This window comes from Poecilia latipinna, unplaced genomic scaffold (genome assembly GCF_001443285.1).
Source record: "Poecilia latipinna isolate Pla-1442-1.1 unplaced genomic scaffold, P_latipinna-1.0 Scaffold655, whole genome shotgun sequence".
In the NCBI taxonomy this organism is placed as follows: Eukaryota; Metazoa; Chordata; class Actinopteri; order Cyprinodontiformes; family Poeciliidae; genus Poecilia; species Poecilia latipinna.
Window position 1 is genome coordinate 124,203 of NW_015113271.1, and position 56,214 is coordinate 180,416.

A 56,214-nucleotide genomic window follows, 5' to 3' on the forward strand; every position below is an offset into this window, starting at 1 on the left:
GAAGGGGGAGACCTAGCGTGATGAACGTCTTACAACAAGTTGTGAACAGCAATTAGGCAGTGCCTTTCCCTCTTGCAATATGGATCAAAAATATTCACCAAACGTTCAGTGCTTTGCATTCACATCGATTGAACTTATAACTTACAACTTGATTGTATTATTTTAGGATTTGATATGATTAAATCCTATAAATCAGTGATATGAGATGGAACTGATAAGAATTCAACACAAAGTAATGCATATTTGTGAAGTGAAATGAAAATTATACATTTCGTACAAATAAAATTTTGAAGAATGGTGTCTATTGGCCCCTCTAAATGAATTATAGAACCACCTTTTATTGCAATTATAGCTTCAAATCTGTACCAACTATGCACAAGTATTATAGACACTTATTGCCCATTCTTCTCTGCAAGTTAGCTCAAGCTTTCTCAGATTGGATGGAGAGCAACTGCAGACCCCAATTTTCAAGTCTTGCCATAGATTTAAAATTGCAGTTAGATCTGGACTTTGACTAGGCCATTTAAACATTTGAATATGCTTAGCTCTAAACCATTCCATTTTTGTTCTGGCTGTATGGTTTGAGTTGGCGTGCTACTAAAAGATGAATCTGCAAGAATTTTCAAACTCTAATAGGTTTTCGTCCAAAACTGACCTCCATTTATCTCGGAACCATGAAGTGCCCAGCTTCTCTGTTTCCCACTTACATTGGAAAATTAGCATATTTTACAAACAAAAGTGTATAATATGGAATAGTGAAGTTGATCTTTTGCTACCAACTGGTTTTGAAATTGTCCTTTCTTTTTCTCATCGTTATTTGATGTAAGATATGGTTGTCACAATGAATGCGACAGAATGAAAAGCAAATTTTGTTTTCTATTCTGTTTTGCTCAGTGAACAGTTGGACTAAGTGCAAAAGACGTATGTAAAAGATTCATGGAGACGTGTCAAATCCATTCCTGCTTGAACTACATTATGGAGTCATATAACAATGCACCATTGTTGCATAGGGGGAAAAAATCAAATTTTTCTAACAAAGAAAAACATTCTTTTTTGTGTCCAAAGCAATGTAACACATCTGAGAAAAGTTAACTCTTCAAAGTTCACTGTAGCCAAAATCTGAAAGTAGACTTCCATGCAACTAAAGTTAGGGTCAGTTCATTCCACAGACCTGGAGCATGTCATCCACCTGTCAGGTAACAGGAATCACTTATAGAACACATTTACCATCATTTCAGAGATGCATATTAAATGAAAGCCTTGCAGGAAACTGAGAGGAGGAGTGGGCTTTAATAAAACCCAAGTACCACTGACAATGAATTCCTGATCTGCAATGTAATGGAAAATATTGCTGAATTCTCTCAAAGTGCTTGAGTGTAACCTGAAATACTGCTGTTGTTGAACTGCATCTGCTAGTCAGCAGCTAAATTCAGGAGTAAAGGGGCTGAGGTCCCTAAATCTACATATTAAAACAGAATATCATCACCAAACCAATGGAAGGTTTTTAAACCGTCATTTAACCCAGATAAGATTTTATTTAATCTTTCAGAAAACCTCAACCCCGTAGGACCTATAACGGTCCAGTTTTCTGTTAGATTGCATAACTCACAAGTCAGCAGTGATATATCTCCAACATGATATGAGATGGCACTGATAAGAATTCATACCTCATACTTTTGTGTACACTCTTTGAGAATCTAATCTGAGAGGCGCCACGAAACAAAACGTCTTTCGCGTATTTGCATTTGTGACCATCGTCATCTGAACGCTAAAGCATCGATTAATTTTCTCCCGTTTGCATTGCATTATTACACATTTGCTGGCGCTGTCGGTTTAATATGTTGTGCATCTTTTTTTTTTTTGTTTTGTTGTTTTTTTTTGTCTCATCCCTTATTGTAGATTCAATGTCATCTCTTTGTTGTCTCAAAATGCAATCAATGAAGGTCTTCCCACCCCATCCACTGAAAGTCAAAGCCGACCTATCTGGGGCCACTCAGAGCTGTTCTGTCAAATCTGTGAATCAAGCCCATATTTCTTGGAGTCATGTTGTGCAAGTCCTCACTCCAGGTTGTGTGTGCTCTCGCACCTAATATACAAAGTATCTATTGAAATATGCATGAGAGCCATGATGCCTGCACTAAAAATACACTCAAGCAGGGAATACATTGACAGCTCTGTTATTGAGCTCTCCTTGAGCTTCTTCTGACACGGCAGCCACAGATCGCTCTCAAGGCTCATGTATTATCAAAAATTTGCAACAACTCTCACGCATCGCTCTTCTGACACAGTTCCCCACTTATGCCGACAGTCACCCTTTTTTATCTCGATCGCTCTGAAGCCATAACACTCTCCAACTCAGCCTACTATAGTTATTAAATCAACAAAAACAGCTTAATTTAAATCAATAACTTGTTGATCCACCTTGAGAAATATGTACTGCAAAGAACTGATGGGTTAAAACAGCCCAATTTAGTTGGTTTTGTTAACTCAATCCTGGGTCTAATATGGACCGGACAAGCCTGAGTTAATTACACGAGGGTTTGTTTTCAGGTTTGGCTCAGCACACTGGATAAGGTTTTCAACACAAAACATTAGTCAAAGTCACATCATTTGCAATGCAGTTAAATGTTTCAGATCGTCACTGACTGAGGGAGGAAAAGCTTACCTTATTGGAAAATAAAAGTTCTCCTGTGATTCACCAGGTCTTTTGTTCCTGTCTCACTGTGCAAACCCTGGCCTGATTTCAACCTTACATCAAGAAATCGCTTGAATAGAACATCTCTAGCAACATAAAGTAGACTGAAATGCCTTATAAAGCATCACACCATGCCCCCCCAAAAAACAAAAGCACATTAGAAGATAAAGTAACTGCCACCAATCATTCTACAATGGGTTTAACAATGTCATTTCCTGAGGCTTTGGGTCTCTAGCAAAAATGAAAACATGGAACAATGGGTAAACCTCTCAGGATTTACCAATCTACCAAAAGTACTTCAGGAGTATATCAACAACACGTCCAGTAGATCACAAAACAACCCAGAACAACGTCTTGTATCAGTGTTAATGAGTCAGCAATAAAAAAAAAAGACACTGGGCACAAAAGACATCCGAAACTTAAACTACTGGTGACCAAAAAGAAGAAACTTCTGAGACAATATTGTGTGGACCGACGAGCTTCTTGTAGATTCTGTCCATATGCAAGTTTGCCCATGTTTTGTACTGCATTACAGAGCACGAGCAAACTTCCTTACGCCACGTAGGTGATCAGAAATTTCCAACACGTCATATTATGTCACCTGCATAAATTAAGGTCAGATTGATTGATTGCACACATTAATTTGTTGACTTTCTTGGATATTTATGGCCAACGATGGTGCATAATTTAGTGGTTATAAGAAGAAGGGAGGACCATACTTACACAGGTTTAACTGCGTTTCAACCTCAAGTCAACATGTGTGCTCAAGTAAAGGGCAGTTTGACCAGCCATCTTTATGGTACTCCCCTGAATTCTTTGTTAATGTGTGTGAGACCTCATTTTTACTGCCGTAGATGTTTTAGAGGGCAGAGTTTTATGCCACATTAGCCGCTGTTCTACCATAAAGGGCATTAAGATGATAGACATGATCTGCATGAAAGGTCACCTTGTGTTCATATAAACTCGTATAAAAAAAACAAAAAACGCAGGACTTTTGTTTTTCAAATCCTCTTGTGTTATTGGTTATGTTACAGATTTTTTTTTTCCCATTCATCATGATTAAAGTGCTGTTAACTTCACTGTTTAAGCGAAAAAAGTTTTTCTGCTTCAGAGTTTGGACTACATTGGAAAACGTCGGTACTAGCTGCACTTCTGTAATTGGTCAGAATTTAGAAAGGTGCTATGAAACAAATTCGTGTAACTTTAATAAGAGTCCATGGTTCCAGGTTGCAGCTCCCAAGGTGCTGCTCCGAGTTAGCCAACATTTATCACATAAACATCTAACACCACTCCTGCTAAAGCAGACAAATGCCTTGCTGCTCTGCAACCCCTTCCCCAGCCATCAGAATCAGGCCAACAAATCCAGCTTTAATAGTTATCTATGGACTCTCTCGCATGTAATGAACACCCACATTTATTTCTCTGCTTTCTCCCGATGAGGGTAAGTGGATCAATTAGTGAAGACTACAAGTTCAGCATCTTTACACATAGTATCAATTGTTAAGCAGAGCAACAGAAGGTCCCAGGATTATCTCAGATCTGTACCTCCCCTCACTCCCCAACCTTTCTCTGTTCTCCTCCAGATTTAAAGCCAGCCTCATTACAAATGATCCACTGATACACACAACCTTGGCACACACCTTAGCGCTAATGGCCCACAAATTGATTTTTAATTAGTATCACTTCTGGATGGGCGCCAATTCAGCTGGACTTTTATGAAAAACTGATCACTTTTTTAACTTTAAGCCATAAGAGGTGGAAATTAAATATTTCACGGTTTAACAAAGTTCAAAAGCATGAGACAAATATCCCTAAAGTTTAAAATCCTTTTGAATTGTTGAATTTGAAGCGTTTCTTAAGCCAAAAACCCATGTATTAGTGCAAAGGTGATGCTAAAGACTTACCAAAGTTCTGTATAGAGAAGAGTGGCTGTGCAGTAGATGAAAAATGGGTCAGGTCAGATACTGTCTCAGGGTTGCTGAAAGTTTAGGGCCAGCTAAATGTCAGTTCGCATTAGCCACATTCTGTATCAGATGAGCTGAAAAGAGTGCACCCTTTGAGTTCAGCTGGCTCGCGTTCATTATTAAAGTGCGCCCAGCTTGCTCAAACTGGGCCAGTATTTATGATAGCAAAAAGAGAAATGAACAGCATCTGTAACATCTTATATCCAGATGGGCTCAGTGGGGAAAGCTGTACTGCACTTAAAATTCAGAAAGAAATGATTTATGTTGGGTTTTGAACAGATTTCCCAATCCACCGACTTAGCCTTATCATAGGAATTCAAATCATCAAAATTATGAATGTACTCAGAGAAAATAAGTTAATCAGCCAAGAAGGAAGGGTGTAATTTGGAGGTAGTTTAAAGCATCCAACAGTCAGTCAAAAGACAGTGCATGCTCTGTAGATGCATAGACCACAATGTCAGAACATCAAGCACTAAAAACATGATATCAGAATCTGTTATCTGGATATCGGATTCTTTACAACATACTGTCTTATCTTAAACCATACCTCAAAAATTCTGCATAGAAGATGCACTGGTTAAATGAGATCAAAACCTTTTGGCCTGCATGCAAAACATTATGTGTATCACCCTAAACACACCATCATATTGATGACAGCATCATTGAATGGGGATGTTTTTCCCCATGTGAGGATAGGGAAGCCAGTCAGAGTTGATGGGAAAATGGATACAGTTAAAGCTAACACCCTTAAATAATCAAATGGAATAGCTAAACATATATTTGTATATAATCCAGATGTTTTTATTTTTTTTACATACATAGAAAAATATGTAGAAGCATGTGACTGGATCCGACTCGTTTTGGCCCAGTCAAAGTCCAGACTTAAATACATTTTTAACTCTATGACAAGAATTAAAAGTCAAAGTCTTCAGTTACAAAGAAAAGCTGAACAACTCGTCTCCAGAAATGTTCCCTTTCACCAGTTTGAGCTACGTTGGGTTGGTCTAACTCGTAAAATCATAAATATTATACTGACTTTTGAAACTGTAAAGTAATGTACTATAAATGATATATAATCAGAAACTCACTACAAAAACTAAAACAATAAAAACATAGATTCAACACCGGGTTAAACACTGGCGAGATTCCATCAGAGGGAGCAGGTTGCTGAAAGAGGAGCTAAAATCTGTTTTCAGCTGTTTCCTCAAACCAACCCTGTCCTTTAACATCAGCTGAGGTCAAGGCCTTCAAGCCCTGTTGTCACTGCTTTCCAAGATCCAGCAGTTCACTGTGTTATTTGGCTGGTGAACTAATTTCTGTACTATAATGCTTTCCACTCTTCTCGTACACATTTTGTGCAAACAGTAATAATAGCATGGACAAAGACATAAAATTAAATTATACAGCTTTTTCTTCTAAGCCAATTAACAGCTTGAGACTTCATTGTTATTTTTTCACTCTATTTCATCTAGTGTAATGTTTTATACGTTTGTAGCATTTTATCTTTATTATGTCGCAATTACAAGAAGTGTTAAATTGGATTTGTTGCTGCTGTTTTTTGGGGGGTAACTTTATAACACCTGTCCCAGAACAATAAATAAAATCTACCATTTGACTAAATCTAGAACATTTACTTTATTCATTCACTAATATACTCAATGTCCTTAGAGTCAGTAGAGACTACGCAGTCACAGATAAATTCACATCAGAAAAATTATGTGGTGCAATAATTTTAACACATCACTCAGATTAAAAGTGTTTTGCATCTGCTAATTTAGAGATTTAAAAAAATTACTAATATGAATAATGAGAAGAATTCCTCCACAGCCAAAACAGATTCCTGCACATCACACCCAACATACTTTGTACAGCTGAAGGTTGATGAGCAAACAGCCTTTCAGCTGCTGCAGAGGTTAATTTAAGGTTTTAAATTTGCCCTTAATGGAAATTAAACTAAATTAATTTTCCCAAGAGTCACTTCCATAACTCAGACATTTATCCCGCATGGGAACCTTCTTGGGAGTTACTCCACAATTGAGTATTTTATGGTTTCTTTTTAGGTGCATATGAACTATTTGGTAATGACAAAAAAAATTCTAAAGGCAAGTCTGGGCTTTTCTTTTATCAAATAAGCCCTGTCTTAAATGATCAATCAGCAAAATAACCTGTCCTGGTTGGTTTTAAATGTTCTTTAGTATAAGTTACATTACTTTTATGCATGCCACATTTTCTGCAGTTTAGATACTGTTTCAATACTTTTGATGAGCAAAGTATTTTACTTATGAGCAAAGCTGAACACTTTCAGCCACTTGAGTTGCTGTGATTGAGATGATGTCTCCTCTCCTCTCAGGGAAAGTTTAAAGACCCGTGCTGCTTCTGTTCTTCAGCTTGATCATAAACAACTTGTTTTATTTGCTGTATTTTCACCTTTGCGGCCAGGCCAAAGTAAAAAAGTGCTTAATTTTCCTGGTTAACATTTACGTACAAAATTATTAACACCTGTCATTCAGTCCATATAGTATTCTTTCATTTTTTTTTTACTTTTAAGACTTTTTTTTTTTTTTTAAAGAAAGGGCTGCAATTTTAAGCTACCTCGTTACTGGGGGTAGTTTAAAATGAGTGTTCTGGGCAACCACACATTTTCTGCTCCTTTTGCACACACCAATGCATCCGACCTAACAATTCACTCAACAGTAATTTATTGGTGTGATCCATCATTATCATGTTTTATTATGGCCACCGCCAGAGATATAATTCACAAATAGGCACACGTTTGTAGAGATGACAGCAAGGGAGAAGAATGTCCTTTACATTTGTCCTCTGCAAGGAGCCTTCAGGAGTCTCTGAGGCCTGGTCTGCAAGAGGACCGAGCTTAGAAAGAGCAGGGTAGCCTGGGATCTGGGGAGCAGGAGCCAGGCCTGTTAGCCTACTACGTTTTGGGCCAGGAGGACTCCCATTAAGTGCCAGTGAGGGCAGGAAAGAGAAAGACAGATAGAGCACAACACAGCAGCAGCATAGCCGTGTTGGTGCCATGTCACATGACCACCTTTTGTATTCTGTAGCCATAACTCACCGCTGGTACACAGGAATTGATCCCAAGCTGGACACTCCCATGAGGAGCTTTGGCACTCAGCGGACTTTGATTCGTCAGATTAATTCAATAGGGATTCCAGGCCTTTGTCTCCAGCCAAACACTTAACATCCCCCCGAATTTGTATCCAGCAAAGGTTGGGTCCCATGTTTATTTGGGTAATGAATTGCTGTAATTAATGCACCTATTGATTCCTCCTCAGTGTCTCCTACAAAGGCCAGTCCGATTTCTAATTTAACGGGAGTAGGAGCGTTAGCAAGAGGATAAGGGAAGGGGAGGAGAGCCTGGTATAGGCAAAACAATTGCACTGTGCACTCGTGGATTGGGAGTGTAATTGTTCAATGAATCACATTTGAATACATTCAATTAGATACGTTAAATTGTGGGTTTGATCTCAGTCAGCATGTCTTTGTTCCCCCTTATCTTCTTGTAATAAAAATGTAAATCCTTGGAGGGCACCTGAGCAGTGGGGGCATTTGCCAGCCAGACAGCGTCTCAGAGCTCTGGTGTCACGCTAATAACCACAATGCAATTTTCTCACACAAACAGGCAAAAGTACATTAGCATATAATCCCCTGGAATTATGGCTGTAGTAATTTTTGTCATTGTGCCCTTCAGAGTACGTCTGCACAAAAAAATGTAATGACTTGAGTTCCTCTGAATGACACGAGGAAACAAGTATTTATAGGATTTTCTTTTCTTTTATGCGATGTTTGAAACTTACCCGTATATATCTAGTGGAATTTTCATGCTTAACCTTTTTGTTAGCTGTTTTATCTCATTAAACCATTCACATACATTTCATTTTGTGTTGACCAATCTCCGTTACAGAATATGTTTCTTTATTGTCTGAATGCAAAATGAAGAAAATGTTGTACTTGGCATGTATTGCTAACAGTAGACAGTGCATATACCTACGTTTGTATGGTACATGTAAAAATATAAGTGCCGGCCTTGGAACACCTAATGAGTAATTCTGGTGCCTTTAATTTTGTTTCGGCTCTTAAGGGTTAAACAGTGTATCAGACTCTTTGCTTTTTCTGATCCAGATCTTCGTGTGGCTCGTTTAAAAGCTGTCCATGCCCTTCCCCTTGCCGTGAGGCTGTGTGGCTGTGCCCTGCGTAAACACCTGGTCACTGCCACTATGCAACATCTGACCAAAGAACAATGGACAGCCAGCTGGTCCATCTATTATTGTTTGTTGCGGTTCACCTTAAGAGCTGCTTCTTTCCCCTGTGAGTAATTACACAAAAACGAGCCTTTGACCTTTGATTGCACATTGGAAAAAAACTTTAGGGGTAATATTGTCAATGTGTGCATTGATCAGAACCGTAATTACAGCTAAATACCTTGACAATCGAGTGGTGGGTGGCTTTTCTGTGGGCAAGAGGTCAGCCGGGGAGTAATAAATTAAAACATGGGACAAAAAGATAAGATTACTCTCACCGTGAAGTAGATTCATTCTTGCTCATGTGTAAGATTTAAATCAGCTTGATATTTAAAGACACAACTGCTTCTGTGAGGACCAACAATGAAACAGACTTGCCTGTTCAACTCATTAATAATATGGTTTAACTAAATCATAGCCAGCAGTTCAGTCTATTGCTTGGTTTTCACCATTCCACCGTCAGTGATAATGAGTAATGATTCATTCTAACATCCCAGATTTTCTCAGAGCCTATAGCATGCTTTATTAAAGACAAAATAGGTAGAAAACTAATTAAGCTGACCAAATAGGAATGACGGCATGCCCAACTGCCAGAGCCAAGTAAGGGCTTGAAAAATGGCTCCCCTGCAATTTCAATTAATCAGTTGTATTTTGCTTAATTTTGTTTGACGTTGGCAGAGGAAACGTCCTCCGGGAGTATCTGTCCTTTGACCGCTAATGCTTTAGTAATTCCTCCATCACTAGAATCCATGATTGAAACAATTCAAGTGTGTGCCTACCCGAGAGTGCGTGTGTGCACATTTAGAAGAGTTTGCATGCAGGTTTTATCCTGCAGGCCGTGACGAGTATGGAGGTTGATTGCAGAGCCCACACAACTGAGTGTGGAAGCTGATTAACCTTACAGTGACTCCAGAAACATGTGACCACCGTCTTTTCCTCTCCTCACCAACCCCATAGCCCAGGAAAGAGATGTTGAACCTAACCTCTGCAGCAGTGATGAATTAACAATAGAACAATTCAATGCCCTAGTAATTACAAAACACTTTGGACAAGGCGACATTTTTCAGCTCTGCCACACAGGTTTTGTCGGCATTGGTGGCTTTCACCTGGAATGCCGGGGCTCTTTGCTCTCCCTAACTTTGTTTTCTCTGACGCAGATTAGATCTGCCACCCCATTACAGATTCATTTTCCTAATTTTTCATGTCTGCGCCGCGCCCCATCTGCACAGGGCTGATAATTGTGGGGACCAGCCCTGGTGATTAACATCAGCAGAATTAATTACGCCCGCCATTAAGGCTCCAGGTTGCACACAATGATCAAGAGAAATTAACTTTCTCCCGGACCCCTAAATCATCTCACCTTCAAGTGGAGTGATGGCAAAGAGACAGGCCGAGAGTTCTGGACCCCGAACAGCACCTTCTTAACCAAACACGAGGTGCTCATCCTGTCTCTAACCATAGAGATTATGGCTGCAGCTGATGTGTATCAATTACCCCACCTTATGTGATGGGATGAGCGAGGGGTGTCCAGAGTCCGGTGACTAATGAGCCTGGGTTAGAGCCACCCTGCAGCTGGAGGCCAAAGAGCGGACGGTTTCTTTGGCCCAAGAGTACCCACCAGATGCTAAAAGCCTCGGTTTACTGGCCAGAGCCAAACAGGTATACTGTACCCACACAAGACTTAATTTACATGCTGGTGTGACTCTGAAATCTTTCATCCAAAAACTTGCTGAATTATTTAATTACCAAAGTCTGCGGTTAATGCTTAGTTAGTTAGTTAGTTAGTTAGTTAGTTAGTTAGTTAGTTAGTTAGTTAGTTAGTTAGTTAGTTAGTTAGTTAGTTAGTTAGTTAGTCAGTCAGTCAAAAATTGTGGTCTAGTTTTTTTGGTGATATAGGAAACTATGAGGAGGTTCATCAAAGATTGCCATTTTAAATAGATCGATAGCAACTATTCAGAAACACCTACAAGCCAATTTTCAAAAACAGGATTTATGAAAAAAATGTTGCAAATAGTTGGCTTGAATTGACATGAAAGTGTACTTTTAAGAAAGTGTTTGTGGTTTGTGAAATTTTTGCTGTAATTGTAAAACAAAAAAAATCGGTGACTAATCAGTTCCTTAAAAATATTGTTAAAATCTGATTTCGTCTCATTTTTGTGAATCCAGGGACATGTATTGTCTCCTCTTATAATGTATCATTACATCATTTATCGAGTTTGTTTGCCAAATTCATTTGTTTGTCTATAAATGAGTTAGACATTATGAGTTTATTGTTTTTATTTTGTGCCTCATAATTGTGAACGCACAAGTGAAATAAAAACTGCAAATCATTTAAGGCAACACCGTCTGAAATGACAGTGTTGTCTTAAATGATTTGCAGTGCTTCCTCAGAAGCAAAACTGTGGGAGTTTTCGTTTTTATGCTTTTCTGGGATTTTTCGTTTTTACGCTTTTCTTAGTGTGCAGTCACACCTCTTACCCAATGAATGCTGGAGATTTCAACCAGCCCTGTCAAATTACCCTGCAAGGATAAAATGGGGACAGCAAATTGGTGGATTGAAGTTACTACACAATTATTGTAATAATTCTATACAAGCTTTTGGTTATTTCAAACCGCTCTTTGGAAGATGAGAGGGGAAAACACATTAGGAGAATCAACTATTGTCATCGTGTTCAGATTAGAATCTAAACAAGGGTTGCTTAAATTGTTTAATAAAAAATAATAATGGCATTTGTTTTTTTATGCAAGTCTTTTAAGTCTAACCAAATCTATATCAGGAAACAATCTTTTTCATGTCAAAAGAAAGCCAATTAGATGGCATGACTTATTTCTTAAGCAACCGGGGTCATTGAGCTCTTGTGGATACTTTATGTGTGCCTCAATAACAGAAAGCAATCTGTTCATAAACTATGCTAATGGAGAGGACCTCATGTCCCCCACAGCAGGGAGAACAGTGGTAATGTCAGGGGGAGATAAGTAAATTGCATCTGTATCGTATTGACTTGTCAAGGTTAAGCAGTATGAGTAGGAGGAAGGAGTAAAAGGTGAAAACTCTGCAGCGTTCTTAGCCATTAGTTTTTAAGAGGAAGAAGAAGACATGAAAGACTATGGGAAGCTGGTGAAAAAAAAACTGGAACAAGAAAGGACAGAGAGGTGGTTCTGCTTTGATAGAACCATGGTTCCGTACTCCAGACTGAGTCCTGTTGTGATAGCAATCACGAAGAGCAGACACACGTTTGTTTGGGGAGGGTTCAGCTCTCTGCTCTCGTTTAGACTGATTTGATTTAGCTCCACAGGATCTAATTAAGCTCCAGCCCAAAGCTCTTCAGAGCTGCAGCAGTCATATTGTGAACATCAGGTTTTGAAAAATGGCCACGAGTGATTAAACCTGTTAATGTGTGTGTTCTGTTTTGCTTTTTTTTTTTTTGTTTGTTTGTTTTTTTATGAACAGGCATCAAAATGATAGAATGATAGAATGATAGCTGTCAATAGATATGTGGCAATAAAACTGACAATTGTCAGGCAGGAGGATCATATAAATTTAAATGATAGGAAAGTGCAAAGGAGGGCTGTAAAAAAAACTGTAGCAATAATGACTGTGCCAAGTTAACTTGGACAAAAGTGCAAAAAAATCAGAAAAAAATCAGTGTGTGCATAGCCTGAGGTTCATCCCATGGTGATTGTCACAGTACCTCCTTTTCCCTCTAATTAGCTGTTGCAGCTTTGCTTGAATTTGGTGTATAATCCCCTGGATGAGGTGCAGTCAGCATCTTTTCCTTTTCCTAAAAGCATGAGAGGTGCAGTATCATCAACTCTATCTTCTCTCCAACACCGCCTCTGGATGATTTAATAAGGTTAAAAGACTAGTCAGCAATTACCCCCTGCTCAGTGGAGGAAAACTCTGAACGCACAATTGCATTACAGCTGTAGATAAATGCCAGACACTACATCCACAAAGAAAGTGGCTATCTCCGCTTTTAAATAGCTTTTTTAGTTGCAGGGAACCTGATGGGCTATAGGACTTCTGTTAACAAGTTTTATTATTTTTAATTCCCTGAGTGTTTGGTGTCTCTGCGACTGAACCCGATAATGCTCCGAGTGAGACAGTCCAGAGAGTGTCATGGAGTGACATTTATTGCCTCTGCTGTGTGGAAACAGGTAAGCAGAGCACACCATCTACAAAGTAGTCCCCTTTGACACCAGCACTCTACAAATCAGGGCTGAAAGGGGAGCTGCAGGCCAGAATGGGGGCACTGACACAGAGGTCCTTTAGAGTTCCACCATGACCCAGGAATGTAACAAAGCGAAGGCAGAACAAGCAGACATCTGGGATTTGTCTGGCAACGCGTTAGATTTCACTAACTACACCTACCGAGGGGAGAGATGTGTCCAGTCTCTGCCTGTCCCACAAAACTTACACCAGACTCTCTTAAAAGCAGTAAAAGTTTTTAACTGGGTTATCCTCACAACCGCAAGAAGATGTGGACGGCCGCGTGGTGGGGGGTATCGGCTCCATTGAAATTAGCCCTCCTTGTTGCTCCCATTAGATAATACTTCCTGTATTAGTGGGGCAGCAGCGATAGCAGGCAGATTTACAGCTCTCTGCGGCAGGCAAGCTCACTCCAACATGGGGTCGTGCTCATTAAACAGAGGATGTCATCACTCTACGCCACCGCTGCATGTTACATGTCACACACATCCTCAGAAAGGCCGGCCTTTTGTCCACCTCCGTCCACAACATCCTCTAAATCTGTCACTGCCACCTGGACGAGGGACGTGTCGCCGAGGCAAACCCTCTCCTTCGTCGTACCACGGACATCGAGGGAGATTCGCAGGTGGAAGCTCAAAACAGCCAGTCTGCTTTATGTGTGGACGGATGTGTGGGAACGGGGTGCCGGCCCATCCACATGGGGCGAGGTGTGGGCGTGACGCTCATTGCGAAGCCCAACTCTGTACACGGGCCAGATAAGCAGAACAAGACGAGATAAGAGAGCATGGCTGAATACAGCAAAGCACTGCAGATACTCTGATTCTGCCGTCAGATCAAGCAGCCTGTGCACCCCGTCTAAACATTTGCACCACTGTTTAGCCGCGAGCATATGAGTTATGATAGCGCGACTTTAATGAACTACTTGCTGTTGTACTTTAGTCACCACAGGAGAAAGTTGCTTAAATGTTGGCCTTGCCAAATCCTTTGTTTCTACTGTTATGTCTCTAAGAGAGCCAAGCAGCTAAAGGCTAATGTCACAATAAGAGATATTTAAGGATTTTTGAAGTGTATTTCTGTTATAAGGTTACGGACAGTTAACCTTTTTTTTGTTTGTTTTTTTTGTTTTTTTTTACCTGCAGTTAAAAACTCTTGGCATCTTCATTTGTATAAATCCAGAATAAAGTATTAGAAAGGCTGAAACTAACAGCCAACCAAAACTAAGGTCAGAATCCCCATAAATCAACTTCCACCTAAAAGGTATTATAGCTTTCTAAGCTATTTTATTAATCTTTAAACAATCATTGTGTTCATTTTGTACATTCTATTACAAACTATAGCTAGATCTGGAGGCCAAAGCTAATTATTAATCCCAGAGAAACTGAGACCACAGGTGACTTCTACTTCCTTAAAACAATATTAATTGTTTTGAGAGCATCCTTATGTTCTCCTTCTGATATGTAGCATGTATCAACATAGATGAATTTGGCGTTTTTGCATTAGCTTTTGTGCTTTTATGTGAGTGGAACTAATGTTTATGATTAGTGCCATAGGGTTAGCACAGCTAACTTTTTAGTTAACAGTACTTACCACTGCAGATAGGGCTGGTAAAAACCAAAAATATTACAACAGTAAGTCCACAGGTGTGGCTGTGGCTCAGTCCTGCATTTGGAAAATGGTAGGTTTTCATTTCTGCTTCTTCCTCGATATCCCCCTGAGTAAGGCACTTGATCCAAGGATGCCTTGAAGTTTTTTTTATTGGTCTGTTGGTAGCACTGTTACCTTGCAGCAAGAAGCATCTTTATCCAAATCCTGCACTGGGTGTTTCTGCATGGAGTTTTCCTGTTGTGCATGTGTAGGTTCTCTCCAGGTATTCCAGCTTCCTTCTTCACTCCAAAAACAGTTTGGACAATAAAATGCGTGTGCATATTTTTCTATCCTTTTTTATTTTTTATGTTCTTTTTCACTGGATAGGTGACGTGTCCAGGGTGAATCCTGCCTCTTGCACGATGACTGCTGCAGATATGCACCAGCCCTGCAACTTTGCAAGCAGTATAGACAATTGACGAGTGTTTTTGAGTGCAATCAGGTCAATGTAAATTGCTTTGAGTGGTCACCATACTAGTAAAAGCCATAAGTAGAAGTGAAGTAAAAACAAATCAGATAAAAAAAATATATAATAGGAGTTTTATTCTATTATTTTAAGTTGTGTTAAATGCAGAATGCAAAAATGATCAAAATTGGTCAATATAAAAGGGAAATCAGTGGCACTGCTTTGGCTGGTGAGCTCTCAGAAGGAAGTCTGTTAAAGTCCTTTAACAGTATTGAATTGTCTTCAAATAAAGAGTAAATTACACAACCTTAATTTTCTCTTTGCTAACTATTCTGGTGGGAAACCCTACATGTTTTGTTTCAATGCATGTTTCAAACAGGAAGGTCAATACAAACTAATCTGAATTTATGCTAAATGAACATACCACAAGAGTTACCTACAGCAGGTAAGATATTCCTGCTTAAAACCTATTAACATAATCTCATTTTAAAATGACGAACTAAATAGATTGAAAGGTCAGTGTTATTAATATTTCATTAAAAAAAAGCTCACGTAGCTCGAAAACTGCATGGTTTCTTGAGGCTTTCCCTCAATACTCAAAGACAAGTAAAAGAAATTAATAGTGAGATTGAAGATCAACATCAAGCTTAAGGCTCCCTCCAAAGTTGAATTTAAGCACTGCATGTGGTTTCTGAAGAATATTCCAAGCCACCCCTTTGTTTTGGCCAGAGCACCTATCATAGAAAAAATTCAAGACAGAAAATGGGAAGTTATGTCTTGAATAAGTTCTGTCAAATGCATGCGATACATTCAGGAAAAATAATTGCCGTCATATTTTTGTTGTGTGTTTTTTAGAATAGATGAGACTTTTCTCTTGGAATCTTTACAAACCCTGTTTAGATTTTTTTTTTTTCTTATGAGGACATAATGAGAACTGTTTTCTATAAAGCTCACTGATAGTAATCATAATCTAACTAGATAAAAGACTGTGGAGTATTTGCCTGGGTTGACTTGCAAAATGACCCATGCCAGCAGTGGCTATTATACCGCATTAGTCACCGACTCCTGGGACCTTGCAGGCCTTATGCTCATTCGTCCTTAAGCAGACTATTATCTAATTCCAAACATTGTGAAAACATGCCTTTTCTTCCTGCAAATTCTTGACTGAATGAGAACTGCTTCGTGTTTAGGAATCCATGTGCCAGTTTTATAGATTTTTGAACATGCCCTCATGTCCCCCGAGGTGCAAAGGTCATATTTCATCTGCTTGATAATGATGCAGATTGTATATATGGAGTCCAAGCAGTGGCATCAGACCTCATGTTTACAGAAATGTAGCTGCTCCCTCTCATCATCAACAGCACAATCATTCTCAGAGACGGTAAAGCGCAGGGGAAAGAAAAGGAGTCGACCCTTCAAGATGGATGTGTGTTATTGTTTGTGGGATGACAGTTTGTTTCAATCAGGTCCTTGGTGCTCTAATCCCAGGTAGGGCTCTTAAAGTGCTGAGTCAGTTACTGCCTCATCGATCCATCACGGTGGGTTAGTGGTGGGCAGGTGTACTCCGCAGTACTCCCAGGAGACAGAGGAAACACCTGCCCTGTGCTGCTCGGGACTTCATCATCCCGCCGTTCCTTTGTCTCGTTCTGCCTGGAGCTCAACGTCGGGCCACAGAAAACTGTGAAAGCAGCACTTTTGTGCTCGTTTGTTGCTCCGTGCACAGGAATTAAGGGACGGCAAAGATGGTTTTCCCCTGTCTCCCCCATCCTTCCCCCCACTTACTTATTTCTCACCCAGGAAGAAGGGACACGCATTGAATGGACCGCACACAATTGCCTTTGGGCTGCACGGATCAGTATGAGCTTTTAAAAAGATTAGTCTTACAGGGTGGCACAGAGGAACAAACTACACCGAATAATCCTCCTACTAATAAATACATCCAGAGTAATCAAAATGAATACTTCTTCCTCTTACTTGTGTAAAGGTCAATGAATTTCAAAGTTCAATAAGAGATTGCATTGTGCTTACTATTACATCTGAGACAAGTGTGCTGGAGAGGGGCAGGGAAGGGAGTCTATGTTTCTCCTGCTGCAGGCAGTCAATTAGTGCCAGAAGGAAACACAGCACTCCTCTGTTGCTCTCAGCTGAGGAGCTGTAAATAAAGACTTTTATTACTACACACTATCTGTGTCTCTTCTCTGGACATCAATAGGCCAGTGCACCGGATGGTTTCCAGGCATAGCAAACTTTTCTCTTTTTGTGTTCTTTAAAATGGCATAGAAAGGGATTCAAAAGCAAAAAACAATTTTTAATATTTTCTTATAATATATTTTGAATTTTTTCCACCATTGGTGTATAGTACACGTATCCTTTAAACCTTTGTAAAATATCTAAATAAAAACAATCAGGAATTATGGTTAATAAGAAAGGAAGAACTACAAGAAAAGAAAAAAAGCAACCTAACTTGAGTTATATTGGTGACCCAGTCCCAGGTCAAACATGCACTCACAAAGCCTTGGCTGTATTTAACTAAACAAGACTGGATTATAGGTATGACACAGCATGCAAGGTTATGCTAACCAACAAATGGCCAACAAATGTCAAAAATTAATGTATTTTGTTTTGGACTGGGATGGAAACGCACGCAGAAGGAAGATAGAACTTAATGAAAAGCTTAATTTTATAATAGAAAGTCCAACAAACCAGCATGGTTGAAATACTGGGAGGTATATGAGGCAACAGGAGTGGCAACAGGTATGGAAACAAGCAAATCCAATATTGATTGAAAACCAACCATGAGAATGAATACCGGGAGGAGTGACTACCGGGACAACTAGCAGACGAGCGTGATTAAATGATCCCAAAACAGCCATAGAAAGTGGCTGTCCTTGGGGAAAAATAAATGCACAAGGTGATTGAAAGAGAACACAAATATGAGTAAGCAAAATCCAGATAACTAAATTCTGAACCAAAGACAAAACAAAGCCATTTTTTATAGTGGCAGTCAAGGCTACCAGCACTACACTGAAAAGAAAGACATTTCCAAAATTAATTAGCAAGAAATATTTGGGTTAAATTGATCCTATTTATTTAATATTTTGACTCACTTGTACATAATAACGTGGTTTTTATTGATAAATTAACTTAGCCATGAACATTTATAATTATAACACTGTATTAAAATATTTGATGGGGTTTTTTGGGAGGAGAGGAGTGCATGTTGGACATGGCTAGCATTAGCTTGCACTAGCTACCCAGCTACGTGACTAGTTATTTTTCATCAACACAACCTATTAGCATGATTATACATTATTCTACCATGTTAGCATTTCGTCCTGTGGATGAGGTTCATTGAACTCTGATCTATTTACATCTGAGGAGGCTCCTGCTAGTCTCTTCTGTGCTTTAAACTTTAACACAAAGATTACATTGAATCCAAAGTTTCTGAGTTAAAGGATGTGAAGAAAATATTATCCTTGGTTCGATACACTTCATTGAGGCTAATCAATGCATTTTATATTTAATTTACATGAGTGTTTTTAATTATTTCATTTCTTACAGCAGGTACAAATGTTGGTGTCTGAAAAACCAAAACACTGTGGAACAGCAACCAACTTTAGCTTCTGAAACATGTAATCCTGACTCTATTTATATTTGGTGTGATTTACACTCTGTTTCCTTCACACAGAGCAAGAGAGCAGGAAACAGATGCTAGGAATTGTTCTGTCCCTAAATTCCTCAGAGAGAAATTCTTGTCAACACCAACGTGTGAGGCTGGCTTTGTACTTGCATGCGAAAAGGTAGTAGACAGTGACTAAATTGACTCCATGGTTTCCCTGCTCCAAATGTCCATTTCCTCACAGTTTTCCACTTGCGTACGTCCGTCCGTCCAAGCCCAGGTTAGAGGCGACACGGTTCCCCAGAGGAGTCATGCAGCCAGCCTATGCTTTCTCAGGACAAGGTCAACCTTAACGCCCTCAGGCACAAATAGCAGGGAGGGAGGCTGTATTTGAAAAGAGCATTAGGTTCACAACATCATCTCAGTGACAGCATAATAGTAACAATAGTGTAGATGTTTTTAAAGCTAATAAGCAATATGTTAAATGAATAAATCATTTGCAGGCAATATCCCTCAAAGGAGGATTCTCAATGCAATAGCTAATAGGTCAATAATAAAAATGCATTCCCTCATAATTATATTAACGGCAAAAAACTAATAGAACAACTTTAATTAGGATTTGGAATTATTGCACATAATCAAGTACCCAGACATTTGACACAGGGGGAAACGGTAATTTCCTATCAAAGAATATTGTTTGACATTTACAAGGTGATATGATTTGCAGCTGGAGGGCCAAAGGTTTCATGGACCATGGCGCCATCTAGAGGACATCCAAAACAAAATGTGATTCTGGCACAACTTTGGTGTCAGTTGAGAGTTTATCATTTTTTATTTATTTTTTTTTTTTTAATTGTTTGAGCTACGTTCTGAAGCTTGAGTTTGATGAAAGGTTGGTTTATTGATTCTTAGTAACCAAGTAATGATAAATGCTTAATCATGTCTTTAATACTGAATATGGATTAACCTCTGGAGATTTTGGAGTTTATCTTTTCTTTTTTCTGTTTTACTTTTTGTCACAAATCTATCAGATTATCAAACAAATCTTAAAAGCTGTATAGATAGGCAGATTAAATACAAAAAATAGAATTCAAATGATGGTTTAATTTATTATGGCTCTTTAAACCAACCTGACCTTATGTGGAAAAGGCAATTGCCCCCTAAACCTAATGAGTGAATGTGTCTCTCTTGCAGCAAAACTGCCATCAACGTTTTGGAGTAATTGAAAATGTATTTCTCAAATTGCTTTGGAAGATTCTTTACCCATGCAGATTTTCTGTTAATTCAGCCACAGTGAGGGAATTTGGGAATGAACTTAATCATACACAGGACTTTGACTATACCACTTCAAAACCTTAAAAAAAAATATATATATATATATTTTTTTTTTTCAGTTATTCAGAGGTGGGCTTGATAGTTTGCTTTGAATCACTGTTCTGCCCAAATGTGGTTAAGGTTCACCTTAGGATTTTAATTAACCTGAACTTTCTGACAGAATCTTCTGTCAGAAAGATGAACTCAACTACAGCAAGTTGTCCAAGTCCTGAAATGGCAAACCAGAGCTGAGCAAACTTTGCCTAGTTTTCTCTCTTTGGTTCACATAACTGTTGGGAGTCATCGTGATGTTTTTGGCAAATGTGAGATGACTCTTAGTTTTGTTTCTTTTCTGTTGTTATTTGTTTGTTGTGTTTGGCTTTCTTTTGTTTGGGGGGTTTATATCAGAAGTATTTTTAGCCTTGGAATCGTTTTCCAATTGCTGAATCACAAGCATATGCTTTAACTGAAGCAAATGAGGCTTGAAGTGTTTTAGATGCTGTTCTGGATTATTTTGTGGCACCTCATATTCAAACTGTTTCATGATTTCGGAGAATAACTTATGCTGTGGTTCACTGGAGTCTAAAAGCCTTAGAGATGGTTTAAGACTATTTGGTTTAGACTGATAGAAGCCAATGCTTCTTATTTAATCTTAGATTTATTTTGATTAGGGTACAATGTGTAGCTTTTTTGAGATTCTCTAGCCTACTTCATGCTGTCAGACAGGCTCTATTAAGTGTATTATTTTTATACAAAAGGTCTGTCATTATCCAGGTCTGGATTTGGCAAATGAAGTGGAACACAGATTTTCAATGGACACGATTAATCACAGCTATCTTGTGTTTTAAGGAAGTGAGGGAGTCTTTTTTTTTTTCCACAAAGGACCTAGTTATTTTTATAAATGAAGAAATTACTTGGAAAAAATTGTTTTTCAGATTATCTTCATCTTGTATTAAAATCTAAGCATTCATAAATATACAAGTAAAATGATATTTTAAGACAATTTGAAATGTTTGTCCGTATGCTGGTATTTGGACAGCTTAATATTTCCTGAGACAGTGCTTGCATGATATAGTTCAGAATCACTTATATTGAGAATGATGATTTGGTGCCACCTACTGTTGGATAATTTTCTCTGTCAAAGTGAAAAGGCAATCAGAAGAGCCTTCAACACAAACACCAGCACTTCTGATTTTTACCTTGGCCTCCTGATAAGACTGAAGGGGAAAGGGTTAGATTCACCTCACAGATATTTTGCAGTCACTGACTCCTCCCTCTAATGATGTACTGCACTTGAATTTTTTGCTGACACGGTTCTCTATAGCTGGCTTTGCGGATTTATAGCAAACCATAATTTGGGGGCGTAAAATAGGAATAAAACTCTTGTTAATTATTTAATCGTGGTTCTGTGGTAAGTACTGCCTTTCGGCCCAAACAAGGATGTCATCCCTCTCTATCTCAGCAGGACATTATATCACACATTTGTTGCTGAAGAAAATTACAGCCAAGCCCGAGACTGCAGGGTTTTATGGTAAATTGGGGCAGAGAGCACTTTTATGAGCATAATTAACCAACAATTTTGGTCATTTTCTTTTTTATTTAATGCAAATTAACTGCTAATTGAACCTAAATCCCACCTCGGAACACCCGGGATACACATTTGTGGCGTTAAAACAGTAGCTGTGTGATTTGGAAAAGTAACACCATGTGCAGCTGTTTTCCTGAAATGTTTTCTGAAAGTCAAAAGCAGCCTCCACAAGAGCACTGAATCGAATTGTCCGTGGCCAGCAGAGATGTGTGGGACCGGTGATGTATCTTTGTGTCAGGGGGCAGTTAGGCATAAAGACTGAGGGGGTGTGATCAACAACCAAACAAACATGTTGTGCCGAGGCGAGGGCGAGAAGGTGTACGCCGAGCATCCATCAAACCACATCTGTGAGAGGCTGATACTGCCCTGTTTACTGTTGCTGCAGTCGACTCGCTGAGCTCATCTCCTCCTTGCAAATCCCACACGCAGTGTCTCAGCAATGAGATGCTGCAGCAATGGCTGCTGAGCGTGGGTTTATTGTGGGCACTGGTGGCTCTGGGACGTAAAAAAACAAGCCACCGGGTTTGTTGTGTTTGATTGTCCTACTGGATGCCAGGCCAGATTCGTAGAAGGACCACCAACCGGTCCTTTACCTCCAGCCATAAATGTGTCCACTTTTTACTAAGATATTAACGCAATTTAGAAGGTCTTATATAGAACATTAAAATCTGTTACAGGAAGAAGCAGACAAAAGACACTATAGAACATTACCTAAATACCTTAATATTACATTACTGACCATATTTGACAGTTTAATCTGATCAAGTTGCCTATTCTGATTTACATAAGAAGCAGATAAAATATTCCTCGATAGCTAATCTTCATTAGGATTTCACAATTTACAACCTTGTCATATTTATTACACTATATCTGCAAGCAGCCGGTTCAGATCATAGGGTCAAAAGGTCAAGCTTTTGTCTTACAATGAAATGCATTTACAAATGGTTGAACAGTACGATCTTAGAACTCATATGGCTTATTTTATTATCGTGAGGGATTTTCACTTTGATTTGATTCACAATGGGTTAAATAACATCTGAAATATCAGGTCTCAGTGAAAGGATACTGATCAGTTTTTAAATCCCAAACACTTAAGACATTGTTATATATATTTTTCTAAATGAAGATCTTCATCCTGCTCTCTCTGTGTAGCAGATATAACGTTGTGTCCTCATCTTTGTCTTAATCCGAGTTGCTATAAATTTTTAATTATTGTTTTTAATGTAATTATAAACAAGGTTGGGCAAGTAGTTTTTCTTTCTACCCGTTTCCTTTGTTATCAAAAAGTAGCTTAATGCCTTTCTTGAACTGCATGTTTCTTGTGTTCCTGTGTTGATGCTCCAGGGTAAATTACTACTTAATTAAGTTTGAGGATAGAGATCATTTTAAGAGCTACAAATAATAACTTAATCCTTCAGTTCTGTGTTCTATTGTTAGGGATTTCAATGGTTATGCTGCTTTACATTTTAATAACCATTTTTTAATATAATATGTTTTTTTCTGCTAAGGCAAGGCCCTGCAATTAAAAGTTGAATTTTTTGATGACCACTCCAAAAACAATGACTTTGTTTTCTCTACTTCCTAACTAACTGATCAGTGTGCTTAGATATAACTATTGGCTTAATCAAGACGGAAAGCTTAAAAGTAGACAGGCGTGTCTGACTCATAAACTAAAACTAAGAACTGTTTCCAAGAATAGGAGTCCGACAACTTAAAGTTAAGCCTGCCATTCTGCTTTTAGAAACTTTACAAACCACCTTCAGTCTGAGGCTGATGTGTTCTGCTAGGAATATATGAAACAATCAGATCTCTGATGTCTGATGGAGCTTAATTACTGAGGGCTTTATATGTGAGACTACAGCAAATGTGTGAATGATTTATTACCGTTAAAGTCTCCAATACATTTATTATCCAGTAACAGTCAAACAGGGTCCTGTTCAAGCCAAAGACAATGTTCACATGCTTATGCAATACAATACTTTGATATTACATAAGCACAAATATTGTACTAAACAATAAAGCCTCAGTGTTTGGGCAAATGAAGTAATTGCAGTGGACTAAAAGAATCAAATCAGACATGCTCTTTAATTAGAACTATGGACGGATCATAAATAGTCATCATTAACCGTGTCAGAGAAACATTACCCCTTTTTATTGGGGCTGTATTTTCCTCACATACTACTATAAAGTTAATGACGGACATTGTTTAAACCGTAAAAGTGTCATATATTTTGAAGATGCCAGTCGACTTCAACAAGGCTAAGTAGCATCTGGCTCATGCATCATATTTTTTCCAGTCGGGTATCTTTCTTCAACCTGCTCTGAAAATTACAGATGGAAAAATGCTGCAGAACTGCAGCTAAAAAGAATGTAAATGTTTTCTGTCAATTTCATCGGATTTGCAGTTTGAAGAAATTATTCCTAAATCCCAATCTGCAAAAAAGTTGGGGGAAAAAATAAAAATAAAAAAAATAAAAAATTCAGAAATGAATATAAATGTCCCTTTCAGTGCAAATTATGTAAGTAAAAAAAAAAAAAAGAGGGTTGTGTTGTTTATTTTGGGAGTAGAAATTAATGTCTAACATGAAAAAATGCAGAGGGAAACTGAAATTTTGCTGTAGTTTAAAGTCATGGCCACTTACCGCCAATTTACTTTACAGAGAAGTCTGAACATGCATTTTAATTCATGTTGTATGTTGTACTTTCCTCCATAATTTTTTTATGGTATTGGGAGTAACAAATTATCTTAAGTTATTTATTGTAATGCACTATTGCTGTTTGCACTCAGTACATTAGAAGCAAGTTCACATAGTTCCAGAAAGTGCACATGTCAACTGATTAATACTGCCTCAACTTATCTCTAACATTTTGTACATATGTCCAGTTATCAGACTTTTCATACTCAGAGTCTGATAGCTGCTCAAATATGCATGACAGGCATAGCTATTGATAAGTTAACAGCAGATAAACCAGCTTATTCATACATTTTAAGAGCACACAATAGAAGTGTGCTTTATTGTCCCATGAGAAATGCAGGCGTGCCAGCAGCAAGACAAAGATAAATAAAAGTGCACATATTCAAACTAAAGTAAAAAATGTAAAAAAAAAAAAAAGAAAAACATGAAACCGCATAGTAAGGGAAAGTTTACAACATAAAAAATTATACTGTAAGGTTATTAAAAATAGCATATTCTGTTTCACAGAAATGTGCATGTGCAACTGAGTACTGTCATTAAAAAAATGAACCAAATGTGCATGTATACTTGTGCAATAAAAAATATTGTATGTATTGTCAGTAATTAAGTAATGTAAAAGCTGTGTAAATGACAGTACAGATATTTGAAATAATAACATTCCCGCTGTATACAATAATATTTACCAGACTTTTTCTATTCCAATTCACACAGTAACAGTGGAAGACACTTGTGACAAACTTTTTTTAAACCAAAGTAAAGCATTAAATTCACATTTCAATTAGAGTATAATAAAGGCACGAAAAACCTCAATTATATTATATTCATCCACTTATGAATGTATTTCTATTTTTACATTAAAAAAATGACATTAGCAATAATTGTAGAATTCATTTTTGTTTCTAAATATCTTTTCTGAACATTCCCCCCTCCAACCCCCCCTAATAAGAAAACAAAAAATCAGTGGATATTTCATCTTTGAACACCACTGCTGTTGACACGAGAAAACACTCACGGTGTTTTTCATTTTTAGCCAGAAGGTGGCGACAATTCTTATTTTGAAATGACCTCACAAAATAGCAATGACAAGGCTACCAATCATCATACCTCAGTTTTAATTGAACTGAAGTCAAATAATAATACGTATAACAATTTGTGTAACTTACTCAATGCATAAACCGGTCGTTGCCGTCTATATTTAAGGTTTTTCTTGTAAAACTTTTAGAGAAGTAGCACAAGCTGACGTAAGAAGGTCACGTGATACATTTAACGTCTCCGCCCTGCATATCTGCAAAATGGAGGTAAGATGCTGTTAACCATTAAAAATAAACACATACATGCAGAAATATTCAAAGCCATTATTTCTATTATGTTAAACAAAAATGTAAGATTTAAATAAAGGCTGCATGGCGCTACCCGCAATTTCACTGCTTCTCGGTACCTCACTATGCCTAGTAACGCTGTTATTAGCTAGCGCTAATGCTAAGCTAACGGCTTCATAATTACTACAGCTAGCAGTGTACCTAAAAATAATGATTATTTCCTCACTTTAACGCTTAAAACGGACTAAAATATTTTCCCTTATTTATATGTATCTGTTATATGTTAGTGTTATAACCCACAGCTCTAATGAATGAAGCAAAGGGATGTTAGCTACTGCTCTTACCGTGCTAATTCTTGTCGCAGCAGCCATTTTGACATGAAATACGATGTAAAGGCAGGTGACACTTCTCAAGTTAATTAAGATTCTTTAACGTAATATCTGAGAGTCTTATTAAGCGTAGCTGTTTCCCATTAGTTTTGCTTACCTTATTTAAATATGAAGGACTGTTTTTCATTATGGGACTCTGCCTGTCAGTAGTCAAAAACAAGCACTATAGGCAGTTCCTGCAACATATTAATTGAAATTTAGGTTGATATACGTTTGTCCGCGTTTGCTTGTGCCTCGCAGATTAAAAAGGTCACCAACAACAGTGGGGTCCCTAGACGTAAAGTTCTAGTGTTCAGCAGGCACCCTATTTTGTCTGTATAGATGTTATTGCATTACTTTTGAATAATCTTGACTATTCCCTGAGCATATTTACATAGACCATAGTTCGTAGTGAAACAATATATGCAAGAATAACATTAACACATTTAAAAATGTTTTCAGTTTTTCTACACAAGATTTATACATAAGATTTTTGATAGTAATGATACATTTTTGAGAACGTGTCATTATTATTCCATGAAGTCCTGCAAATTAGAAGAGTTCACTGTTTAGTTCATAATAAATGTACAAAATGTATTTCATATTTTATTCCCAGTGTTATTTTTTATTTACGTTTCTGTTGAAACAGGTCCCATCATAGAAAGCAGACTTCATTTGAAACTGTATCCCTGTAATTATCAAAAACATTAAATCTAGAAATTGTCATGACAATTTTTTGATCATTTTCTTAATCATAGAAAAAAAAACTATGTCTGTTTAATAGGTATATGCACCTTCAGCAAATCATGCATGCTTTTGAAAAAAAAAAAATAATTTGTTGCTAATTTCAATCCATAGTGAGTAAAAAAGGATTTCGGAGGGAATATTATTACCACATTACAAAATCACAAATTGCTGCATCCACATTTTCCTGTAATAGTAAAAGCTTTATTGGAGTCATTATGGTCTATTACTCTTCTTACACACAAGAAGAGTAATAATTTGTTGAAATGTAAAGGCGCATTGGTCAGTCTGCCATTTGTCTGTGTGGTAGCCACATTTTAAACATGAGCTTCTGAAAGGGTTAACATCAACACAGACTGTATGATAACAGCCTCACACACACATTGATATTTTCAGTGGTGCAGCAACTTTACAGTGCAGTTAAGGCATCTTAAATTTCACGGTTTACTCTTGTGAAATTATCTTGCACAGGGTCAGCACAGCTGGGTGCCTTCTTTTCCCTTTCCAGACAAAGAGCAGTGTGCCTGTTTCAAAACATCCTGATGCCATCTCTTCAGATCAGTGTTTCTAGAGCAAAACATTTTTAAATGAAAGTACAATGACATTCCATCCTGTAATTTCATAGCACACGTGACACATGCACTGTTTGCTGCATGTGAGCACCTGTAAGATTCAGCAACTGCAGTAAAGCAAAATGGTTGTGTGTCAACCTGGAACCAGTTTTTTTTTTTTTTTTTTTTTTTTTTGCTTGTTTATCAGTCTATGTAATATTAGAATAATATTCCTATTTATAATGTGAATATTTTTGTTTGAAGAGCACGTCCAGTTATTTCACAAGTTGTTAATGTCTGTGCTCTTGCTTTTTTTTTTTTTTTTTGAAAAACTAAAAGTGCCATGTTTTGTTTTTCAACAACCGTCTCCACTTGCATGACTTTCTGCTGAAATTCTTCTTGCGTTTTGCTTTGAAAGGACCGTGAGGCGAAAGAACCAGAACAGCTCCGAAAGCTGTTTATCGGAGGTCTGAGCTTCGAAACCACAGAGGAGAGTTTACGGGCCCATTTCGAGCAATGGGGATCTCTCACAGACTGTGTGGTTTGTAGATTTATCATAGTCTATTAAAGACTTTCCCACATAGTAATAACACAAGCAATTCACTTGCACACAATTGAATCTGTCTATCTTTATATCGCATTTAGGTGATGAGGGATCCTAACAGTAAACGATCCAGAGGGTTTGGCTTTGTAACTTACTCCTCTGTAACTGAAGTTGACGAGGCCATGAAAGCGAGGCCTCATAAAGTTGACGGGCGAGTTGTTGAACCCAAGAGGGCTGTGTCCAGAGAGGTAAAAATCTACACCTCAAACCAGAAATCAGATGCTACAGCCGTGTTGGTGTGGTTGGCGTTGGTGCTCACTAGATTTTCTCTTAAAGGACTCTAATAAACCTGGAGCACATCTGACGGTGAAGAAGATCTTTGTTGGCGGCATCAAAGAGGACACAGAGGAGCACCACATTCGGGAATATTTTGAGAAATACGGAAAGATTGACTGTATTGACATAATGGAGGAGCGCTCCACTGGAAAGAAAAGAGGATTCTGCTTTGTGTCATTTGACGACCATGACACTGTGGACAAAATTGTCGGTACGTACTTGCTTTAAGTTAGAAAATAAATATTTTGTAAAAAAAAAAAAAATCAGTCTATGATTATGTGTTTTGTTTTTGCATTTTTCTTGCAGCCCAGAAATTTCACACAATAAACTTTCACAATTGTGAAGTTAGGAAAGCGCTATCTAAACAGGAAATGAATGCTATATCCAGTAACCGAGGTGAGCTTCGCTATGAGATAAAAATGTGAAACTGCGGCTATTTTATGCCTGAATTGTAGGTGGCGAGTCAGTAGTGTAATGAATGTTTCTTAAATGTCACCCATCAGGAAGGAGCGGAGGATCAGGAAACTTCATGGGCAGAGGCGGAAATTTTGGAGGTGGCAGTAACTTTGGTCGAGGTTTGTATACGTCAGAAGTATGTTGTTGACTTGGAAAGAACCTACTTTTATGTAGAGAAAGTCGGATATCTGAAGCATTTAACCTGGTCCTATTTTAAATGCACTGTTTGACAATAATGTGCATTTTTTTTTCTAGATGGCTATGGAGGACGCGGTGGTTATAATGATGATTTTGACAATGGTATGAAACTTAATTTCAGTATCATTTAGAGTTAAAATAAGTACCACTGCCACCATTATTTCTGTACAAAATGCTTAAAGTGCCGCTTGGAATGTTTGGAAATGAAGCGCTGTGAAGTAGTAGCTCTCTTGTCTGTATTACAGATGTCATCCTGGAGTGAGTTTTTAGAAAAGTGATTCAATCTCCAGGATGTTGTAAAACTAAAACTATTTATAACCTGCATCAGCCCCCCTGATCAGCTGCCTATAAAAACACCTAGCATATAAAAATGGAACATCATGGTATTTGATCTAACAAATCGGGAGGGTTTCAACTTTTCACAGACGTTTGCAGTAAAAGGGAGCCAGTTGTGATGAGAGCCCGCTCAGACCGCTCCCTTAGTGGGAGAGGCCTGAGCACAGTACATCATGTTCCTATTAACCCATTTATTATTAATTATGTCATGCAAAGAGCAAACTTCATCGATGAAGCTGGAGCAAAGCTCCTTTTATAAGTTTTGTTCACGTAAATTTAAATTGAACTGAAGAAAGAACATTTTATCAACAAGGCATAAAAACAGCTGGAGGTTGCGGTCCAATGTCAGTCCATGGTGTGTGCAAATATCTCTGCAGTGTGAAATTATTTTTTGTTGAGGAACAAAATGGTTTCCTCCAAATAAAACGGAACACTCAGTACAGACTGTAACAGCTTAGGCTCACAAATATTTGTATGCATAATGTACCATTTCTTTTCTTCAAAGGGTTTATAAATCACCAGGTGCTCTGGATATTTTACTTAATCTAGAAACATAATTGGACCTATATACATAAAGATTAGGACTCCCTGATGAAGATGTGTAATAACCGCTAATGCAGGGTTATATTTCACCAACATGACAATAATTTGAGTTGTTTTAAAAAGTTAGAATCAGGGATGGTAAGTAACTTCATTAGTACCCATAAGTGGACTGGTCTTGTAAAAGAGAAAGACCAGCTTCTGTTTAAAATGAAAGTAAAGAAAATTAAACTTTTCTACAAGCTGGTACTACAAGTCTACAACAGTTAGATGAATTATTATTGCCCACATCTTCACAGAGATAAGAACTAAACCTTTATCATTTTGATGATTTTGCAGAGTAAGGTTGTAAACGGTAAGGCAGTACTGAATTGGTCGTTCTTTGCTTTCCCAGGTCCGGGAGGAAATTATGGTGGTGGACCTGGTTATGGAGGTGGCCGAGGGGGTTACGGAGGTGGCGGTCCAGGCTATGGAAACCAGGGCGGGGGATTTGGTGGCAGTGGCGATGGAGGCTACGGAGGCAACCGGGGAGGTAAAAATTTTATCCTCTCAAAATTAAATGTGCCACTTACGCTTTGGAGGTATTGCTTCAAATTTGAGTTACCTTTTCAGGATATGGAGGGGGTGGAAATTACAACGACTTTGGAAATTATGGAGGACAGCAGTCAAACTATGGGCCAATGAAGGGAAATAACTTTGGCAGAAACTCTGGTGGACCATATGGTGGTGAGTTCTACCTTGAAAAGTCTACGTAATCCAGACTTTGAAACACATCTCCGGATTAAGAACAACATCATTTTATGGTGATTACTCTTTAATTCCAGGTGGCTACAGCTCTGGAGGCAGTGGCGGAGGCTACGGCTCACGGCGGTATTGAACGCAGCATGTTTTCGGTAAGCGGCGTTAAGTCTCACTCCAGCCTCGTAGCACAGTACAGAGTGAGCCTCATGAAAGTGCAGATTAACTATTTGTTCTATCCTGTATCCATTCAACAGGCTTCAGTTCTTAGCAGGAGAGGCGAGGAGGTGAGCAAAGGAATTGTCAGGAAAGCTGCAGGTTACTTTGAGGCAGTCATCTGAAAGCATTAGAGGAACACAGAAGTCAGACTTAACTGCAGCTAAGTCGGAGAAGTTAAAGGAAGAAGGACTGTAAGAACAAGACATGAGTTCAGATGATGCACTTCCCTAATTGTGCTAGATGTTTCCCTGCTGAGAAAGTTTTTCCTTTTTTCTGCGTCTAAAGTGTGTGTGTATTGTGCCTATGGTGTTGGGGAAAAAGAGCAAAAAAATTTTTAAACTTCAGTCCTACATTTTTTTTACTTTAATTTTTTTATGGCCTGGTTTTCTGCCGGCCAATTATTTGTCTTTAAGTTGTTTTTTGTTACATCAGGCCGTTAGATCAGCTAGAATTTCTTCTTTCTGAAGTTATTATGATTTATTGAATGCAAGTGTCAAGTGTATTTTAATTTTTGTATGTAAAGCACAGTATGTAAATCCTTCGTAGTACCAGTGTACAAGTATAAAGAGACTAGATTAGAACCAAGAGAATCCCTTACTCCTTATGTTCCCAGCAAACCAGATTCTAGATTGTTCACATATTTTCATTAGATTAAAAAAAAAAAGACAAAATAAAATTGTGTAGTAAAGTAACATGAGGTTCGGTGCATTATTGGTTCAGCAAAGATTTAAATAAGCCACAGATTATTGTTTTTCCATGTCAATGAAATGTTGGTGTAGCCTGTTCAAATTAACTGTGAAGGTTTTATAAGTAGTGTTTTCTTTCCTATTTTGTCCCGTTACAACTACGAACTTGCATGTATTTTGTTGAGATTCTGTATTATACACCAACACAAAGTAGTACATAAGTGTGAAGTGTAAGAAAAAAGATTTTATGGTTTTTGAGGAGATTACACACCAAAAAAAAAAAAATTAAAATTATGGCATGCATTTGTATTGAACCCCGTTTACTCTCAGATCCTTGAATAAAATAAATCGAGTTCAAGACGTTGCCTTCAGACGTCAGTTAATTAGTAAATAGAGTCTGCCTGTGCCTAATTTAACCTTAGTATAAATCCAGATGTTCTGTGATTGGCTCAGAGGTCCGTAAGGAAATATTTCAGAAAAATCAGCATTATGAAGACCAAGGAACACAACAGATAGCGCTGGGAGAAAGTTAGAAAACAATCCAAACTTCTTCTGGACAAGAACTGTTAAAATCTTTATTTCAAAGTAGCAAACCGGCTAAGATGTGGCAATTCACCTGAACTATTAAAGACTAATGAGACCCATGGCTACTCTACAGGAGCTGCAGCGATCTGTAGCCCATGTGGGATATCTGTCAGCAAGACAACCATTAGGCTACGTTCACACTGTAGGTAAAAGTTACCCAAATACAACTTCGACATCCTGAACAGCATAATTAGTTTTTTCTTCAATTAATTGTTACGCTGTGAAGTTGTTGAAACTTCACAGTTTCATAATAAATTTCTCAGAAAGGAAGAAAGCTGGAAGATCAGATGTAAACAACAGACAAAACAGGTTTGGCAGGCGCCACTGATGGAGCTTATTAGGTTGTTGACAGTTATTATTGTGCAACGTCTTCAGATTGTTACTGGTAGATTCATGTTGACGTGTGCTATCCATGTTTTGGAATTCAGGTCACTTTAGGACTCTTCACACTGAGATCTGATGGCAGCCAGATTAGAATTATAACATGAACAACCACTCAACGAGCGCTGTTGTTGAAAATAAGCCATCAGAAGACTCATTTATAGTTTGCCTTTAACCATTTAGCAAGTAGTAAAAACACAAGCGCAGACAAGACATTTTGTTCACATTCAAAACCACATATGTGGTGTATCGCCGTGAAACGTGGTGGCAGCGTTATTCTGGGATAACATTTTTGTGAAGTGATTGAAAGGAAGAGTTGTAGAGGGCTATAAAAGGCTTGACGGTGGTTTACCATTAGTAAGATATTAACCCTAAAACACACAGCTACATTAACAATGGAACAACTTCCATTAAAGCAGATTCACATCCTAGAATGACCAAAGTTCAGACCTTAACCCAACTGAGAAACTCTTGTAAGACTTGAGAAATTATGTTCACAGATGCGCTCCATGCGGTCTTAATCACCTTGAGCTTGATTTTCAGTGTCTAGATGTTCAAAGCTGGTGGATATGCCGCAAAAAGACCTGCTGCTGTAATGTCAGTAAAATATTCTTCTGCAATCTAAAGACTCAGGGAGGACAAATACAAATGTACTACACTTTTCAGATTTTTATTTGTCAACTTCACCATTATGAGTAACTTTGTGTTGGCCTATCAACAATCTAATACATTTACTCTGGAATTTGTTGTTGTAATGAGACAAAAAGTTCAAGGAGTATCTCTTCGGGTGACTGTGGTGTGTATGTTTCCATACAGTGTGTTATTTACTTCTTAATGTGTATAGGGTTAATGCAAAGGGAGGCTCTGACTCTAGAAAACAGCTCATGCAAATGACAGTGTTTGGAGGGGGGAGTAGGACTGAAAGCTACAACCTCCTGCAGTTGGGCCCTCAGCATCGCTAGTGTGGAAGGATTGCAGATGACTGTCAGACAGAACACCTTCATCCCCCAGCACAGTGGACCAGTCAGCAATTTGAGAGAGAAGGGAGAAAGCAGCACGGAGCACAACACCCACGGAAGAAGCTTGCAGTGTCGTTCCTGGTAGTGAGCATCTATCTCGTTTCCAAGGCTAGCTAAGCTCCTCAGCAGATGGTGCTAGCGAAGAAAGACTTAGGTCCTGGACACACTGGAGATCCTGTTGAGTGAGATACAGAAGTTTAACCTCCAAATGCTAGATGTCAGACATTAACAAGAAAAGGGAAGCGAGTATTTCACAGAAAAAGCTGATTCGAGAAGAAGGAGCAGGTAAGAGTAACCACTTTGCTTGATTTACAGATGTGGAAATGGGCATTCTCTTCTTGCTGAAAATGCTGTAAAGGCCTGATAACATGGGAGGTTCTGGATGGGTAAGACATTTTTTGACATTATCAAAGGTTTTCCAATGTCATGTATTAGTACTACTTGTTCTGACTAATCATCTTATATAAAAATGTGTCTTAAAGATTGTTGCCCATTTTTTGACTTTTGTTCACCAATTCTTGATGTTTTATCACACTACAATTGTCAGAGATCCTAATAGCGGTGAAACACATAATTTGTTGGCCAAAAAACTTTTCTATTAAATTCCGTCAGTTTCATCACAACTGTACAAAAGAGAACATGTTTGAACAGATTAGAGTACATTTGTTCAATTTTGCTAACATTTGCCAAGGTACAGTTGACATTAAATACACCAGTTTTTATCTGTTTGGTCTTATTCAAAAAACATGTTTTAGTTTAAGATGTCAACAGCAAAAGCACCCCAGTAAAGTACAACTTTGCAACATTAAAACTAGTTAAAGAATCAAGAGGTCTACACAAGTGCATAGAAAAGCAATGGACAGCATCAACCTTATCACAGTGTGATATATAAGGGAACAGCACTCTATACATTTAGTTATATTGGCCAACCCTACTCAGGCATAAGTGGCAACAGTTTTTGTTGTATAGCTGGATAGCAATTTCGGGGGAATGTTGCTCCTAGTAGGTATTATTAATTAAAGACGTGTTTACTTAAGTAATGTTGAATCTTGAGTTGCAGACCACACACATTATGCATTTAAAGATTGTCAATCTTTGGAACAAATAAAGTAATAAAAGTTGGTGCTCAGTTTCACATAGCTGGCCAAAAACAGCACTGACATGTTTGTATCTTGAAGTTCACAGTAATCCTTAAAAGAGTCCTGAAACATCAGCATGCCAAACAGGTTCAGACTGATCGTTGTTTTGACAAACCTCTACCTGCAGCTCTGAGCCTGTGCTTTTGTAGCGCCATCTTGACTGGAACAACCTGTTCTCTTGTTGCCAACAATGTTTCCCGGCTCGGCAACAGCATGACAGTGTTTATCAGCTGCTCTGATTTTCATGTAAACCGTGATGTGTTGTGTTCGTCTTAATAAAAGTTACTTTTTTCTATCGGTGGTTGTTTTTATTTGTGAACTGACAACCCGGTGTGTTGTCGTAGAAGCTCCTTTATTGTGTGAATAATGCTTCACGGTATTTCATTCCTTCATAATTTATGAGATTCGGCTCACTCATCGCAGACATGTGCGAATCAACTTTCACCTAGAAAACGAATTAAGCTTCAAACAGGTCACAACTTTTCAGCTTTAATTCTTCTACTGCATGTTTTTTTTTCCATCTGATTGTGTTTTTTTTTTTTTCTACCTAAGCTGATGACATCCACTACAGTGTTAAACGGAGACATTTCCAATTTTTTTGCAACTATATCTTTCATGCCTCTCCACCAACAATAACCACAAATCAACATTTTATAGTTAACAATGTTGGAAATTTTGTCTTCATTTGCATAGTGTGACCTTCAACTTTGACATTGACTTAGCTAGCTTTAGCACCAATCTGTTGAAACCAGGTAGGCAGAATATTTTTTTTGTTTCAGATTTACAGTACATTTTCTTAGGAATGTGGAGCATTTTTAATTTTATGACTTAGGGTTCTCATCTAAAATTCTTGAGAAAATAGTTGCTAATCAAGTGTGTGTGCATCTAAATAGAAATAACCTGTTTGAAGAGTTTCAGTCAAGTTTCAAAGGTCATCATGACACTAAAACAGTACTTATGAAAGTTACAAATGATTTTCTCCTGGCCTCAGATAATGAACTTTTGTCTGTTCTGGTTTTGTTAGATCTCAGTGCAGCTTTTGACTCAGTTGACCACAATATTCTCTTAGAAAGGCTTGAACACGTTGTAGTTATCAAGGGAACAGCACTAGTCTGGTTTAAATCTTATGTTTCTACTCATGTGAATGATATATTTTCATACTCTAGGGCTGCTTGTGGAGTACCGCAGGGCTACACACTTGGACTAATTCCCTCTATTATTTATGTATGATTCCAATAGTTAAGACAGTATGGGATAAATTTCCACCCAGAATCCCACTGTTATGCTGATGATATTCAGCTATGTCTTTCAATAAATCCTGATGAATGCAATCTGTTAGGTAGATGACACACATGTCTTTAAGACATTAAAAAAAAAGGATCCTTTTACATTCTGACAAGACAGAAATTGTCTTTGGAACAGAACCTCTGAAAAGGAAACAGATTAGTCTACCACTTTATCTGGATGGCAATAAATTGGCCTCCGATAATAAAGTAAAGACACTAGGTGTTATGTTTTTACCTGGTTATGTTTGCTAAATCCCATACTAAACAGGTTTCTTAGACTTCCTTTCATCTCTGGAATATTGCCAAAATTAAAAATGTCCTGGAGTCTTACTGAAAACCTATTCCATATTTTTTTTTTACCACAAGGCTGGCCTACTGTAATTATTTACTATTAGGAAGTCCACAAAATGACGTCAAAATCGTTCAGCCGATTCGGAACACTGCAGCAAGAGTTCTGATGAAAATGAAGAGAGATAATATTTATCCTATTTTAGCTTCCCTTTACTGACTCTCTGTTAAATCCACAATATAACTGAAGATAAAGCCCTTAATAATTAAGTTCCATAATACGTCATTAGGTCTTATTGTTCTATATGTTTCTAAAACAACAGTTTTTTCTGAATTTTGGCCTATTCCTCCTGATAGAATTGGTGCAACTAAGTCAGAATGTAGGCTGCTTTGTACATACACACTTTTTCTGTGCTTCCCAAAAATATTATCTTATTAAGATCAGAGTTTTGTGATGTCATCTCCTTGAGTATACCTCTATACCAGACTGTTGGGATTGTTTTTCCAGACCTGCCAGGATCTGGTTTTACTTTCAATTGTAAAAACAATCATTACAGCCAAACATTTAATTTTTTTTGCTTCGTCAGACAACAGCGCACGAATCCAAAATTAAGGTCTGTCCCAGACACTGAGTGATTTGCAAGCTCTAACCTGGTTTTTAAGGTTAGCTTTAGAGGTGTGGCTTCTTCCTCTCTGAATGGCCTTTTAACTGTTGCTGTTACAGAACTTATTTCATCCAGGATCTCCCAAAGTTTTTCTGCTTTTGCGTCGGCATTGATTCACATATTTCACACCAAAGCACGTTTATCACTGGGGAGCAGAATGTGTCTCCTTCCTAAATGGTAATGACAAGTGGATATCTTTATGGTGTTACAAACAACTGAACAGATGAACATGAAACATTCAGACATCTGTGAATTTCACCCAAGGATGAAGCAGACTTTTGAAAGTCAATCAGTCAATCAATCAATTTTATAGCATTAAGTAAATTTGACTGTAGCGAGGTGAATCATCCTTACCTAACAGGACATACAACATAAACACACATTAGATCTAATGTGATTAAAAGTGACCAGGCAATAGAAATAATAAAACAAAAACATCCTGTCTGAACGAGACAAGAGAAAAGAAAATAAAGATAAAAACTGTTAAAACTATGCTAAATCAAATTATGGAGACTGATGGCATCAGGGACAAAACTGGGTTTATAGCTTAGTTTCATATTTAGAGGTAAAATATCTGTTTAGGAACAGGGCCTGAACTTGCAATGCAGAGGGTGAGACGTTTTCTAAGATGGACGTAGATAATTTGTGTACCTTTCCGAAATATGATTCTGGGTGTAGCTGCATCTCACCCGTCCACTTTCTTTCTTCTTCATATCTTGACTGATGTCTCACGAGTTCCCGTGATGTCACACGAGAAAGTATGTGAATGCATTCACAGATGAATGAAAGCACTGACAGTTCATTACACTCAACCATCCTAAATGAACCTATCAGAAGCTTACAAAGTCATGACATCATCATCTGGATTTTCCCCAAGGCATGCTAAGCTTCTGAAATTTAAGAAAGCGAGTTTAAAAATCAGAAAATCCTAACTGACACAGGAAATTTGATTTGATGTCAGACAGTAAGAAGTAAGGAAATTCCATCCACCTTACTTCCTCAGTTTGATAGTCCGCCATGTTCAGTCCTAGCTCTGCCTTTTTGAACAAACAGCAGGTTGAACTATTCTCCTTAGACTCTCTAGCTGGTTTCTAGAAAGATATTGTTTGTTTGTGACACTGTTTGCAGTCAAGCCCTGTGAGGATTTATGCTTGTGGTTTCTCAACCAATTTGAGCTTATCATCTCAAAGCACTCAGTGCATTTTTGCAGGTAATGCTCTTCAGTCATATCAACAAAACTGCTTTTTCTTTTTTTTTTTCTCCAGATAAATTTATGTGCACAAGCTGGGCTTGGTGATCAAAGGTTCTGTAGTATCTGAGTGTGAAAGTGTGATCAGGGGTCAGACTGATTGCATAGGCTTTCACCTTTGACTTTGCCAGCTTATTGCTCTATTGTGGAGCTGTCACGCAGGTAATCACACTGAGCATGCGCTCGTCTTGCTAGCAGTTGTGCTCTTTGTTGCGCAACATAATGAGTGGGGTGGGTATGATTTTTAGGCAGGAGCAACTGGATTAAGAGTCAGGTTACCGTTGGATAAAAGCTTGATCTGATAAAAGAAAACAGATTGGCGCAGTTGCCCTCTTGTTTTTCTGCTAAATTCATCTTACTTGCTGGTTCTTGTAAAAGGTTTGGTAAAGCTTCCAAGTTCAGAACTGACTTTTACCATGTGGTGTGTTATGCAACAGTTCATCAGGGTCTTGATGCATCTGGCATCCATTTGTCTCAGCCTGTTCCCACAGAGCACAAAGTTGTGTCTAAATCACCAGAAAACAAGATGTACAATTTTTGATTTTAGTTTATTTAAAAGCATAGAAGACAGGATTAAAAAAAACTGGGCAGCAAATCAGAGAGAAGTTATAAAAGAAATAGGATTCAAACAATCAAGAGCATACAGAAATATATTTATATATTTATATGTACACACACACACACACAATATATATATATATATATATATGTACAGGTACAGTAACATTCCTAATCTCAGAAGCAGGTAATGTTTATATTTACAAACTATTGGTGAAGGAATCTGTGAGGATATAAGAGTATAAAAGTAAAATATCAAAAAACATTGCAACATTCAAGAGGAGTAAGCAGACACTACAACAGTTCTGTCAAGCTGCTAAAGTTTAAAGCTGAGTGAATACAAAGTTATTGCATAGTATCCTATAATGATGCAGTACCAGGTTACAAGGGAGACAAGTGGTTTTCTCCACGCCTGAAAGTCTTTTTAACGCGAGGGACGAGGAAGACGGTGCCATCCGTCGACTGCTGCAGAGAGTAGTCCGACGTAGAGTACGAATTTCCCTTCTCGTCTCTCAGCATGCTGAAGACCTCCAGGTACAAGCTGTTCAGCTGCCGCTTCATTTCCTTCAGGCTCGTCACGTTCTTGCTCTTCTCGTCCAGCAGACAATCCCGCTCCTCCTTCAGCGAGTCCAGTTCGCCCTCCAGGCCCACAATGTTCTCCATCTTGCGCTTGCGGCAGTTCTGCGCCGCCACCTTGTTCTTGCCTCTGCGGCGGATGTCGCGGACGAGGGCCAGCTGGGCTTCGTTCAGCTGGTGCTTAGACATGAGCTCGTTGAAGTCGTCCACGGGCAGGTTGATTATCATGTCGACGGTGAAGGGGATGTTAAGGGACTTGGCCCTCAGCTCGTCTCGGGTGAGACGCACGTCTGAACGTTTCTTGGATTTGTCTTTGGTGAAAGGAGCACGGTCATGGCCGCTGTCCTCTGCCAGGTCTGCGTTGCCTTGCTTGGGTTTCTTTTCATGCTCTTGCGGCTGCTCGGTCATTTCTGACACTGGTTCTGATACCGTGAGGTGATCAGGTTCAAAATTCAAGGAAAACATCTCAGAATAGTCAGATTGTGCACTGCCGGGGTTCTGGTCCATCTCCTCCATCTCTGAATCACTGTAACCAAAGGACCCGCTTCCGTACACAGATCTGCCCGGTGATCTTTCATTTGGACTCCCATTAGTGGAGACTCCCGAATCCGAGTCTAGGTGCTCCGCTGTCAGACTCTGTTTGCTTCTGTCGAACGAATCTCCAGGGGAGAGGCTGTAAAGTTCCATGTGCGTGAAGGCGACTTTGTTTGGAGAGTCACACATTATTTTGTTTTCTTCTTGGCTGTGCTGACTCTTGCACTCATCCTGCTCAGCTGCAGGATAAAACACCCCACCAAAACCTTCTCCGCTGAAGCTTGTATCCACCTGGGGGGTGTCCACTTTGATCTGTCTGAAAGCATTTGACGGAGCCATGCTGGGAACGCAGCCATCGAATGTATTCATAAACTCTGCGGGGCCAACATTCAGACTGTTTGTTTTGACATCGTTGATGCTGTTTAGGGGGTTAAAAATAGGAGCTTGGACTGGGGGATAATTTGGATAGCTTGGAGTCTGTGCTTCAGCGTTGGCTGGGAGAGGGTATGTTGTGGTCTGCAGCGTGTCTTCCATTTGCATGTTTAGACATTGCTGGAGGGAACAAAAGGACAGACGAATTAAGGAAAAAAAACTTTTAAGACAGGAATTAAAGTTAGATATTACTAATCTAGATGCAAGGATTACATCTAAAAATATACACATTTATGCAACGTTTTACCTTGAACACACCATCCCCACTGTAAAGTGTGGTGGTGGCAGCATTATGCTGTAGGGACCCTTAACTTGGGTCAGGAAAGCTGACTGTAGCTAATTATAAGATAGAGCTAAATACAAGGCAATAAAAAATAGTTACGGGCTGCAAAAGACTTTAGACTGAGAAAGAGTTTCCAGAGCTACGACAGTGGTTTAGATTAATGTTTCTAAGTGGCCTACTCAAATTCCAGACCTAAATCCAATTAAAAATTTATAGATGTTCCAAATCCAATCTGACTGAACTTGAGCTGGTTTTTTTTTTTTTGTTTTTTGTTTTTTTTTTGAAAAGAAAACATTATGCGACAAACGTTTAAAAACTTGAAGCTGTAATGGAGAGACTGGTGGGTCAGTACAGAAATGACTCGGAGCGGCTGAATATATACGCATCCCACACTTTCTGGAGTTTTATTACTAAAATCTTTCTGCAACCATGTATCATTTTTCCATAGTAGTAGTAGTCAAAGTCAAAGAATCCAAATATAGTAGAATGAGATTTATGCAGGCAATGTGGCTAGCTATGAGAAATTTCCTGGGGTGTAGTTCTGCAATGCATTTCCTGTTTTCTGATTTTGTCATCACGTAAGTGAAAAAGCCATTTTTAGGTAGTGAGACCTGAACCGGTTCCACAACTTCACTTATGTCTGACAGGAAACAACTGGTGAAGCTAGTTTATGACCACATGCCACCCGAATATACAGAACCAATTAAATGACAAAATGTCATCACTTCATGTGTAAAATCTTCAAGAACTATACAAATATATCTCATACAGTTTAACTTTTGTCACATCAGTGTTACCAGCTGTTGAACAGATCTGTGACGTTACATTGTGATGTCACATTGCGTAAATTAGAATATACCTTCCAATGAGGCTCGCTTGTCAGATTAAAATTACCTTTTAAAAATAACAGATATAAAACATACTTTTAATTTACCCCACTTTATGCATTAAAAATGTTTTGTTGTTGTTGTTTTGATGTAATATTCTTATCTGAAATGTGTTTTAATAGCTGTAAATAACAGAAATAAAGGCTTTAAAGCATAAGTCTGTGTGTAATTAATCTATATAATGTGCTTCATTTAATGAGTTACAGCAATATGTGAACTTTCCAGTAACACGTTGCTATATTGACTGTATGGTAAAGATATTAGCTCAGTCTACTGACTGGCATGTCGTGGCCGCAACAGCCAGCCTGCTGCACCCATTTGCTGATGCAAATAAGAGGTGCAGCTACTGAAAAGGTACAGTACGCAAATCTTCACCTTTCCACCAGTAAGCAACGGCTTCAAGTCTGCCGCGCCCTCTCTGGTTCTACAGCCTTAAGCCAAAAGCTATTAAATCAGTTAAGCTACACTGCAATGTAAGCATACCCATCTCCACTGCTTAAAGGTCCCAACAAGGAAACCTGAGAACGGCGGAATGAGCTGTGAACACGTGACTTGTATGACCCCCACCTCCACACACACGCACTCACAAAAAAAAGCATTTGTCCCTTTAATACCAGGCTCCAGCTACTCATGCATTCTTTACTTTTTTGTTCTACAACACAGGCCTGTGGTGTTACAAAACCATGTACTAAAGCTCATGTATTATACCTGCAGCTCAGGGAGTGACAAAAGCTCCAGCAAGGCCTCCTCCAGATCGGGAGACATTCTCTGTGGCGGAGTCGGCTGACCTGAGGACAGTGTGTCCGGCGACAGAGCCGGCTGCTTTGGGGACATCATCATGGGTACTGAAACATCTGGCGCGTCCAGGCAAACCGGGGGAGTCTGTGAGATCGGAAAAACGTGTTAAAACCAACAAGTTCTGCTTCAGGCTGAAATTTTGGACTTGTGTATGACTCTGTTCTTACCGGAGTTTGCTCTACGGGAAACGTCTCCGCCAGGAGCTGCAAACACTCATCGAACGACATGCTGTCACCTGTGTCCTGTGTGAAGCCGGCATTCTGCAACAGAAGTTGGACATTAGGCTGTTAAATTCATTGTGGGACAGCATCCATTGAAGGATGATTTTGCTTTTAAACAGTTCAGGTCTCCTTAGAGAAGCCTTTGGATCACATTACATCGATGCAGAGCTAACAGACCCACCTATGTGGCACTAATTATGCTAGAAGAAGAGGTTACCAAGCTGCAGCAGAGGAACAGCCTATCAGACGAGGTGGGAGTGTCACAGCCCTAGCATGAGTGATGATGGGTCTTTCTTGTACCTGAGTAACCGCCAGGGGTGTGATGGTCGGCTGCAGAGGGGCGCTGGGTGGCGGGCGGGGTATGTACTCTCCCGTTTCCTCATCCAGCTGCAGCTGCGCCAGCAGGGCCTTCTCCTGCTCCTGCATCAGGTGCAGCTTCTTCTCCTCCTCAAGCTCGCGCTGCCTCCGCAGCTCATGCTCCTTCTGGCGGTGGTTGATGTCGAACACCTCCCGCCTGGCGCCGAGATCGATGTCCTGATTCCACAGAATGTCTATCAGGTCCATGTCCTGGGAAAACAAACACAGATCAACTCAGAGTGCTGCGAGCCTCTCCGTAGTCCTGCAGCGATACCACAGGCTGGAGTGAGTGGAAGAAAACCGAGAGTCCCTGGTGTGATATACGTGGCTGCTGCTCCTGCCACACCCTGTCGCCGTGTATCAGCTCACCGACAATAGCGCTGGCACGAGTGTCAAGGGGAAGAAGCCGAATGAATAATAAATGTACTTGTCTGTTTCCACTGATGCCACCAGACGCCCACGAAATCTGTATGTGATTCTTGTATACCCATCTAATTATACAAAGGTGTGAATCCTTTTTGTTCCACAGAAAAGCTGAGGGTAATGTGGTAAAGGTCAGTTATCTGTGTTCGGTGGTAAAAAGAAGAAAAAAAATAAGGGTGCAGAAACCCGCCATAAATGTTTTCAGCAAGGTATAAGCTAAAATGATAACCACGGCTATATTACATGTTCAAATTGCTTTACAGATATAAGATAATGAATGGATTATTGGTGATAATATTGATAAATGTAGCATTTATTATTTTGTTTCTGAAATATAGGCTTCAGCAAAAAGGAAAAAAAAATAGACATTATGCTTTCATGCTTAAAATTGGTCAATATGGTCATTTTCAGTTAGATTTCTAGGAGCTTTTTTTTTTGTATTTTCTATGGATTATGTTTCTTAGAACATTAAACATTAATTGGAAAAAAAACCCAAATCATCAGATCAGACCTAAAAGAAAACTGGGCAACTAGCTACCATTACTTTCTGCTGCGACAGAGCCGCCGCCGTCGGTTGCTTATCAGACCTGCCACTTGTAGCGTTAACCTAATGGGAATAATAGGTGGAGCTCCTTCAGTTTTCACACCATAACTGTCTGCACTCGTCTCACTTGAAATAGTTTCCAAACGGGTGAATTTGTTTTGTTTTCTTTAAATGTTCAGCAACAAGTAGAGGAGAGGAGAGGCAGCCATACTCATCTAGTCTTTTCATACAGCCTGAAAAAAACATGGTCACTCCTGCACTTTCTCTTCATCTCATTAAAAGGACTTTAAACCCAGAGAACCATGACACAAAATTTTGTAGAGTGCTTTAAAAAAAAAAAAAAAAAAAAGACACTAATGTTGAGTTTGACTATATTCAACTCCAAATTGAATAGTCCTTTTATTACAATGTCAAAAAAAACATGTCGTGACTGGAGTTGGCGTCTGCTGTTTTACACTGCATTTCCCTCCCCCTATATGTTGCTGCGAACTGTCAGCTGGCTGAATGAAGGCCAGCATACTTTGAAATGTTTCCAGGCTTGTTAAATACGAGTGTTGTTTAAGTATAACGTACTAAAACTATTATTAATATATGTTAGAAGTAGCATTAGTAATATTGTAATACATGTTTTGCAGCAGTAAGAATAATTTTCGCTCCTTCTATTTTAAATAAAACTGATTTGATCTTGTTGTGTACATGTAAATTTAAAATGCTTGAAACGTCGCCCTCCTGCCGTGTCTACACAGACGAATCTTGTCCCCACGATTACATTCACATCAGCCCACATGAGGCTCAGCAAGACAACAACTCTGAGGATAAACTGTTTCCTGTAGATTTCTCCCTACAGGGCCGAATGTTATTTGGCCATTTTTTAAACAACAGTGAGGAAGATAAATTATTCTGCATCTCTCCTCGGCTTTTTCACTAGACTTTATTTACAGAAGGAAACAGTTTCACCAAGCCTCAGGATGTTGCATAAACACGAGATAGGGGCGTGCATGGAGACCACTAAGCATGTGACTGATTGGTTCCTCTGTTTTGCTTATAAAAAAGAAACCACTTAAGGCTTGAGCTACTTATTATTCTGTTATATGAGCAGGAAAAAGGAAACCGAACGGGAACTAAAGCAGAACAATGCCCTATAAAGAGGGTGTTGTTTCATTTTTTTTTTCTTTTGACCAAAGCTTTCTTTCTCTATTAATGAAAACCAACAGATAAGTATATATATTTTTGGACACTGTTGACACACTCTTTCTGACTTTGGCCTTGCAAAATAGGAACCCTCTAACCCTCTTTGCCTCAGTGTTGCATCAGAACCATGACCGCTAAACGGATTACACATTACCAAGGCTGCCTTGTATAAATCAGACTGCCCGGCTGAAAGGTGAGAGCACAACCAGAAATTATGGCATCTACCAGAATTAGGAAGTCCACTGAAATGTGTCTGCGGGGTATCTGAAGGCACAGTTGTGGTTGTTGATGTTTTTCCAAGCGTGAAAAAAAAAACCCAGCGTGTTCTGTTCAGTTAGTCACGCCTTTTAAACACTTCAAACAGGTCATACAAGTCCCTGAAAAACACCCTGACCTAAAAAGCTCGCTTAGACAGTGGAAACGCTTCGCACTTTTACTATGAAAGCGCAATTATACAAGTCCGCCGTGTCAAACATTTCGAACCGTGTGTTCCTTACGTACAGCACATGAGCCAGATGCAGCATTTTGGCGGTGAAGATGTAAAATAAATTTTTTGTGTGACATAGATTTCCAGTCTGGCACCAGAATATGGAAACGTCTCCAATTTCCTGATGTCTCTCCTTGACAACATGCAGCCATACCAGTCAGGCAACTGTTCCCAGAGTTTAACATAGGAAAAGACAAAGTACTATTAAAATACTATTCACGTCAAGTCATTCGTTGATTATTTTCCACGTCAAGTCTATGTATTAATTGCCTTTTTTTTTTATTTCATTTATCTAACCACGCAGGCCTCAAACGCTGATGGCTTATTACACCTTGTTTCATTATAGCTCGATGAACAATCCACCCTTAGACCCGCAGTGATGAAACTCAGTGAGCAGGGGCGGCTCCAGAAAGTTTTTAAAGGGCCAGTTAACGATGATCTCAAGGACTGAAAGCCATTATACAATTTCAGGAGTTTCATCATGTGTGTAGGTGTGGGCAGTGGGCCTTAAAATGTAGGTCACTAAAATTAGCTAAATTTAATTTATTCGGAAATCCGGAAAAATATACCCAGTCAACCTTTTCATGGATTATGGGTTTTATTCAACCTGTGTTGGTATTAAAGCCAGTAAGGACATTTTACATAAGTCCATTGAATGAAACTGACAATCAGAAGCTCATTTCCAACACCTAACAGACCCATGTCTATATATTGGTTTAGAAAGTGAATAAATGTTGCAAATAGTTGAAACTAGTCTCTTTCTTTCCTAAAAAGACAAAAATATTATTCGTATATTTAACAAGATTTTTTTTCCTCAGTCTGGATTGGTCCAAAGTGGACCGGGGCTCACTTCGCTTCCTACGGGGCCTATTAAGGTTGGGTAAATGCTACCCACCTCAGCAAAACCAGTGGAGCAGGCCAGGTAGTGCTTAATTTCAAATGGGCATAACAAAAAATATATATATATATCTCAAGATGTGCAAAACATCCCGCTTTTTATACAAAGTTGTTCTGATCAAAACTTATAAAAGGCATTTAACATAATTTCATTTACCCAACCAGATACAACATGTGGCCAGTTGACAATGCCATATGGGGCTCATTATTTAGCCCATTTCCTACCTATATGGGTTCCATAAGTAAGTGTCTGCCTAAAAGCCTATAAGGGAGGCCAGCAAATTTATAGGGATGGCTACTGCCCCACACCACCTTTCTGTCATCACTCAGCACAAGTTCCAAAACAACCTATTATGATTTCATCAACCTAAATAAAGTCAATTTAAAAGCAGAAATAGCTCAGATACGCAAAAAAAAAAAAGAAACGTCTTCTACAACAGACACATGTAAATATCTGTGTTTTTGTGGGTTTTTTTTTGGAGTTACAAAGATCAGTAAAAAAAAATAAAAAAGAAAAAAGCTGAATATCAAAAAGATCATATGCTTTAAAAGGAAAAAAAAAACCTTCACTGTGGTTAGAAGAAGCTTGTGTGAATCAGATAAGGGATCACATGCCTGAAGGGGAGGAAGGGGGAGGAGGAGGGCATAATTATGAACAAACACTTGGAGTCCAGGTTGTCTATTTACCAAGCTTCACCTCAGCGAAGAGGAGGATACATAGAAAGACCATATCTTTAAAACACCAGAAACCCTAATAAAGACCATATATGTCCCTTTTTTTTAATTTCCTGTCGGTGAATAAACGTCACAAGAGAAAGATTCGCAGAACTGAAAGTGCAGCTTTTTTTTCAACCATCATTTACTTTGACAGTGATTGGTTTTATATTTATACATTACTACATCATAACTAAGAAATAGTGAGCAACCACGTCTCGAATAATTAATTGAAAGACAAAATAAATAATTATTTAAAACCGTTTAGTAGATTGTATAAGAAAAGAAGTTGGGTGGGAAGGTTTATCTCAAGTAGGAATCAGTTTTTTTAAATAATTTTATTTACCTTCTGAGTTGAATGCATCACCTCCATTTCCATCATCATAGAGATCTGTCCTGTCTATTAAAAAAGAAAGCAACAACCTTGTGACCGATAAATAAGCGTGTTAGTCCCCAAAGGCCAGGTTCAAAAATGGCGAGCGGTCTAGAGCCAGTCCTGTCCGCCGGGGCCGCCGCAGCTGACTTTCGGGAAACCTTGCTTCCTCCGAAGCTTGTGAATATTACGGAACCGATGGTCCTGCCCACCGAGCTACGGCGCCGGGATCGTCCCACTCACGGCGACCTATGAGGCTGGAGATAATGACTCCGCGCGCATGCGCATGGAAGCGACTGATAATTACTGTTTAACACACTCACTGCCAACCAGTGATATTGTAAAATACAATTGCGTCTATTTTTAACGTATTAATAGACTTTAACTCAATAAACTAAATAAATAATATGTCATCTGTATCAAATATTGTTTTTTCTAACTAATTTTGAGCAAGCTCACAAAACAACTGGAGAGTCTGTCATATGATATTTTTACAACTCTTTCATCATGCAAGTATTATCTAGCACAATAGCCCCCCCTGCTGGTGAGCTGTTTAGTAAACGCCTTGGGGTTCAAATGTCCTCTGAAAGTCATTCAGTCGCTCGAATTTTCTTTTGCAAAGTGGCACAAGTGTGGCGAGTATCCAGCTCCTTTTACCTTGATCCCCCTAAAAAGAAATGCGGTGCATCAGTTGCCCTCAGACGTAGAATTAGAGTCAACCTGTGTGTAATTTAATCTCAGCATAAATGCAGCTGCTCTGTGAAGGCTTTAAAGCTTTTGTTAAAGAACATTATTGAAGAAACAGCATCATGAAGACCAAAGAACACAGCATGGCACAACGGAAAATAAACCATAATCTTGCGAAAGTATTGACACCGCCTGAACTTTTTCACAAGTTGGGATGAAAAACCACAAACATCAATGAATTGTTTAAGTCATTTATGTGTTAGATAAACATAGGTGAGCAGTAAGAAGTTACATTTACTCTTTCACAGTAACTTGAGTAGCATTTTGGTTAAAAAATACTTATTTAGCAAAACTTGAATATTATTATTTTGAAGTACTATTAACTGACAACCATGTTTGACTACTTGACCCACCAGTGATCATTTTACAGAGCAAAGAAAAGACACATTTTAACCAAACATGCACAGACACACCTAGTTTGTGGTAAAGTAATACTCCTTTTATGTTCACAAGCAGTCTTCTTCTTGTGTTATTTTGCATCTACTAGGCCTCCGGTGCAAACTGAACTTACAATATTATAGTATTTCTCCTCTTCTCTTCTCTCTGGAAGTATTTTTGTATTGTATTTTTTAATACCAGAATTAACACATTATTTATATTTTTTCATCTCATTACATAATGTCTTTAAAGAAAAACTAGCAGTTTCTCAGAACTTAATTATTCATTTCAGTAAATCATTTTTTACTCTTCCTGAGTCATTTTGAATGATTAGCTTTTACTTCTGCCTGAGAAAAGTATTTTGAAGTAACACTTGCCTTACTTGAGGACAATTTCTGCTTATCCTACCCATATCTCTTTAAACAGCACAAAGTTGTGTTAATTATTTAGTGGATCGGAACTGATATGAGTAACTTTCAAGTCTTGCCTCAGATTCGAAATTGAATTTACGTCTGGACTTTGACTAGGTCATTGCAACACATGCATACATGATTTGATTTAAACCAAGCCATTGCTCACTCCATTTTTCATTGTGAGACAAGTCATTTCCCCCGTTTAACAGGTTTTCTTCTAGGATTGTCTTATGTAGTTCAGTCCATCTTCCTGTCAATGCTGACCAGTTTCAGTTTCTGCTGAAGAAAAGCATCCACACGGCATAACCCTGTCACTACCATGCTTCACTGTGTAGATTCTATGTTCAGGGAGATGTTGTGTCAGTTGTCTTGTCAACAGTAAGTCTCTGTGTCTCCCCTAGTGTAAGTACTTGGCAACTTCTTTGATCTTTTTGCTTGACTTGTCATTTTAGGTGAGTAGTTTTTCTAAGGATATTGTTTTATAACTTAAACCGCTTCATAACTTTCTGACCTGTCTGCTGGGTGATATTCATGGTGGAGTCATGGAGCCCCAACAAATCTCTCAGGGCTTCAAATTATACACAGGTGCAGTGTATTGACTACTATTATTTGCTCCTTTGTTCCTTCATTTATTTTTTCCCTTCCTTATTTCCTTCCATCATTCCTTTCTTCCTCCTTTCTATCCTCCTTTTTTATACTCTTTCCTTTCTTTGTTCCTTCCTTCCTTATTTATTTCCTGCTTTCTTTCCTACCTCACTTCCTCTGGAATTTGAAAAGGTATGGATTTGTTTTACCTTGAAAAAGTATAGGAACCTTTTTATCTTATTTCAGTATTTGGTTACATTAACATAAAATTATTGTTTTAAAAAGCTTTAAAAGACAAAAATAAAACAAATCTGAACATAAAAAAAATGATAGTGCTTATGATAATAATAAACACAGTACCAAATCAAAACAGGAAAAGATAGAAATCATTCAATGATTGATGCTGTTTTTTTTTTATTTATTATTATTTAAAAGGATACCAGTCACAGTTCACAGTTCACTCTGGTGGGAAGGAGCCCCATGTGTCCCATTCTTGTATGATAAAGCTGTTTGAGCCAGGAGAAGTAGTGCGTAAGAGGTGCTTTACAATTACAACTTGATGCTCCACTAAGCGGAACTACTAGATCACTAAGCACCCAAGGAGCCTGACCAAAAATACAAAAAAAAAAGAAAAGAAGGTAACAGTGACACACTGTGAGCACAGCGTCTAATAACAGAAACGGCAGATCATATATCATTCTACATTTCATGATTATTGCAGGTTGCATGTTACGCGGTAAATAAAATGAGAAAGAATATTGCTGAACATGTTAACGGCATGAAATGGTAGATAGTTCCTGATCAGTCTGAATGTATGCAAGTTTGCTTTTGCAACTCTGCTCAACATCTTGACATTCTTGTTATTATTAAGTGAAACTGCAGCATGAACCCAAGATACTCTACTTCTGAGACGTGTTTGATGACTTGCCCATTTATTTTTAGACATTAATCCTTACTGTTAAAGATTGTAGTTCTTCAAAACTGCAACACATTTCCTTACGTAGATTCTTTTTGAGAAATTGTACGTTGTGTTTTTTCCTAAGGTCATGTAACAGTTTTGGCTTTAAACAAGCTCGATTTAGTTGGACTTGGGACAAAGATGACATTTTGGATTATAAACATCAGCATCATGAATACCAAAAAAACACAATGGCCACTTTTACTCACTCTGCTTCTGCTTCTGTACTCTCCAGTGTTGGATTATTTGCTATTATAGCAACTTTTAACTTTATGTCCTCTTTGTTTTTTTTCTTCAAAGAAACTCCACTTGGTCTGCTGATCTGTTTCCCTGTGACGCCTCCCCGAAGGAGGGCATCAGCTGACAACCAACAACCCAGTGTTCTCCTTCGTTAGCTGATGCACTTGGCTCTGTCTTTTAGTCCCTAACCTTGTTTCTCTCTTCGGCTGTTGGCTGAACTTTTACTGCAACTAACTTTACCTATTCTCTTTCATTCTATAGACTTGAAAACTTGGTAAGAGCTTATCTATTTCACTGTGCTTTACCCTAAATTAAGCCAGTAAAGGAGTTACTACTGCCATTGACTTTTTACTTTTTTTTAACACACAAAGTACTTCTGGATCAGTGCTTCTGCTTTCTTTTGTGTGTGTCTGTCTTCTCAAACCTCCTATCAGTGGTGGCAGATGGCCACTCACAATGAGCCAGTTTCTGTTTGAGGTTTCTTCCTGTTTAAGGAGAGTTTTTCTCTCTGCTGTCGCTATACGCATACTCAGTGTGAGGGATTGCTGCAAAGTCAACGACACGATGCAAGGGATTGTTCACTGTCGGTACATGCTCGTCCAGGAGTAGTGAATGCTACGCTCCTCACCCAATGACCACTAGAGATATACCACTGTACAGACAATTGAAGGCTGGATTGAACACATATGAACTTTTCACAAAGCACTGTTAATTTCATCATCTGAAAATGGAAAGAGTATGGCAGACATTCACTTAAACTGCCAGAAAGAGCATGAAAAAGACAAGAGGCCAATAGTGACTCATAAGGGGCCACAGAGACCCACAGCTCAGGTAGGAGGAATTTACATGGCAACTATTAGTTGTGCACATCAGAAATATGACATCTAATGAAGAGTTACAAGAAGAAAATGGTTATGGAAAGCCATGAAAAGACTGCATAAAATGTAAACATCTGATTAGATGTGACCAAGATTGAATGTTTTGGATGCCAAAAATGCTACATGTGGCCAAAGAGTAAAATCCCGAACACCCCATTCCCACAGTGGAATATGGTGGTGACAGCGTCATGCTGTGGGGATGCTTTTCCTGAGCAGTGACCAGGAAGCTGGTCAGAGCTGAAGGGAAAATAAATTGAGCTAAACACAAAACAATCTTGGAAGAAAACTTGCTAGAGGCAACAAAACTACATTCACATGGAACTAAAACGGAAGCATATTCTTGTATTAAAATGAACAAGTCAAAGTAGTTACTTGAATTGGTTTGAGAGTCTGTGGCAAGATCTGAAAAATCAGATGCTCTCTGTCCAATGTGCAAAACTGCTAAATAAATAGCCTGCCCAAATCTTTGTTGCTGGATTTGCACTAAAAAGTGATTTTACAAAGTAATAATTTGGGGAGACTGAATACATAAGTGAAGGTTTTTAGATTTGTATTTGTAAAACATTTGGACATCATATATTATTCTACATCTACTACACAGTTGTGCTCCCTTTGTGTTTGTTTATCACATACAAATCAAGTGAAATACACTGAAATGTATTGTTGTAACATGAGAAAATATGTAGAAGTTCAAGAACCATGAATACTTCTTAACTGCCACTTATAGTTGTTGGCTATATTTTACATTTCACACGTTAAAATTATATTTTGCATTTGTAAATAAATTCATCCACTACCACTGTAAAATAAATATGTCAAACCAGTCACTTTGTGATGTTATAACCTTTCTTTGTTGTTTTCCCCTTATACCAAATAAAATTACTCGTCTTGCCTTAGTTACCTGCCTCATGCTCCACATTCCAGAAATTATAAGGATGTTATACAAATAATAATTAAACATACAAAACAAAAACAAAAAAATCTGTTATTTGCATCTCAGTTTTTCCTGATTCATCCATGTAAGAAGTGAGACCGAAAGGCACTCAAATAAATAACAGGCTTCTGAAACATGCCTGGGTAAAAAGAGGGACTCAGTCCTGGATTTAGCATTCATCTGTAAAAAAAAAAAAAAACAAAAAAAAAAACTTCTCACTAAAGTGCAGCTCGCTGCGCGGCTGCGTGAAATTACCCTAAAAAAAAAAAAGAAAGAAAAAAAAAGCACCCCCCCCACCCCCTCTCCTTCCCTCCTCTTCTCTCCTCTCGGTCTGTGTGGTGCGCGCTCCTGAAGTCGCGTTCACGTTTGGCAGCTCCACGTCGACATTCTTCCAGCTGCATATAGTGAACTGCTCAGCACAGCACTGGGGGAAGAAAAGGTAAAAGCGGAGGTAGTCACCTTAGGATCAGAGCGCTGCAAGTCCACACTCGGTCATTTACCGCTCTGAAAAAGGGGGCTTTGCATGCAGTGAATCTGTAGCTATGGCCTGCAATGTCCTCAGCTCGTTTTCAGTTTTCTTAGCTTTTTTTTTTTTTTTTTTTATGAGCTGATCTAGACCACCTCGTGTTGGATTGCAGCTGGTTCCTGACGTCTACCTATTTCAGGTACAGTATTGCTTGCAGAACTAACAAATTTACTGCATCACATACTTTGGAAATCATTGCCATGATTTCTGGTTGAGACATTCTGCTGTTTGTTCTATGATATCATTTTTGCATAACTGAAGTTGCTGCCAGCTGATAAGTCTCCTAACTACACTCAAACTGAAACAACTTGATACTCTTGACCTTCTTCAGCCCATTTTTCTTCCTCTGTCTATATTGTTTGGGGAATAGCTCATTTTCAGTGGCTTTTCTTTAGTGTTGAAAGTTGGTGAAGCTCAACAGGTTGAACTGCGGACGCAAGAATCTAATAATAATGAGAAAGACATAAGCAGGCTCTTAAAATTTGAATCATACATGCCAGTGTAGAGATTGTGCAGATGTTAAGTTTGCAACCACCCAAATGTTCAAGCCTGAGGCGCTTTATCAATGAGGGGCCTTGATGAAAACTGTGCAAACTAAAACTATGTTTAGTTAACTTATTTCTGTAAAAAGATAAAACCTGTCTGCCATCACTGCATGTGTGTGTGTATGTGTCCATAGGGTAGCCACATTGCAGCTATGCTCCGCAGGCCCTGCTTCTCCAGCTACATTTTACTCCATATTTCGTCACAAATTACACAGGACAGTCAACATGGCTGTTCAGCATTACTATGTTTTTTCTTTTCTTTTTTTTTATTTTTATTTATTTACCTGCAGGTTGAAGGAGCACCTAGTAGCGAGGAAGCTAAGGTTCCACACAAGGACAAACCTGTGAGGTGGCACTGCTGTGGCTTTCCAAATAAAGTTCTGTGATACACTCAGACTCTAACTGCCTGCAGTCAGTGCATTACAGAACTTTGTTTTGGGAGTGAATGCATCTGCAAACATTTGGACATTTCACTTTCCAGTCTAACATAGCGTGTTTGTTTGTTTTACGTGTTGATTTATTAAAGTTTTCCCTAATGTTTTATGTCTTTTTTTGTGTTCTGAGTCTTATTTTTTTATGGAGAGTTGGGGTGGTGCTGTGCTGTCTTTTCATGTGTGTTTTAGCACTTAAACACTATAAGCTTATGTTAAAGTATTATTTAAAGGAGAGGGAAGGTACCATATGGAAATACTAATCACGCTGCTCAGGTGATCGAGGGGAGGTGAGGCAGAAAGGTAAACAGTTCTGCCACATGTTTCAGAATGTAATGATTCTGAACCAAGGCAAATAAATGCAGATTTATTGGGTTTGATTAGGACTTTATTTCCATAATCCAGTATTATACGTGTCAGTTTCCATTTACATTCCCGATAATTGTGTCCAGAAATATTATCTATTTAAACTGAGTTAATCTTGAGTAAAACACCTTGACATCTACAAACTGGCTGTAATAGAAATTCCAGTCTCCACAGTCTGGAGCATTTTCGACCGGTAATAAGTAAGCAAGGCATGCTGGGAAATGGTGCCTTCAATGGTCTGTCTCGTTTGCTATTTAAACAAAATGTTAGTTTTACATCTGTGAGGAAACTGTTGCTTGGAAGAGGAGAAGCCCTAAATTGTAACTCTTTTATTTTGGCAGCTGCAGTAATTACAGGCACAATAGAATTTCTGTTATGTATAGTATCTCTTCCCAAATTAAATGCATCTAAAAAAAAAACATATTTACAAATACTTACAGTTTTATGAGGTAAATTGGACTCTCATTAAAATTATAACTATAGCATCGGACAATTCAAAGTGCTTTATTTACACTCAAAACACAAGAGACATTAAAATAAGAATGTAACATAGAAAAAAACACTTAATTAAAATAAATGAGATTTAAAACTGAAACAAAATAATTATTTGCCTTCATGGAAAAGCTTAAGTAAAAAGTAATATTTTTGGTCCTGTTTAAAAGAAGCCTTGGTGAAAACTGAGGAACTGGTCCTGCGTAGATAATGATCCAAGTCCTTTACATAGTCCATTTTGTCAAATTACTTTATAACAATATTTATATTATTATTTGAATATATTGGTAATCATCGAGATTTATTTTAAAAAGTTATTGTGTTGTTTCCAACATCAAAGTTACAAACATACTATTCAATGTTTTTTTTTTTTTGTTTATCTTTGCTTTGTTTCATTATGAAAAGTAAAATATTAAATGCTGAAAGGCCTTTATCTTTAAACATTTTAAAAATAACACTCTACTAATAAAATAAAAATTTACTGGCCGAGTTTTATACCGCCCTTTATATCAGAAACTCAAAATGGACAAGCAAGTACAGCAAAACAAGAGTTTTATTTATCTGTGCATGTTGTTCACTGACCTAGCCCAATGAATAGCACAGCTGTAGCCCATACTGCTATTACATCTGTTTGTGGTGACTCTTTAAGAACTGACTTTGCTTTGTAAGCCAAACCCGTTATCCCCGTTCATTGCGCACAATTTTCTGCCATACTTTTCCCTTCCACTCAATCTTCCATTCTTGAGAGATTTATCTGTTTACAGTCATTCAGCAATAACTTTTTGCATCCACTGTACTTGTGAGAACTGTCAGCTGGTTAACAAGTAAGCTGTTTTTTTCCATGTAAAATTGTAAATTTTTTAAAATTAATTTTAGTTAGACCTGAGACAAAAACTTTCTAATTAACAATATTCAGAGGTTTGAAATATATCGTCTTTACGTCATAAACATTTAAATATATGGATTCACTTCAGCTCAATTAAAAAAAATACTTCAAGCCAAAGGGAAATTAAATGTTGCAGCAACACATCTTCCAAGTATCTTCAAATAGTCATTGTGGGATGTTGTGGCGAGGATGGATCTACAATGGTGGTCAGTCTTGCAACAAATTTTAAGAGGACATTGTTGATGTATGACAGTCTCATGACTGTCAAAACATGCTAACAGATCAATATTTGAGCAATGAGAACAATGCTGCACAGAATGAAACCATCAGTTGTTGACAAGCACTGCTAATCCACCTCATTTGCTATTACCACTCCTCTTTAAATGTATTTATCTCTGTATAGCTGGAACGCAGGACAGAGAGAAGTTGAAGTCGGGGATCTGATCCTTTCTCATTATGACTGATGGAAGAGTTGGTTTGAACTTTCTCCTCTCTCTTTTTGATTCTGCTCGGCATCA

The 56,214-nt window shown here is 38.4% G+C and overlaps 2 protein-coding genes and 2 long non-coding RNA genes across 5 annotated transcripts; 2 read left to right on the forward strand and 2 right to left on the reverse strand.

The window, feature by feature from the left end:
• Nucleotides 1–18,243: 18,243 nt before the first annotated feature.
• Nucleotides 18,244–27,720, reverse strand: LOC106954411 (uncharacterized). Its single transcript, XR_001426360.1, has 3 exons — nt 26,059–27,720; nt 25,559–25,680; nt 18,244–19,181 (listed from the first exon to the last, which is right to left on the reverse strand). It is a non-coding gene; the product is annotated as an uncharacterized LOC106954411 (long non-coding RNA).
• On the forward strand, nt 25,614–34,851 carry hnrnpa3 (heterogeneous nuclear ribonucleoprotein A3). 2 transcript variants are annotated; one of them, XM_015043881.1, is made up of 11 exons: nt 25,614–25,693; nt 27,796–27,918; nt 28,023–28,169; nt 28,258–28,468; nt 28,564–28,653; nt 28,761–28,832; nt 28,969–29,013; nt 30,182–30,319; nt 30,400–30,513; nt 30,612–30,680; nt 33,731–34,851. In XM_015043881.1, the coding sequence occupies exons 1-10, from the start codon at nt 25,688–25,690 to the stop codon at nt 30,662–30,664; spliced, it is 999 nt and encodes a 332-aa protein (XP_014899367.1). In that variant the 5' UTR covers nt 25,614–25,687; the 3' UTR covers nt 30,665–30,680; nt 33,731–34,851. The 2 variants fall into 2 exon arrangements, with proteins under 2 accessions (XP_014899367.1, XP_014899366.1); XM_015043880.1 differs by lacking the exon at nt 33,731–34,851 and adding an exon at nt 30,783–31,441.
• Nucleotides 34,852–38,571: 3,720 nt separating this feature from the next.
• Nucleotides 38,572–47,532, reverse strand: nfe2l2a (nfe2 like bZIP transcription factor 2a). The gene is made up of 5 exons (XM_015043879.1): nt 47,291–47,532; nt 42,632–42,898; nt 42,278–42,370; nt 42,021–42,194; nt 38,572–40,262 (listed from the first exon to the last, which is right to left on the reverse strand). Exons 1-5 carry the CDS (start codon nt 47,327–47,329, stop codon nt 38,982–38,984), a joined length of 1,854 nt encoding a protein of 617 aa, XP_014899365.1. The 5' UTR covers nt 47,330–47,532; the 3' UTR covers nt 38,572–38,981.
• Nucleotides 47,533–52,681: 5,149 nt separating this feature from the next.
• Nucleotides 52,682–54,068, forward strand: LOC106954413 (uncharacterized). The gene is made up of 2 exons (XR_001426361.1): nt 52,682–53,115; nt 53,812–54,068. It is a non-coding gene; the product is annotated as an uncharacterized LOC106954413 (long non-coding RNA).
• Nucleotides 54,069–56,214: the final 2,146 nt, after the last annotated feature.

Excerpts from the sequence above, each read along its gene's own strand:
- hnrnpa3 (XM_015043881.1), top strand. Across the intron at positions 28,170-28,257 it reads AGAGGGCTGTGTCCAGAGAG|GACTCTAATAAACCTGGAGC; the intron begins GTAAAAATCTAC and ends TTTCTCTTAAAG. Across the intron at positions 30,320-30,399 it reads CTACGGAGGCAACCGGGGAG|GATATGGAGGGGGTGGAAAT; the intron begins GTAAAAATTTTA and ends TTACCTTTTCAG.
- nfe2l2a (XM_015043879.1), bottom strand. The coding sequence starts at position 47,329 with ATGATGATGGAAATGGAGGTGATGCATTCAACTCAGAAG. Across the intron at positions 42,899-47,290 it reads TGATGCATTCAACTCAGAAG|GACATGGACCTGATAGACAT; the intron begins GTAAATAAAATT and ends TTGTTTTCCCAG. Across the intron at positions 42,371-42,631 it reads CACCCCTGGCGGTTACTCAG|AATGCCGGCTTCACACAGGA; the intron begins GTACAAGAAAGA and ends CTTCTGTTGCAG.